Source organism: Quercus robur, chromosome 9, assembly GCF_932294415.1.
Source record: "Quercus robur chromosome 9, dhQueRobu3.1, whole genome shotgun sequence".
Taxonomy (NCBI): Eukaryota; Viridiplantae; Streptophyta; class Magnoliopsida; order Fagales; family Fagaceae; genus Quercus; species Quercus robur.
In genome coordinates this window covers 18,414,646-18,486,372 of record NC_065542.1, presented here as the reverse complement: position 1 = coordinate 18,486,372, position 71,727 = coordinate 18,414,646, and the positions used below count along the sequence as shown (strand labels likewise).

Genomic DNA, 71,727 nt, shown 5'->3' with positions numbered 1-71,727 from the left:
CCTAAGAGATCGATATAAAGTAGTAGTGTGAGGATGTGAAAATGTCGCTGAAGTAACAATAATTTATCATCTAGCAAGTTGTGAAAATGTTGTGATGGATTTTTTTATTCATTGTTTGAGACTTTGAGTAAGCACCACATTTTCACTATTTTCATTTTGTTATGACTTATTAATGTGACAAGTTATCATTGATTACATAAGTCCATAACTGGTACTACTTAATTGTCTATTATATATAACTTATCCTCTCAATTATTGTGAAGGGTTTATTTATTCCTGACCTTGCTTTGAAGGCTGACATGGTAACAAAAAGTTGTGTCAATTTTTTATGCAGGTAATTGTATTAAAAAACAAACAAAAACAATAAATCTAGAGCCATTCCGGGCCCCCCCCCCCCCCCCCAAAAAAAAAAAAAAAAAACAAATGTAGAAATGTCAACCTGTAAATTGTAGACTATAAAATGGTATCAGTTGTAGGTCCAGAATTAATAACAATCTCACAATTTATTTTAAAAAATGTTGTATCTGTGTAAGTGTAACAGTGGTATTGCTTAAAAAACAGAAGGTACATCAGGACTGGAGAGGTAAGGCTTTGACTGACAAAAAGTGAGGCCATAGTACCTTACATAATTCCATTCCCTTTACTCGAAGGATAAAATGAGTAAAATACAACAGATCATGTATTCAACCTATGTTTTCACTCTCTTCCCAGTAAATCTTGATAGTAATAATATGACTGGTGAGGACTGAGGAGGTTGGTAAACTAACTGGAGATTCTTTCTGGAAAAAATTATTTTTATCAAATTATTCTCTCTCCTCAAATTCTTCAATTTTTATTGAGAATAAGACTTTTTTTTTTTTTTTTTTTTAGCTCAAGTGTATTTTCAAGACTTTCATTTAGGGACTAATCACTGTTCGCGTCAGGTAGGCCACCAAAGGATAAAACGTTGACCTAAAAAATTATTTTCAAAGTGCAGGTAGCATGTAACATATAAAAATTAAATAAATGATAAGTTGCACATCTAATTAATTAAAAAAAAAAAACTGAAAATCCAATTAGGGAGAATTATAGAAGCTAGAAAAAGTTATCAGGAAATTTTTTTTTCTCTAATTGATTATTTTATTTTTATCACCTTTTTAACTTTTTGACACCGTGAAGCTTTCTTAATTTGCTGTAATGTTTATCAATGGTTTTGTTTCAAAATAATGAAGACGGAGGGAAGTTTTAAATTGAAACAATTTCATAAGTACAGGATTTTTATTGGCAAAAGTAAAAACCCATGAACTAATTAAAACAATCATATAACTCTTCACCTTTTTCCTTGTAATTTCAAAAAACAAAAAGCTCCTCTTCAGCACGATGAGTTATTATTGGATAAGGGCTATCAGCTCAGAGTCAGCTATGTCAATTCATGAGAGTTCACTTGGAAGCAAAGCAAACCAAAGCAAAGGTGGGGTCCATGCAAATTATAAAACTCCGCAGAGACTAGCACTAGCAGCATGGGACTGGCCTAGCTGAGCCTGAAACTCTAAGAGCTAAGAAACATGCCAATTGCAGTGTGTAAAGGGTTCATGTTTTTCATGGCTCTAAGCAAGCAATATAGATAAGAAAACAAAAATGGCCATTAGGGTTTTTTTCTTTTTCAGATTTGAGGTCCACAAATTCCCCAACTGCTTCTGACCAGTCTCGCTGAACTTATCTCTGTTCTTCTTGTCTGATGCAGTACTGCCATCAGATGCTGGTCTCACCTTCCTACAGTTATATAAGCTTTGTGGAGGGTCCACCCAACATACTCACATGCATTTTGACAGAGTTCTTTGCGTTTCTTTTGTTCTTACTGTAAACATTTTCTGATTTCTCTGAGTTCCAGCAAAAAATTAAAACTAAAATTCTCTGATACCCACATTTGAAAATTTTGGAATGTAGTGGTTAAAACATTCTTCATTATTTCAGATTTTATGATTAGGGCAATGTAGTTTTATGCATTACTTGCTTTGATGGGTAGAAACTGTATCAAACTACATAATAGGAAAAGGAGGACCCAGCAAGACTCATAATGATATCATCTAGAATATAATGCAAACTGTACACACACACATACACAAACTATCACAATAATTTTATATGTGCAATCAATGAATTTATTAGTAAATATATTTTTATTCTCAAAAAAACATATTATATAACTTGTAATTGAATATATATTATTCTTTAACATGTGTTTTAAGGCACTCGTTAACAAAAACCCGATAGTTAAATTAATAAACTTGTGGATTTGCTAGGTTTTGCAAATCAAATATGCAGAACCGACTCGACTGAATTGATGTTTAATAATTAGTTTTTTTTTTTTTTAATAATAAAAGCCATCAATAAAATCAGCTAAGTCAGCCTCCACCTTAAATGTAATAACTATGTAAGGTGCTGTCATGATCATCAAGTTTGAATGATAAATGACAATAACACTACAAGAATCTTTGTTTAAAGATATAGGAGTATATGTTATCCTTTTACAATATTTATTTATTATTTATATATGCAATTATTTTTTAATTACTATCACCACTCAATAATTATTTATTTTTTCAACATATGGTACCAAACAGATTTGTGGAAACATATGTTGTCGGCATATGGTATTTATTTTAACAAGTATTTAACAACATATATATGGTATAAATATAATTAATATATAGCTTTCAAATTTTTTTTTTTTTAATATATACAAGTATATTTGTCTAAAATAAATATACAAGTATTTCCTCTATATATATATTGTAAGAACACAATTTTTAACAACCCAAGAATGACGTTGGGCTCGAGTGCAAAGGGCCCGAACAATATGATTTGTAGAGAGTGAGTTTGGAAAGGCTGGATCTTGGTCGTTGAGCGACGGTTTAGTCAGGATTTTCATGAAAGCCCTTACGAAGATGAACTTGGCCTGTATAGCTAAGTCTTATATGGATGTGGTTTGAAAAGTCTTTCCTCCGAATTAGTCCGAGGAGCAGTATCATCTCACCATTCCTCCTCCGTGGGTAACTGTGTCTGCAAGGATTTGCCCTTCTGGCCCCCCCCTCCCACAGTGATACTCTTCCCTCTTTTATACTAGTATTTTCTCCCGTTCTTCTCATACGTGTCAGTCTCTCCTTATTTGGGGTGGTTACTTGTCTTATCAACCCTCACGTCAGAGTGGTTGGGAAAGAGTTGGATAGCATGGTATGAGTATGGGTTTGTCAGGCGATGGGCTCCACATTAAGGTGCTGGTAGCCTTTTTCCCTGTGCTGCTCCTGTGCTGAAGTTGGGCATAAAGTCGTCCTCGGCCATCTCCTTGGGCCTTCAAGAAGCTTTTATTGGGTGTCCCTAACAATAGGGCTCCTCGGCCTGGACTTTGGACTTTAAGATAAATTGGGCCTGGGCCGGGGCTACACTTTCTTCGGCCCCACATATATATATATATATATATATATATCTATTTAAACAAGATATGTCACCAAAACAACATATGTTGTCAGCAACACAACAGATTTGTGGTAAACAAAACTTGTAATAATTATCTTTCTTTTCTTTTTCTTTTTTTTTTCCCTTTAATTTAAGCCTTTTTTTATAATAAAAAAAAGATCTTTTTAGTACCCAAATATTATGATTAATGTATGTAGTTAACTCTTTTAAAAAGTTGGATGCTATAAATGGTTAGTCAAGTGCAATGCAAGAAACATAAAATTTTTCTTAATATTTTCTAGTTGTGAATCTTGTGATTAGCATCACTTTCAGGACAAAGTTTCTCTTAAATCTAGTTTGGAAATAAACTTTTCAAACTACTCTTATATCTTTTTATTAGATGTGGATTTTGAAAATTTAATAGTTGGATTACATGTTTTTTATATTCTTATAATATGCATATCAAATTTGGTTCAAATTAAATGTTATTTATTATTTGATTAATAAACTTATTTTTATGCATAATTTAAGACCATGCAAATTTGAAATTCAAATATTTAATTGATGACATAGCTATTATTTTTTGACATTTTTGAAAATTTTCAAGGATGGAGTATATATTAAGAACATGTAATTTAACAGTTAGATTTTCAAAAATTAAATTGAATAAAAAGATACAAAGGAAGTTGTAGGGTGACGAATTTTGGAGCTCAGGCCCAACAGGTGGGAGATTCTGGCCCAAAAGTCCCTCAACAATGAATTTGTAGAGAGTAGGTTATAGAACTAGGTCTTTGACAGGAGAAACGAAGTTACGACCAAGCCATGCAACCAGTTGGACGTAGGGATATTCCTTCTAACTTTTGGAGTAACGGTTCCTGAGGCCGTTCCTGCTACTTCTCTCTCTTTTCTCCTTCTTATCCTTTCTTCTTTCTGCTTGCGATCCCTTTTCCATGGGGATCTCCTTCCCTTATATAGCATCCTTCCTGAGATCATGTCCCTACACTTGTCAGTCATCCGATCTTCCACTCGAGTGCCTGTCCCATAGGTCATTCTCCCTTCTTTCTGTGAGTTGCACTGGCCAAGATCATTCTGCGTTCCTGTCCCTTCCACATTAATGCGGCTGGAAAAGTAGTTCCTAGGCATTTAATGCTGCAATTGTGATTGTTCCCCCCCCCCCTTCCTGAGTGTCATGCACTGTTTCTTCGTATTGGGTGAACTTTCGCCAAGTATGGGGTGCAAATTGGACACTTACTCGGTGAGTCCGAGGAGGTGTTCCTCCTCGGACGCCCCTTAGCAGGCCCGGCCCATCATGATTGGGACGGGATATCCTACGCCCAAGCCTTTTCCCCTTTATCGTGGCTGGGCTTGGTACATGAGCTACGGCCCAACATCAACCGACAGACTTTACCCACCACAATAGCCCCTCAAAATGCCGGCCTTTTTTTAGTCCGAGGAGAAAAGGCGGGATTTTGATACTCACTAGACGGCTCGTGGCGAACCACTGTTTCACACGTGGAAGGGGGAAGGCACGCCTTTACGTGCTTCATTAATGCTGTGGGAAGTTGGTGACTCAGGGGGAAGTAACCGCAGCTTTTGAGGTTTTACACTCGCTCAATCCAACGGTTGGAGGCAGGATCTACGGTGGACAGCGTCTCGCATGCCTTAGACGCGAGCGCGTCTGTTCGACTTCTACCGAGTATAATAGGTCTTGAGGGCGTTCGTCTCTCATTTTTGACGAGCTTTCCAATATTCAGAACTTCTCAGAGCCTATTCCTTCAGTCTGTTCTTGCTTCCTCTGCCATTCTCTTGAAGACTCCTTCGAACCTCTTACCCGTAAGTTCGCGCTTCTTCTCCATTATTCTTCATTAATCATACTGCTTTCAAGTTGTTTTTAGGATTAGAGGGGATGGGTAGGCTTGAGAAACTGGTAGATTCTCCGGCCGGTATGGCGGGCTTCAGGGCGAAGTATCGTATCCCACCGGAGGTAGGGTTAGAGTACTGTCATCTGGAGGACATTTTGATGAAACGGAGAACAGAAGAAGTCGCAATTCCAATGATAGCCTTCGTGGAAGGAGGAATGACTATTCCGATGGGGAGAATAATTAGGGACTATCTGCGTGGTCATAGGTTGGCCCCCCATCAATGCACCGCTAATGTATTCCGGATCCTGGGGTGTGTCGAAACCCTGAACGATCAGATGAACCTCGGCCTTTCATGGCACGACGTGGTTCATCTTTACGAATGCCATAAGCTCGGCGACACATACTATCTAAAGTCTAGGGTTGACGCAGTGAGGTTGATATCTTGCCTTTCGAAGTCTAGCAAAGGCTTGAAGGACGACCATTTGATCGTCTCCGGGCCATGGTCTGACGGCCCTCACTGTCCGACTAGGGAGGGAAAGCCAGGTGGGGTGTCGTAGAATTAGATGCCGTGGGGAGGATTTTGGTTTCAAGCTCCTCCACCCCTTTTTGTTTTACTTGCTTTAGATTTGTTGGTTTGATTGCATGTCTCCTCGGACTAACATAAATCGTTTGACGGCCTTTGCAGACAAGAAGCTAACCACTCCTCAGCTGAGCCTAGTCAATGTCCCGGCTCTAAATTACCTCCTGAGGTCCGAGATTTTTGTTAGCAGGGACGGACAACTACGGTCGGCTCCTTTAATTTTGGATTATACTCCGCTCACTCGAGCCCAGGTAGAAGCCGGACAAGCTATAAGGGCCGGTAGTCCGAGATTAGCACGGATTGACGTGTCCATACCAGGGTTCCTCGCTGATACAGACTTGCCTCCAATTCAGTTACCCCCCCAACACGTTTTTCCCCCAGTAGTTATCCCAGAGGTGGAGTCCGGCTCTTCGCATTCATCCTTAGAGGATCAGATAGACCGGTTCCAATTTACTGAGGAAGGGGAGGCTTCGGTTAGAGTAGTAGAGATCTCCGACTCTGACGCTGATTTGGACCGTGCCTCAGCGGCTCCTGGTACTGGTTTGGTCATCGCACAGCCTGATCTTAGCGAGGACACAGAGGAAGAAGAAGGAATGGACCTCCAGCCGAGGACTGGCCTCAAGGGTCTTTTATCCAACAGGTCCAAAGGGCAGACCTCTAAGGAGACCTCGAAAGGACAGGTCGTCTCCAAAGCCCCCACTCTTCCTCCCCCTCCCTCGTCGGGCGCGGCGCTGAAGCCTATGCCTAATCTAAAGCGAAAAAGGCCTGTAGAAGAGGCAGAGGAGGGAGAGGTTGCCCGCGAGAAGGCCGGGCCTAAAAAGAAAGGCAAGGAGACAAAAGAGCCCCGTGAAAACAGAACCAGGTCCACTGAGAGCCGAGATGAGGCGGTCACTCAGAAGGGACCTCGAACATGGTCTCCTCGGATCGAGCTAGATGGCGCTCCAATCCTCTGGGATGCGACCCTATGGGAGACCCAGCGCGAGCAAGCTTCGTTCATGGCTGAAGCGTTGCAGCAGCCTCTACTCTTGCCCCGCGATATGGAAGGCCTCAGGAAGATTCGTCAGCCAGAGCTTTTCATGTCACTGAAGAGGGACATGGCCGTGGTAAGTGGAATCTTTTATCTTATCTTCGTGTTGAGAAACCTCTCATCGTCTTATCTTGGTATCATCTTTATTTCCGTCTGAGTGCAGGTCACCCAACAGATTTATGTTGCTGAGGAGTGGGCCAAGCAAGCTCGAGAGGATGCGCATAAGGAGGCTCAGTCCCGTGCTACAGCTGAGAGGACCGCGGGCGATCTCAAACGAGATCTTGATCGTAAGGATCATGAGCTGAAAGAAATAAAGAAGGCCAATGCGAGTGCAGAGGCTGGCCTGAAGACTGCTGAAAAGCAAACCGAAGAGCTGCGCAAGCAGCTCCGACACTCTGAGGAAAGACTGTCAGCGGAGCAACAAGCGGTGTCGGAGCTTAAGGCTGAGCTTGCAAGGGCAAAGGAGGAAGTCCGCTTGTCCAGGGAGGTTGCGGAGAAGGCTGTGGCGGCTTCGTACGAACGTGGGGTTCATGATACTGAGGAAAGATTGACCGAGGAAGTCGCCACTGTCTGCAAGGACTATGTCACCACGACCTGGGGATTGGCCATGGATAAGGCAGCCGTCCCCGCAGATTCTGATCTCAGGAAAGCTGAGAACATCTTTTACCCTGCGGAGATACGTGAGACTCCTGGGGAGGCTGCCTCCACTGAGCCTCTTCCAGCAGATCCCCCTATTCCCGAGACTGGAGGCATGGAACAAGCTACGCAGGGCCAGTCACCCGAGGACAGTCTTCGTATCAGCGAGATCCTTGCCCAGGCCCAGGAGATCGCCCCGGAGAACCCAGCAGTGGATGATCAGCCTGCCCCAACTCAGGGCCCTTAGGGGCGTAGAATAGGAATTCGTTTGCCCCCTTTTGTACTTTGTTTTGTTTGATCCTTGCTAATGTTTCTGAACTGAATTACTTTGAACATTTTAAGACAAAAGTTACTTAATTACATATATCGCTGCTTTGCTTTATTTTGTTTTCGTCATGAATGAATATCGATCTTACCCTTTTACTGCTTAAAGTCGAAGAATAATGAATGAAGATGTTAGAATTGCGACACTTTGTAGTTGAGCAACAACGATTACAATGTTGATTTTTCCTAAATCCATGGCTAAGAATCCGCGCAGGACTTGGACTCCCTTTAACGCTTTTCGCGAATCATGAAAGGTTATCCCTTGATGAAAGAATTGCGTGGTTAATTTCCCCCAAGTCTGTGGTCCGAGGATCCATGCAGGACTTGGGTTCTGTTTAACGCTTATTGAAAAGTGCTGCGTGGTTAATTTCCCCCAAGTCTGTGGTCCGAGGATCCATGCAGGACTTGGGTTCTGTTTAACGCTTATTGAAAAGTGCTGCGTGGTTAATTTCCCCCAAGTCTGTGGTCCGAGGAGCCATGCAGGATTTGGGTTCTGTTTAACGCTTATTGAAAAGTGCTGCGTGGTTAATTTCCTCCAAGTCGGTGGTCCGAGGAGCCATGCAGGACTTGGGTTCTGTTTAACGCTTATTGAAAAGTGCTGCGTGGTTAATTTCCCCCAAGTCTGTGGTCCGAGGAGCCACGCAGGACTTGGGTTCTGTTTAACGCTTATTGAAAACTGCTGCGTGGTTAATTTCCCCCAAGTCTGTGGTCCGAGGAGCCATGCAGGACTTGGGTTCTGTTTAACGCTTATTGAAAAGTGCTGCGTGGTTAATTTCCCCCAAGTCTGTGGTCCGAGGAGCCATGCAGGACTTGGGTTCTGTTTAACGCTTATTGAAAAGTGCTGCGTGGTTAATTTCCCCCAAGTCTGTGGTCCGAGGAGCCACGCAGGACTTGGGTTCTGTTTAACGCTTATTGAAAATTGCTGCGTGGTTAATTTCCCCCAAGTCTGTGGTCCGAGGAGCCATGCAGGACTTGGGTTCTGTTTAACGCTTATTGAAAACTGCTGTGTGGTTAATTTCCCCCAAGTCTGTGGTCCGAGGAGCCATGCAGGACTTGGGTTCTGTTTAACGCTTATTGAAAAGTGCTGCGTGGTTAATTTCCCCCAAGTCTGTGGTCCGAGGGGCCATGCAGGACTTGGGTTCTGTTTAACGCTTATTGAAAACTGCTGTGTGGTTAATTTCCCCCAAGTCTGTGGTCCGAGGAGCCATGCAGGACTTGGGTTCTGTTTAACGCTTATTGAAAACTGCTGCGTGGTTAATTTCCCCCAAGTCTGTGGTCCGAGGAGCCATGCAGGACTTGGGTTCTGTTTAACGCTTATTGAAAAGTGCTGCGTGGTTAATTTCCCCCAAGTCTGTGGTCCGAGGGGCCATGCAGGACTTGGGTTCTGTTTAACGCTTATTGAAAACTGCACAGTAGAGCGACATCAAGTAAAATATTCTTCATTAATAAAAGTACCTTTTCAGGTTATTTACATTCCACGGACGTGGCACTACACGTTCATCCAAGTCTTCCAAATAGTACGCTCCAATGCCAGCCACAGAGGTGATACGGTATGGACCCTCCCAGTTTGGCCCGAGTTTTCCCCATGCAGGGTTCCTCGCATTGCCCAGGACTTTCCTCAGCACTAGGTCCCCAGGCGTCAACGGTCTTGACTTCACCTTGGCGTCATAGCCCCGCTTGAGCTTTTGCTGATACTGAGCTAGATGCACCATCGCGCAATCCCTTCTCTCTTCAAGGAGGTCCAAGCTTTTCTCTAGAAGCCCGTTGTTAACAATAGGGTCGAATGTAGCAGTCCTCTGGGAGGGAAAGTTTATCTCTAATGGGATGACGGCCTCGGCCCCGTAGGTCAACGAAAAGGGGGTTTCTCCCGTGGATCGGCGGGGCGTGGTGCGATACGTCCACAAAACATGGGCGAGCTCTTCAACCCATCTCCCTTTCGCGTCGTCTAACCTCCTCTTCAGCCCATTCACTATGGTTTTGTTAACTGCCTCGGCTTGTCCGTTACTCTGCGGATAGGCTGGTGTAGAGTACCTGTTGACAATCCCCAATTCACTGCAATATTCCCTAAAGGCCTTGCTATCAAATTGCAGGCCATTGTCCGAGATTAGGGTGTGTGGGGTGCCGAATCGGGTGACAATGTTTTTCCAGATAAACTTCATGACATCAACATCCCTAATGTTTGCCAGCGCCTCAGCCTCAACCCATTTCGTAAAGTAATCGGTGCCGACGAGAAGAAACTTCTTGTTCCCGGCAGCTTTGGGGAACGGACCTAATATGTCTAGGTCCCATTGTGCAAATGGCCAAGGGCTGGACAATGGGTTAAGTACCCCACCGGGCTGATGTATATTCGGAGCGAACCGTTGGCATTGGTCACACTTCTTCACATATTCCAGAGCTTCCTTATGCATGCTTGGCCACCAGTAACCCAGCGTCATAGCCCTGTGGGAGAGGGACCGGCCCCCCGTGTGGCTCCCACAAATCCCCTCGTGCAACTCCTCCAGAATGAGTTCAGTTGCGCCTGGGTGTACACACAGCAAGTATGGCCCCGAGAATGAACGTCTGTAGAGCTTGGAGCCCTCAGACAACCAGAATCGAGAAGCTCTCCTCCGGATTTTGTCGGCCTCGACCTTGTCGTTTGGTAAGGAATCATTCTTCAAGAATTGGACAAGAGGGTCCATCCAGCTTGGCCCCTCGCCGACATTGTGTATCCGAATTCCTTTAGCCTCCTCTTCCGTGGGGTGGCAGAGGTCCTCGACCAAGATAACCCGCGGAAGGGGCTGAGCCGAGGATGTGGCCAGTGTTGCCAGAGAATCGGCGTGAGTATTCCCGCTTCTGGGTATATGCATCAAACGGAAGTCGTCGAAGTGGGCGCGTAGGCGTTTAGCTCGGGCAAGATACCGTTGCATTCTTTCGTCTTTCGCCTCCAATTCCCCGCTTACTTGCCCCACTATGAGTCTTGAATCCGAGAATATGCTCACGCATTTCCCACCCAGCTTCCGGATCATTGACATCCCTTCTAGCAGTGCTTCATACTCAGCTTCGTTATTCGTTGCTGGGAATCCCAGTCTCAACGACTTCTCCAGGGTTATACCTTCGGGAGAGATTAGAACGAGCCCCACTCCGGACCCCTTTTGGTTCGCTGCACCATCAATGTATGCTCTCCACTCATCGTGCTCTTGCACAGAAATCGTGCTGACCAGTCTCCTATCATTATTCGGTGATTCCAACACGTCCACCCCTACCACTGTTGGCTCCGCAAATTCAGCTACCAGATCAGCGAGGACTTGACCTTTTATGGCGGTGCGCGGCATATATCTGATGTCAAAAGCGCTTAAAACGGTTCCCCACTTAGCGATTCTCCCAGTGTAGTCGGCGCTGCGGAGGACTGATTTCAATGGAAGTTGGGTTAGCACAACCACTGTATGCGCCTGAAAATAGTGAGGAAGCTTCTTTGTAGCTTGCACGACAGCCAATATTGCCTTTTCGAGGGGGAGATACCGGGTCTCTGCCTCCTGTAGCGACTTGCTCACGTAGTACACGGGCCGTTGCGTGCCGTTGTCCTCTCGGATCAGTACTAGGCTGACTGCATGATCGGCGACTGCGATGTACGCATAGAGTACCTCGTCGGCCTCGGGACTGGACATGATCGGAGGTCGGGCGAGGTATTCCTTGAGCTGTTGGAAAGCCACGTCACACTCCTCAGTCCACTCGAAACCCTTCCACTTGTGCAATAGGAGGAAAAAAGGTCGGCATCGGTCCGCCGAGCGGGAGATGAAACGGTTCAAAGCTGCTATCATGCCGGTAAGCTTCTGGACTTCTTTGGGATTCCGAGGCGGTTGCATACTACGAATGGCCCTTATTTGGTCAGGGTTAACTTCGATCCCCCGATGGGTTACCATGTAGCCAAGGAATTTTCCCGACCCCACTCCAAATGAACACTTGGATGCGTTCAGTCGCAGCCTGTACCTTCTCAGGATGTGAAACACCTCGTCAAGGTCCCTGATGTGGTCAGTCACCAATTTGCTCTTTACTACCATATCGTCTATATACACCTCTACAGTTTTTCCCATCTGTTGTTCAAACATCCTAGTCATCATCCTTTGATAGGTCGAACCGGCATTCTTCAGGCCAAAAGGCATCACCTTGTAATGATAGTTGCCAATTGGGATGACGAAGGCAGTTTTTTCCTGGTCTTCCGTGGCCAAGGATATCTGATGGTAGCCCTGGAAAGCGTCCAAAAAACTCATGCGGGGATGCCCGACGGTTGCGTCGACCAGTCGGTCTATTCGCGGCATTGGGAAAGGATCCTTCGGGCAAGCCTTGTTTAAGTCCGTGAAGTCCACACAGACTCGCCATTTCCCGCTCTTCTTCTTCACCACGACTGTGTTCGCCAACCATTCGGGGTAGAACACTTCCTTGATAGCCCCAGCTCTTTTCAATTTCGCCACTTCTTCCCTCACAGCGTCTGCATGCTCTCTTGACGGGCGCCGAGGGGGCTGCTTCTTTGGGGTAATAGCTGGATTAACGTTAAGGTGATGACGTATTAGGTCTGAGTCGACCCCAGGGGCTTCATAAGGATCCCAAGCGAATACATCCTCATTTCGACGCAGAAAATCAATTAGCGCCGACTTCTCCTGTGCTGGTAGCTCTGAGCCAATCTGGAAAAACCTTTCGGGGTCTGATCCGACGAGCACTTTCTCTAGCTCTTCACAACTCACCTCCATGTCCGGTCCTTCATTACCTACAACTAGGACCGGGGTTCTTGATTGCTATAAGGCATTCTTGGTTGAAGTGGAAGGCGCGTCGCTTAATCGTCGAGCAATGGCCGATACCATGCATCGCCTGGCCATTCCTTGATCCCCCACTATCTCTTTGATTCGGCCCTCTGAGGGATACTTCACTTTCTGGTGCAGGGTAGACGACACAGCCCCTAGCGTATGAAGCCATGGCCGTGCCACAATAGCCGTGTAGGGTGAGTATGCGTCCACCACAATGAAGTCCACTTCCACTATTTCTATGTCTGTTTGCACAGGCAATCTGATCATGCCCTTAGGGATGACGATTTTTCCCTCAAAGCTAAGCAGAGGAGTATTGTATGGCGACAGGTCCTCCTGCTTTAAATTCAGCCCTTTATATAGGTCCGGGTACATCACCTCTACGGCGCTGCCTTGATCAACTAACACCCTCTTCACGTCATAACCTCCTATTCTGAGTGTCACGACTAGGGCGTCGTCATAGGGCTGAGTAGTTCCCTCCTTGTCCTCTTTCGTGAATCCAATTAATGGCACTCTCCCTCTAGCCCTCTTGGATTCCCTTTCGCCTGGCTCTGCCGGGAACCTACCTACTGACATTACTCTGAGTGGACCGGAACCGGTTCTCCCAGGCGCGGCCAGAATGACATTTATCGTGCCGATGGGTGGCCTCAAGGTGCTTTGCCTGGTATCGACATTTGACTGCTCAGGGCGTTGCAACAGATGCCCTAACTTTCCTTCTCGGACGAGTCGATCCACATAGTTCTTCAGATTCCTACATTCGTCCGTGACGTGGCCGGGCTCTTGGTGATACGCACAATATAGGTTCTGATTGCGTTTTGAGGGGTCACCTGCCATCTTATTTGGCCATTGAAAAAAAGGCTCGTGCTTTATTTTTTCCATGATCACGTGTAATGGCTCTCGGAACACGGCGTGGACTACCTGAGCCCCTGTAGATCCCGATTGTTCTGTATAATCTCTTCTCGGCTTATTACTGTTACTGAAACGGTCCGACCTGAAGTCCCTTCTCTCCTGGGGGACAAACTTCGCCTTTCCCTTCCCGGTTTGCTGGTCCTCCTCGACCCTCTTATACTTGTCTATCCTGTCCATAAGTTGCCGCACGCTGGTGGCTGGCTTCCCTGTGAGAGACTTTCTCAAGCCATGCTCTGTCGGCAAGCCCCTTTTAAAGGCACTGATGGCTACGTCATCGTGACTTCCTTCTACCTCATTGTGCAATTCCCAATATCTGTCCGAGTAGGCCTTTAGCGTTTCTCCTTCTCGCATGGACAGAGATAAAAGGGAATCGAGGGGCCGAGGGACTCTAGTGCTAGTGATGAAGCGGGAGCCAAAGGCCTGCGTCAACTGTTTAAAGGAGTCTATAGAGTTTGGTGGGAGGGCATCAAACCATCTCATGGCCAGGGGCCCCAGGCTGGAGGGAAACACTTTACACATTAACGCCTCGTCCCTGGAGTGAACAGCCATCCTTTGGTTGAACTGGCTCACGTGCTCCACTGGGTCAGTTCGACCATTGTACAGGGTAAACGTTGGCTGATTAAATCGCCGAGGGAGCACCGCCCGCTCTATTCTACGGGTAAATGGCGACTGGGAGATTCGATCCAGGGCCTTGCTCATGGCGTCATTGACTAAGCCTTGGTAAGGTGGGCTTTTGCGGCCGCGTTTGTGAGGCCTCTCTTCCTCATAGGAGAACGTCTCGCTCGGGGGGGTCCTCGTCCTTCGTCTGTATTCATCATCCTCACCACTGCTAGTATCCGAAATGGGCAAAGGACGTTTTTGTTGGGCTCGCCGCAGCCTTCTCTTCAAATCCTCAATCTCTTGCTGCAGAGCCTTCTGCTCGTTGTGCTGGTGGGATGTATGGCCTTTCCCTTTCAAGCGACTTCTACTTGTGTGAGCGGTGTTCACATTGCCCTCTCGTTGATCATTTTGGTCTTTTGCTCGTTCAAGGTTTACAAAGTTGTCCTGTCGTTGAGATTCAGTACGTCCGGTTTGGCGCGGACCTGATCCTTCCATCCCTTGCTGTTTCACTTGTCGAGACACAAGTTCTCCCCACAAACGGCGCCAATTGTAGGGTGACGAATTTTGGAGCTCAGGCCCAACAGGTGGGAGATTCTGGCCCAAAAGTCCCTCAACAATGAATTTGTAGAGAGTAGGTTATAGAACTAGGTCTTTGACAGGAGAAACGAAGTTACGACCAAGCCATGCAACCAGTTGGACGTAGGGATATTCCTTCTAACTTTTGGAGTAACGGTTCCTGAGGTCGTTCCTGCTACTTCTCTCTCTTTTCTCCTTCTTATCCTTTCTTCTTTCTGCTTGCGATCCCTTTTCCATGGGGATCTCCTTCCCTTATATAGCATCCTTCCTGAGATCATGTCCCTACACTTGTCAGTCATCCGATCCTCCACTCGAGTGCCTGTCCCATAGGTTATTCTCCCTTCTTTCTGTGAGTTGCACTGGCCAAGATCATTCTGCGTTCCTGTCCCTTCCACATTAATGCGGCTGGAAAAGTAGTTCCTAGGCATTTAATGCGGCAGTTGTGATTGTTCCCCCCCCCCTTCCTGAGTGTCACGCACTGTTTCTTCGTATTGGTTGAACTTTCGCCAAGTATGGGGTGCAAATTGGACACTTACTTGGTGAGTCCGAGGAGGTGTTCCTCCTCGGACGCCCCTTAGCAGGCCCGGCCCATCATGATTGGGACGGGATATCCTACGCCCAAGCCTTTTCCCCTTTATCGTGGCTGGGCTTGGTACATGAGTTACGGCCCAACATCAACCGACAGACTTTACCTACCACAGAAGTTTAAAAAGTTTCTTTCTAAAGTAATTTAGAAAGAAATATTTTCCTCACTTTCACATTGATCAATTATTACAAATTAATAAATTTTGTCAATAAAAAAAAGTAAGTCTAGTACTACAAATTTCATCACCTACAAGCCGTCCCGTGATAAAATTATGATAAAGTTAAAAAAAAGTTGGTTGCACTGGACTTGGAAAAAAATATTAGAACTTTAACTCTGAAGAGATTACATTTCCAGAAATAAATATATTTTATCCAATTTATATTTTAAGTAAAATAAACTAAAATTTGTCATCAAATAGTGAATAGAAGAAAATGAGAAAAAATGGACGGCGGAGATGGGCTCAGCTTTTGTTATTGGTTGCCACATCCATTTACGGCCACCCAAATGGGACTTGTGGTACACGTTTCTAACACAGACTGGGTTGGCATTATAGACAAAAGGAAAATGATGACTGGATGAGTGTGAATTGAAACAGTGAAAGTGTGAAACAATATTTTGTTGTAACAAAAATTTCTAAAGGGCCAAAAACAAAAAAGAGGTTGTCGGCTCATGATCGCTGTTGTCACTTTTTGATTCCCTATTATAAAAGCTGTCTGCGCCGCCGTAAGTAATAGTGGTCTGCCTTTGAAAATGACTCTTGCCACTTTTTTCCTTTTTTCAATTTCCACACCCACCGATTCGTTTTTTTTTGGGTCTTGACGGCAATGCTGAGCAGTGGACTCATCATCAGTCATCGCCCACTAGCAATAATAATAGTAGTAGTAGTCTATACTCTATTTGTTGTAATAATAAGAGGATTTGTAGTAGTGGTGCTAAAAAGTTAAAAAATTATTTTAGTACCACTAAAAAGTTATTTGGAGTTGTAGCAGTGGATTTATAATAAAAATTTTGGCTTCTCAGTTATAGTGTATAGCTAAAGATAGCTGTGCATTGTACCCCAAAGGTAAAAAAAAAAATTATTTTATTTTGTGTTTACGCGGTTGGTTAGAATATTTGTGGTGTTTTTTTTTTTTTTTTTTGTAGTGGGATATATTATATTTTATTATAGTAGTAGATATATTATTTTATTGTGATGTTTATATTATTTTATTGTGTTGAAAGCTAAAATAGATCCAGTGCTGCAGTATGTGAGTAAGTAAAATAGATAAAGTAATTTTTTGTGGTGCCAAATAGCTAAAAATATAACTCCACTACTGGGGATACTCTAATAAATTCCATACATGCCTTCTATAATTACCTTGCTATTTTACCACGGGTGGTAAATTTTGTTTTGAGTTTTTCACTTTTATAGTCCGTTTTGGATGAAAGGGGAGGAGGAGTGAGTAGAGTAGAATACAGTAGAGGAGAATTGATCCAAAATTAGCTTATTTTCATCAAACTCTAGTTTACTCCCCCTCCCTACCCCTTAATTCAAACGGGCCTCTAAGTAATTTATTTGATGCCGAGGGTTGAGTTGGTTGAGAAATTGTTCGAGCGGCAGAGTTAGCAATACATTGTGATTAATTTTTAAAATAAAAGTAATCTATTTGATTTTTATTTTATTCCATTGATAGAGTTCTAAACTTCTAATCATCCAATAGGCTGTGTGAGTTGAGCATAATGGAATAGCGTGAAAGTCTCCGTTTGAGCTCAAGAAGGGTGAAATATTTATGTAATAATATTTTTAACCAAATCAAAACAAGCAATTTCGATTTCAGATGTAATTACAACTACACTAATGAAAACAAATAAAAGCCTTTTATGATTGAATCCTATATATATTGGAAAAAAAAACAAAAAAACATATTGGTATCTTGCTCTATAATTACTAGATATGTATTTAGTATTGATTGACATGATACTTTATATATATTAATTAAAACAATTCACCTAATAAAATAATATGATATGAATTTAATAAGATAGGTGGGTTCCAGTTAGCTCAACTGGTAAAATCTCTGATGGTTGTATAAGAGATCTGTGGCTCAATCCCCGCATACACCAAAAATTAATTGGTATCTTAACCTGATGATAAAAGAGCTATTATTATAAGCGGACACATTGATATCTTGGTCTGATAATAAAGAGATATCATTAAAAAATAGACTTCATAAATTGAAATTCTATTAAAAAAAAAACAACAGTAATACAAAAAAATATTATATAAATGGGTGGAGGAATGAGAGTATATAGGATGAAGTAGACGTGGCAGTCTGGCAGAGTGTTCTACCACATTACTCGACCTTGATAGGAGGACATAGTCGACAAAATTTTTCTAACGTTTAGGTCTCATAAAGTAGGTTTTGGGGTGACCCTTACCTAACTGCTAACCTCCCCAGTGCTTTATTTTTTATCTTACCGCTAGAATCATAAGAACCACATTAGAATCTTAATTTAGTATTATTAGGTGTAAATTTTATTAGTTGTGGTGGTATATTTTTTTTCTTTTGCTGAAAGTTGTGGTGGTATTATAGTTTAAAAAATGGACTGGACTGGATTAGCTGGTTGATCAATCAAGAACCGAATGCCAATTTGATTCGATTAACCCCCCAAAAATCAATTAAAAAAAACCTGTCGAAATCAGGTGCTTTTAGGTTATTTGACCATATTGATTTTTAAAACCAAGGATGGTATTTAATTGATATACTTCTACTGTCTTTAATTATTAAAAAAAAAAAAAAGTAAAATTATTTAATATATCTTGGGGTTCAATATAGCTTATTTTCTAGTATTTCATCTACATGTTTAAACGCGATTAAACAATATTTTAGAACTTAACATTGAATTTATGATTTTAAGGGCCTGTTTGGTAAGAGAATTTAAATATAGTTTTTTGTTTTGCAAATCATAAAATTGTGGGTCCCACACTTGAATATATTGTTTAGCGGATGTTTTCTAAATACAGTTTTTAGAAAATTGTATCATATTTTCCTCGTTTAGACTAGGATTTTGAAAACAGTTGAGAGGGTATATTCAAGATATATAAAACGTTTTTAATGGCATAGTTGTAAATAAAATGAAAACAGCGGACCCCACAAATTTGTTCAAACTCTTCTATTTTTTAAATTAAGAAATTTATCTTTATCACAAAAAAAAGAAAAGAAAAAATCTCATGCTCCAAATTTGAAACTTATCATTATCCAAATATATATATATATATATATAATAGAAATGGTATCCCAAATATCATTTTTTTTGTTTTTAGTATTTTAAAATTGTTTTTAAAAGTAGAAGCAAAATGATATTTATGAATACTATGAAGTATAGTATAATTTTTGACAAGCTAGGGAACTAAATTTAAAAAGAAAAAGAAAAGCAGGAAAATATACCACCACAACGATATTAAAACACATATAATGTAAAAATTATTATTTGAAAACTAGTTTTAATTTCAATTTTTTTTAAATTATTTTCATATTTTTTGAAAACAAAAACAAAAATCACCTTACCAAACAGGAATTATGCTAAACCTGTCTTTTGACAATTCACACTCAATGATACCTTTGAAACATAGAAGGATCTAATCCATGCCAAAATCAGCATAAGTGGATGTGCATCAACAGTCTAAAAAGTCTGAACGCATAGTTTTTACTTCCCGGTTTTTTTTTTTATCTGGTCCATGCCAAAATCAACATAAGTGGATGTGCATCAACAGTCTAAAGTCTGAGCACATAGTTTTTACTTCCGGTTAAAAAGAAAAAAGAAAAAAGAAATCCAAAATTATAAAGGAGAATGAGCTTAAATTAAATGACTGAAATGACCTATCCAAACAATCAGAATCTTGTAATTTATATCAAAACCCAGTTGTGTGTACGTACACTTTGTCATGGACTAGTTAATGTTTTCACTTTTCACCTAAGCTTCCTCAAATTTAGTTTTCTTCTTCTTATTCCCTTTTAGGTTATGGTTTCAACTTTAAGGGTATATTTTAGATAAGGTTTATTTTACTAAAAATTAAAAATGTATTGTTGAAAACACTAATAAAATATTTTTTAAAATGTAAAATACTGTTTATGTATTTTTCAAGAATTGGTTGGTTCATGAACAGTACTATGAGACTAACAAAAAAAAAACAAACACACGCTAAGTGTACGTTTGGCTCTAAATTAAAAATCAGTTTATTTTACTATTCAGTTTACTTTTACTAATATTCATGAGTCCACTGCACTTTTTGATACTATTTATGAATTTTACTATATTATTTTAACTAACTTTTACTCTTATATATAATATTTTTCAGTAAAAAATTTTCAATTCCAACTAAATAAATCAATCCTAAACGGACCCTACCTCCCTCAATTTCTACCTCGGTTAACGTTTCACTTTTTTAACAGTAAGAGAGGTTTTTTTTTTTAAAAAACACTGTGACACTGTCTCTCTTTTTATACTCATTCGGTCTCTATTACCAGTTACCACTTCACAGCTAAACCTCAACTTGCTTTTTCAGTTTCCTCCACTACGAATCTCTATATTTCTCTTCCCTCCTAGTTCTTCTCACCTGTTATTCCTAGTATAATACGACGTCGGGTCATTCGTAAAGAGGTAATTTTTATATGTGTTTTCACATTCAATAATACAAGAACTCCTTCTTTATTATTCTTTATGGTTTTATATATATAAATTAACGTTGTATTTTTTTTTTTTTTGGGTCTTGGTGAACAAATAAAGATGCTTCCTTTTCAAAGCTACTATGGTTTTGATCAACAAGAGAAGATGAGTCATGAACCACCAAACTTGGTGGTCAACTTGATGGACGGTGGAGATTCAACGATGAGCTCGGCGTCAAGGGTGGAGAGAAAATCAGAAGAAGCATGTCGGAGTCACAAGGAAGCTGAGAGGAGACGCAGGCAGAGGATTAACGCTCATCTCTCCACACTTCGTACTCTCTTACCTAACACCACCAAGGTTTCATTTTTTTGTTTTGTTTTTGTTTTTGTTTTCACGAACTAAAATTCTTCACGTTATCTTGATCGAAACGCCGGGGTATTATAGTAATTGGGAATTTTTTTTTTTTTTTAATATACTTTTGACAGACCGACAAGGCTTCGTTGCTAGCAGAGGTTGTCCATCACGTGAAGGAGCTGAGGAAGCGAGCTGATGACATGGCGAAACAGGATGGGGACACGTGGGTTTTTCCGAGCGAGTCGGACGAGGCGAGTCTGAGTTATTGTGACGATGACGGTGATGGTGGTGATAATAATAATAATAATAATAGTAATTGTAAGGAGATGAAAGCAACTTTGTGTTGTGAGGACCGACCCGGTTTGAATGTTGATTTGGCCAGAGCCATTCGGGCGGGTCGGGCCAGGGCGGTCAGGGCAGAGATGATGACGGTTGGTGGGCGGACCAAGAGTGTGGTGGTGGTGAAATGGGCTGAGAGTGTTGGTGGAGAGGAGGAGATTGGGGCCTTGAAAAGGGCTTTGAAGGCTGTGGTGGAGAACCGGGTCTCGGATTCTGGGTTGAGCCGGGTTGTGTCTGGAAGTAAACGGGCTCGGGTTTATGGTTCGGTTAATGAGGAGGGCGATAATGAGTTTTTTTGATTTGACTCATTTCTTGGATTTGTTTTTGGCTTTTATAGAATGTAAAGGTGTAAAAAACAAGAAGACAAAGAGCATTTGCTTCTACCAAAAAAAAAAAAAAAAAGAGCATTTGCATGTTGAGTATATTCTTCTACCACGTTGTTTCTCATTCGCTCATTCCTACAAATGTATTGTAAATGTCAAGAATAAAACAAATGTCTTATTATTAGTCAGTCCCAAGAAAAAAAAAGCCAAAAAGAGAAGAAAAGAAATAGAGTTGTATGGGTAGAAGGAATAGTATGAGATGGATTGATTGGGTTTTAAAACAATGTTGGAGGAGTTTGGTAGATACAACACTGCATTACATATGCCTAAAACTGATTATATGTCACTTTTGTGTTCGATCTAATATACTATATTTTGTTTAGAGTATGCAACAAAGACATTAAATATATATATATATATATATATATATTTTATAGGGACAGGTGTTTAAATTTGATTACTTTTTATTTTGGTGTTTCGTCTGTCTAACGTATTAACAGCGTTGGACCGAAGCTTATAGCCCAAAAAAAGGTCCAATCAGTCCTTTTTTGAGTTTTGTCTAATATCTAGAAGATTTGATAGAAGTTATGCTTATTTTACGTTTTTGTTTGGTTAGAGTTTATAAACTAAATTTTTAATTTTTGCACACAATTTTTAAAAATTTTAATTTATTTATTTTTTAAAGTATAAATAATCTTTAATACACTTTTTTTTTTTTTTTTAAGAAAAATTTTTAGTAAAAAAATTAAATAAGTTGTTTCAAATAGAAACAAAGTTCCCATCAATCCTAGACATGGCAAAACGGGCGGGTCGGGTCGGGTTCGGGTCGGGTCAATCGGGTCACGGGTCAAACGGGTCACGGGTCAAAAATGGGTCATTTTAAGCGGGTTGAAATCGGGTTCGGGTTGCGGGTCAGGTCGGGTTGGGTCGGGTTGACCCATATTTTTCACATGAAATTTTTTATTTTTTTTTATTTTTTATTTTTTTTATAAAGAAAACAATATGTATTTGCCATTTGGATAGTTATGCAACATATTACTTGATGTAAAATGCATTATTTTGCATTCACTAGTTATATCAAGAATAAACTCAGTTAAACTTATTAACATTTATTCAATAATTTTAAAATTATACAAATCCTAACATTGCTATCTAAAACAAAACAACACAAAGATAAGTAAAACAAATATACAAGTTTTATTTTTACACAATATCAACATTCCAAAAAAAAAAATTACAAATGACTTATTGGATAACTCATTTGATAAAGAATAAAAACATATAAGAAAGTTACAATTTTAAAAATTAATTTTATAATCTATTATCAATTGTGGTTGACACTCTATTTCAATTTGAGATATACATTAAAGTTTGATTGCTTACTTATTTATACCTAGTCTCTTTTATGAAGATCATATCATTGTTAAGCAGCACACACTCTAGGAAATATCATAATTTATTTTGAAAAGCCGTTTATTTTGAACATAAATTGTTAAAAAATAGATCTAAGCATTCATAATTTATGCTAATTTGATACTTTGGCTTTACTATTTTCACACTCGTGAATGTGTCTCACACATATCTACAATTTTAAATCTGTTTTTAACTTTACTGTAACCAGATTATCTTGGCATGTACTTTGCTATTTGATATCTAAAAATCTTTACTCATTACAGAATGCTCAACCATTTATTTTTCAATTAATTTGCATGCAGTTATGTAAATGTATCAATTGTTTCCTTAAAGCTCACAATAAACAATTAAACCAATATTGTCTTAATTTCACTATTTTTTTTACCCAAAAAAAAAAAGTTTTAAAAAAATGGTTCGGGTTCGGGTCGGGTCGGGTTGACCCGCACAAAACACGGGTCGGGTCACGGGTCAACCCGTTTTTGCTTCGGGTAAAAAAACGGGTTCGGATCGGGTATTTTTCGGGTCGGGTCGGGTCAGAAAATTCTGACCCGTTTTGCCATGTCTAATCAATCCTAGCTTTGTTGCCCTAACGTTTTGTTGCCTTGTATGATTTGACTGTTCACTTTGGGATTAATTTGTGAAAGCGACTGCTTCGGCAATTAGGGATCACAGAGTGGCCAAGCTATAAAACACCATTAAATGAGACTGACATGTGATGTGCTTGTTGCCTTGTCCAAAAAAACCTCTTGGTAAATTTTGTGAGGTCCCCCCGATTATGTCTTGCCCGTTTGATCACTTTGATGGTCCATCCAGCGGTACAAAAGGATATAAACCAATAAGGCAAAAGGATAATTTTCCACTATTCAAATGGATGGATAACTATCGGTACCTTTTGAATTGGATAAGTATGTCTTCGCGTCACCTCTCAAATTATCAATTATTGTTGTAAACAATAGCTATACTACTAACCAAAAATATGAAATATAAATATCATTTTTATCACGATATTATTTATTTGGTCCAACTATATATTATGGTTTTAGAAGATATAGTTGCCAAATGTAGAGGAAGGAACAGAGATGGTCTGGCAAATTCGTGAGTAAATGTGTTTGTAATGTTTTTTATTTTGTTTTCTCTATATATATATATATTGGAAACCGTTGGAATTTGTTTCATTTCATATAAAGCACGTGATTTACTGTCTTAAAAATCCTTCTCTGAACGACCAAAAACTTTAATTTCAATTCAAACCTACGAAAGTACTGAAAGTAAAAACAATACACAGGCTCTAGAGCTCGTACGGTCATGTCAAGAGTGGCAGTTCTAAGCTCCTCTTCGGTCTATGGGGACTCCTTTCATTGCTCACCCTTTTCTGGTTTAACCAATTCCTTTGTGGGGTTTTCCAGAAATTGGCCTAATCCAAACGCAGTGAGTTCTTACATTTAATTCTTAGGCATAATCTGATTTGTGTTGTGGAAAGTTTTTTGTTGCATTTGAAGGTAAAGCTATCCAATTTATTCCCTATTGAGTAATAATCTTACGTTTCTTCTGCTAATGTTTGATTCCCAGACACAGTGGAGCAAGAATATGGAGTCCCATTTGAGATTACTGCCTTCAGTCAAGTAAGGTGTTTTTTTTGCCCCCTTGATAGATTGGTTGATTATGATTAATTAAGTACCAAGCTATTATATTTTGTTCCTTTCCTTTTGAACAATTAAGAAACATAATTTAGTATTGGGCAAAACTTAGGTATAATTCTTTTAGGTGTTGTACTTTAGGTTTTCCAATTGAATTCAACCACTATTGACCATTGCAGCACAACTAGTGTTATCTTTTCCGAGGATGATAAAATTCAAACTTGTGGTTCATTGGTCAATGCAGCCACATGGTTGAATTGAATTGCAAAACCTAAGGTAGAGTACTGGAATTTTACCGGTCTTTGGTCCGAGTTTATGGGCAAAGATATCTGTTAGTTTTTTGTGATCTACAAATTACTGTTATGGATAATCTAGTTTGGTTAAGTTTTGAAAATGAGAAAAATAGGTCCTTCACTGTTTGACAATATATCCATGTTATTGTCAAGAATGGCAATGTAAGTTTCTAAAATGAATGAATTTCATCTTTTGAACAAATTATGGAAGTCATTCCTGTTCATGAATGTTAGTTTCTGCAGTTAACAGTGATGAAATACATCGATTTTGGTTCAGAGGTCATGCATTGTGCATTACACACTTGCTCTAACTGTTGCTACTATTCTGAATGGTTGCTCCCTGTAGTGCTGTGTTGAGTTTCCAATTACTCACAACCAAACGGTCACATCATATTTATGTGTATACATGTCTGTATTTTTTGATTATAAAACTTATACTTTATATAATGATCTTGCTTCTCTTTCCTTGTGATGTTTATGCATTTAGAAAACGTGGCTAATTTTTTCAGCTGATGACATTGCATAATAAGAGAGTGATTCATGACAATTCTAGTGTTCTATTTCATGTATTGCAATACTAGTTTTAAATTTAATTGCTGAAAGGATCCTGCACATTTATCATTGCAGACATTTCAATGCAACTGTTACTTTTGCTGCTGACCCAGAAGATAAGGATGTCCATTTTTCTTAAATATTTTGTACCGAGAAAATTCACCTTAAGGGTCTGAAGTAAACTTTGTACAGATATTATAACTGCCCTTCAATATTTGGCATCTGTGTCTGTAGGAGAAACCAAATTTCGAGACCGGAGGCTTCAAGGTGTTCCCTTGGACTTGCACAAGAACTTACCTGCTATAAAGTGGAAAATACGGGCAAAACTGATGGGGACCAGGACTTGTTTGCTGAAATGAAACAAAGATTTCTTAGTTTCAAGAAGCAGAAATATCTGTGAGTAGTCCTAGTAGTTAGTATGATAATATTAGGGCTTTCCTAGCTATAAGAAATTACTTTTCCTATTAACGGTTAACTCTTATGCATTTGAACAGAGAGGATTTGGAGCATTTTCAAGCACTTGCTGAAGTTCAATACCCTAAGGTAATGAACAAACTCAATACAGTTAATTGATCTTGATACACCACAAACTTTGTCTGTTCATTTATTTTTTGATATAGATACTCTACATGACTATATAGTCTTTCATACCTACTTTCCACGCTGCTCCATATTATTATGAATATGATGGGATAGATATTTTGAACTGACAAATGCAAGAACAGTTTATGGTAATTGCTTGTGCAGACTCTAGAGTATGTCCTTCTATCATCCTTGGGTTTCAACCTGGTGAAGCATTTATGATTCGAAATGTTGCGAATCTTGTTCCCCCACTTGAGGTATCCTAGAAATTAACTTTATGTTATGTACCATACTAACAAAAGTAGAAAGCATTCCAATTGATTTTATCAGTAGCCACTATAACATGTTTTATTTTTTACAGCATGGACCATCAGAAACTAATGCTGCTCTGGAATTCGCAGTAAATACTCTTGAAGTAAGTGAAGGCTTTACCCACAAAAAAAAAAAAAAAAAAAAAAAAAAGGGTGTAGTTTATAACATTTTAAAAATTACAAGAATTTGAAGCAAGCTCTGGAAGACAAAAATTTTAAACAATAATTTGAGTGAAGTGCAAATAAATTTCTATAATGAGTTTAAGCTGAGGGAAAGGCAATGCAATTTTTCATGAAATAAGAAGAAGGAAAATGGCCTTCAAAGTCGTAACAATTAATGTGGTTCTTGTATAATTGTAGTCAATTTTGTTAATGAAAGTTTTTGGACAAGATGCTCAGAATAAAAACTCTCTTTATAATTGGGTATATACACAAGATAAAAGTTTATGTAAAAAATTTCTTGTATAAGGATATTTAATCGCATTCTGTTTATGTCCCTATACTTGTTTATTGTTGAAAAATACATATTGACTGTCTCCAGGTTGAAAACATATTAGTCATTGGTCACAGTAGCTGTGGTGGAATACAAGCCCTTATGAGCATGCAAGATGATGTAGACTCAGGGTTTGGTTATACATTTTCAATTCTTTGGCTTCTGATCGTGTTCAATATTAAATCTTAGTAGCAGTTTTTTTTACCTACTTTCTTATTGTAGTTCATTTCTCTCTTCAGAAGCTTTCTAGAAAAGTGGGTCATTAATGGGAAATCTGCCAAGTTAAGAGCAAAAGCTGAAGCGGCCCACTCTAGCTTTGACCAGCAATGCGGACACTGTGAGAAGGTTCCTTTCCATTTGAAAACACAAACTTCCTAGACTATCACATGAAAATTGTTACCTGGAATACTTATTTGAACTATACAATTTGTCAGCATTTTGGAAAGTACTTTTACTTGAGACTTTTGATTATATAGATTCAACTTGGCAGAACATCACTACTGAGATATATAGTTATATACAATTCTAAAGCTGGTGAAGATAAAGCTTATGAGCGAATTGGTGTTAGAGAATTATAAAAATGGTAGAGATTTTGAGTCTTCAAAGGTTTTGATCATTAAAGTAATTATTGTTTAATGTGTTAACAGGAATCAATCAACCGTTCGTTACTGAACTTGCTTACGTACCCGTGGATAAAAGAGAGAGTCAGGAAAGAGTTGCTCTCTATTCATGGAGGGTATTATGATTTCCTGAATTGTTCATTTGAGAAGTGGACTCTTGATTTGAAGGGAAGCAGCATTGAAGGGGGCAGATACTCTTTCAAAGATCAAGCATTTTGGCATTGACTTGTCTACCAGCAGCTGAGCTGACCCTTACAAACTCTAATTTTTTTCCCCTTAAATTTCTTAGTGTTCTTTAATACAACTGAAATCATGTAATTTATCTGTCTGTAACAAGAAAGTACAACTTGCTTGTAATTCCTGCATATGCACGGGCATATTTAACAGTAACATTCAATATGTACTCAAGTCATTGTTTGAACAGTTTTATCAAAAAAAAAGTCATTGTTTGAACAAACAAATTGCACAAATGATTTACAAATATTATACTAACTAAATAAGCATAGTAAGTTTAAATTAAGATTTCAAATTTGGTTTTTTAAAAAAGCAGTAATAATAATGAATCCTTAGAGTTTCATACTTCATTTAATAATGTTGTCAATCATAGAGTTTCACAGTATCCATTAAAACGATAATTGAGTCCTCTTATTTTGACAATACAAGCAGCTTATTGAAAAAGAAGATATTTTTTTACAGCTCATTGAGAGAGTAATGAAAATATAGGTCTAAGATGAGTGCATTATCCATTTGTCTTGAGTTTTTAGGAGGTATATTTAGTTACAAACTCTTTAACCCAATCAAAGCATACATATAAGTAGAAGATATCAAACCTGTAAAATATTACCTGGTAGGTGTACAAAGAACAATTGAAGTTGATAATATTAATTATTTTGAAATTTTTTAGTTGTGAACTGTTGTTGCCTACTCAAAACATCTTGGGCAATACATTACTCGATACATGAGAACATATCCTCAATCGAAACCAAAGTATAGACTGTTACAACCCTGTAGGGACACGATTGTTCAACGACATAAGAATGACATTGGGCTCATATGTAAAGGGTCCGAACAATATAATTTGTAGAGTGTGGGCTTGAAAGGCTGGACCTTGGTCACTGGTTATATGAGGGTGGACTTGGCTTGACTAGCTAAGTCTTCCATCGGTGCGGCTTGTAGGGTTTAAGTCATCGGACTACATCCGAGGAGCATAGTATCCTTCCCATTCTCCCTTTTGTAGGATTTCTCCCCCTTCCGGGATCCCCTTCCCCCTTGGCTCTCTTTCCCTTTTATACTAGTGTTTACTTCCTGTTTAGTGTCCACGTGTAAGTTTTGCTTTTTGGGGTATAGACCCGTCCTATCAATCCATACATAGAGTGGTTGGGGGTAGTTGGAAAAGTTAAATAGCATGGTCTGGAGTATGGGCCTGTCAGATGCAGGATTCCATACTACGGTGTTGGCAGCTTTCTCCCTTGTACTGCCCCTGTACTGAGATTGTCCTTTTCTTCAGGCGTTTTGTGAGGTGCCGAGCATAAGATCGTCCTCGGCCGTATATTTGGGCCTTTTCCGGATTTTTACTTCGCATCCTCGGAAGTCATTCTCCTTGGCTTGGATCTTGGGCCCTATTATGAAGTGGACCGGGACCACAAATTCTCGGGCCCCACAATAGCCCCTCAAAATCCTGCTGCCCGACCTCCTAGTTAGGGAGGGGGGTTTTGGTGATATCGGGCTCAAACCATGGCTTGCCCAACTCTGTACTTTATTGATGTTGGTGTTTTTCCATGTGCATGGGAGGTGCGTCGAATTATGGGACATCCTTCTAGATTTACTCACGCGGAGTCCTCGACGTTTCAGTGCTCGAGGCACGCCTTCACGAGGATATTCAAATCTTATGGTTGCAGAATGTGTTGGAAATTGAGTCAAAACCGTCTTGTCTGTAGCATTTCTTGGAAACCTGCATAAATTAAATGCCACCAATTTGCCCTTTATATAGGTAGGATAGGAGATTACTTCATTTACATATAAACCCCTCGGCCCCTTTAAATTCATAATCCTTCATCCATACTCACAGTCTTCATCTCCAGTGCAATCTACCCTTAGAGCAATATGTTTGAGGCACGGGTTGGGGTGAAGGAACCACACCCGTTCCAGAGGCGCCGGATCCTTCCGAGACTCAAGGTGATGCGGTCTGGGCGGGGGGAGACACAGACTCAAAACAATCCTCCGTTTTCACAAGGTGGGGATGATATCTCTACCTCTTTTAGTCAAAATCCGAAGCAGGTACTGGTCGCATCAGATTCTTGGTGCGACAGTAGTAAGGTTTCCCGTCGTCAGCACCATCCGCTCTATTGCGAGCGTGGCTAACATGGAAGCTCATTAACTTCCTGTGTGGCCACCTGCGAATACTCCGCTCCCTGCACCTTTTCTTCATAGGTGCTAACCTCACGTTAGGTTCTTTTGTTGCCTGAGTTATAAGCATGCAAAAGTACCGAGGAATGGTTTCCTTAGACAACATTTTGGAACTGCTGCATCCCTCTTCTCTACACCTTTTCTTCTGCTTTTTCTTCATTCCCTTGTATCTTTTCTTTTTGCTTATGTAATTAGTTTTTAGTATAAGCTTATTCAAGCTCTTTCATTGTACGTTGTACTATTTCTTTATCTTAATAAAAGATGAATCTGTTTCCTTCTAGATACATTTTTTTTTTTTGCAGCAATTACTTTGTGAATGGGTGTACTACATATGTATTTTCCTTTAATGATACTTAGGGCAGGAAACCTTGTAACAAAAAGCTATTGATTTGAACTTATCAACATTATCAAATATAATAATGCTACCCACAATAGATTAAACTTATGAGACTAACCGAGATAACAGCTGAGTGCTCCGTAATGCGTGTGAGGCATCCGTCCGAGAATGAGAGACTCAAAATAAACCATCCGAGAGGGTTGCCGAGTAGTGAGGGACTTTGGCCGTGTTTTTGATAACACCTGGCCCCATCGAATTGTATTAGTTCCCTTGGTATTGAGGATTTGAGGATAAACTGGGGATTCCCTTCGGTCTAGGGATTAACCCAACTATTAATGAGTAACTCCTCCATGGGGTAGAGTCTGAGGACCATACAAGGCCTTGGTTCTGCCTAAAACCTTGTATTCTTTCTTTTAAGTAGTTGGTTTCCCCATAGGCTTGAGTCCGAGGACCGTACAAGGCCTTGGTTCTGTCCAAAACTTGTATTCTTTCTTTTAAGTAGTTGGTTTCCCCATAGGCTTGAGTCCGAGGACCGTACAAGGCCTTGGTTCTGTCCAAAACTTGTATTCTTTCTTTTAAGTAGTCGGTTTCCCCATAGGCTTGAGTCCGAGGACCGTACAAGGCCTTGGTTCTGTCCCAAACTTGTATTCTTTCTTTTACGTAGTTGGTTTCCCCATAGGCTTGAGTCCGAGGACCGTACAAGGCCTTGGTTCTGTCCAAAACTTGTATTCTTTCTTTAAACTAGTTGGTTTCCCCATAGGCTTGAGTCCGAGGACCGTACAAGGCCTTGGTTCTGTCCAAAACTTGTACTCTTTCTTTTAAGTAGTTGGTTTCCCCATAGGCTTGAGTCCGAGGACCGTACACGGCCTTGGTTCTGTCCAAAACTTGTATTCTTTCTTTTAAGTAGTTGGTTTCCCTATAGGCTTGAGTCCGAGGACCGTACAAGGCCTTGATTCTGTCCAAAACTTGTATTCTTTCTTTTAAGTAGTTGGTTTTCCCATAGGCTTGAGTCCGAGGACCGTACAAGGCCTTGGTTCTGTCCAAAACTTGTATTCTTTCTTTTAAGTAGTTGGTTTTCCCATAGGCTCGAGTCCGAGGACCGTACAAGGCCTTGGTTCTGTCCAAAACTTGTATTCTTTCTTTTACGTAGTTGGTTTCCCCATAGGCTTGAGTCTGAGGACCATACAAGGCCTTGGTTCTGTCCAAAACTTGTATTCTTTCTTTTAAGTAGTTGGTTTCCCCATAGACTTGAGTCCGAGGACCATACAAGGCCTTGGTTCTGTCCAAAACTTATATTCTTTCTTTTAAGTAGTTGGTTTCCCCATAGGCTTGAGTCCGAGGACCGTACAAGGCCTTGGTTCTATCCAAAACTTGTATTCTTTCTTTTAAGTAGTTGGTTTCCCTATAGGCTTGAGTCCGAGGACCATACAAGGCCTTGGTTCTGTCTAAAACTTGTATTCTTTCTTATTTCGAAGATTAGCCCCTCGACCAAGGTGGGGGGCGTTAGCTTGATGTTGGAAGCCCCTAGAGCTGCCCGTGCCATTGACACTGCGAGGCGTAGCCCCTAGCGGAAATTTATGTCGGAACAACAGCAGCGTGTTGCTGGAAATGAAGGAGCTTTCGCAGACCCTTGCTTGACAGAGACTTGACTCCACCGCCACCGGTGCCAATGCGCAAGCCTTCCCACAGACGGCGCCAATTGTAGGGACACGATTGTTCAACGACCCAAGAATAACATTGGGCTCGTATGTAAAGGGTCCGAACAATATAATTTGTAGAGTGTGGGTTTGAAAGGCTGGACCTTGGTCACTGGTTATATGAGGGTGGACTTGGCTTGACTAGCTAAGTCTTCCATCGGTGCGGCTTGTAGGGTTTAAGTCCTCGGACTACATCCGAGGAGCATAGTATCCTTCCCATTCTCCATTTTGTAGGATTTCTCCCCCTTCTGGGATCCCCTTCCCCCTTGGCTCTCTTTCCCTTTTATACTAGTGTTTACTTCTCGTTTAGTGTCCACGTGTAAGTTTTGCTTTTTGGGGTATAGACCCGTCCTATCAATCCATACATAGAGTGGTTGGGGGTAGTTGGAAAAGTTAAATAGCATGGTCTGGAGTATGGGTCTATCAGATGCAAGATTTCATACTACGGTGTTGGCAGCTTTCTCCTTTGTACTGAGTTTGTCATTTTCTTCAGGCGTTTTGTGAGGTGCCGAGTATAAGATCGTCCTCGGCCATATATTTGGGCCTTTTTCGGATTTTTACTTCGTGTCCTCGGAAGTCATTCTCCTTGGCTTGGATCTTGGGCCTTATTATGAAGTGGGCCGGGACCACAAATTCTTGGGCCCCACAAACCCTATTACCCTAATGTGCAAAGATTGAAAAAACCTTTTAATGTGTTTCATCTCGTGGCATTTTCAAAAAATACTTTGTGGCATTTTCAATAAAGACTTTCATAATTTAAATTTTCTCTCTCTTATGGTAACTAATTATTATTTTTTTAAATAAAACTTATTTTATTTATTTATTTTTGCATTGGTTAGAAATATTAAATAAATGTTTCACTCCTTCCTTGAGCTTGAACCAAAACCCCACGTTCCCCATGCACTTAAGGCATGGGGAGATATTTCGTTTATTATCCAGCTCAACTCACCTTGTGGTAATGTTCACTACTATTTATTATTGAAAATTAGTTGTAGGGATAAAGGCCCAAGATCATATATTGGTCTTTGGGTTTTGTCTGAGGATGTTGATAGATCCGAGGAGGAACAAACAGCTATTAGGAGTTCCCAATTAAAGTCTCAAAAGTAGGGGACGCGTGGAGGATGATCCGAGGAGGAACTCCTCCTCAAATATGATAAAAGCAGCTCAGATATGTATTTTGACAATTAAAGTGACCCTCCAAGAGGCTCCCATAATAGGAATGTGCCTTACGAACATACTAGAAAGAAGGAAGCCCAAAAATATCTAAGAGAAAGCTGCTACCACCGCATTAAATGCATTGCAGCTACTTTTCTGGCCGTATTTATGTGGAGAAGACCTCCGAACAGTGCTGCATTGGCTACCACAACTCACAGAAAGCAAGAGAGAGTGTTTGATGGGACGAGTACTCAAGTAGGGGCTCAGATGATCAACAAGTGTAAGACTAAGATAACCCAAAGGGAGCTATATAATGTGAGAGAGCCTTTATGAGAGGGAGATCGGAAAAATAGAGATAAAACACTGTAGCAATCTAAATTATCTTTGTATCCATTTGTGATTAATTTATACAAGAAGGACCTCCTCGGACTGAAAGTATATTAAGATCAAAATCTCTTATTTGTATTTGACTGTCATTCAAATCAAAACTAGCCGTTGTTCAGTTCATTATGGTCTAGTTATTCGACTCACTCTTTACAAATTTATTATATTGGATTCATTGGGCCAATATCCTATACGTTTTGGGTTTGGACTGTAAATCAAGACCCTACAAGTGATACATTGAAATGGATAATAAAAAAATTAATGAGAACTAATTTATTATTGTTTACATCTTAATAAGAAGTCCACTTATTCATTTGGACAAAACTTAGGTACAGTATTTTATGTGCTATTTTTAAAATTTTTCTTTTAAGATTTTGCCACACAGATACTTATCTAAAAAATACACTTCCATCCCTTGAAAAAAAATCCACGTGGCAGAATCTTAAAAGAGGAATTTAAGAAATAGCATCTAAGTACGGTACCTAAGTCTTGCTCTATTCATTTAACCCTTAGCCAATATCTTTTTATTTATTTTTTATTTTTTATTATTACCCTTTATTACTTTTTTTTTTTGTTGACAGGGAGCCCTTTATTATTTGAGAAATGCAACTTCTACAATATTTTCATAATATTTTTACAACAAGTCCTAAATGATAAATTGTTATCAGTTATAATTTGAATTCACTACTGAAATTACCCTTTTGTGCAGCAATAACAAGAATTATGAAAATATCATGGATATAATATTTTTCTCATTACTCACCTAGATTTTTTTTTTTTTTTTTGAGAAAGGCACTCACCTAGTTAAGCCCCTAAATTCTGGTTAATAGTAAACGACCTGCGTTTGCACACCGAGAGCATTAGAGCTCTATAAATAGTCGAAAGTGAAAAACTCGTAGATTTAAAAGGAAGAAAAGAAGTAATAATAAGCCAAGTGAAAGCGAAAGCCAAAGCAATCTAAGCTTTGAACAGAGTGCGCACAGCGAGATCGAGAGAGAGATCGTTCATCCATCATGATCTCGCAATTCTTCGTTCTATCGCAGCGCGGCGATAACATTGTCTTCCGTGATTGTGAGTTTTCTTTCTCTGAATTTTACCTCAAAATTTCAATAATCAAATCTGTACATTTCAACTAGAATGTTGCGTTGCAATTCGTATCCTTCCCATTCTCCCTTTTGTAGGATTTCTCCCCCTTCTGGGATCCCCTTCCCCCTTGGCTCTCTTTCCCTTTTATACTAGTGTTTACTTCCCGTTTAGTGTCGACGTGTAAGTTTTGCTTTTTGGGGTATAGACCCGTCCTATCAATCTATACATAGAGTGGTTGGGGGTAGTTGGAAAAGTTAAATAGCATGGTCTGGAGTATGGGCCTGTCAGATGCAGGATTCCATATTACGGTGTTGACAGCTTTCTCCCTTGTACTGCCCTTGTACTGTGATTGTCCTTTTCTTCAGGCGTTTTGTGAGGTGTTGAGCATAAGATCGTCCTCGTCGTATATTTGGGCCTTTTTCGGATTTTTACTTCGCATCCTCAGAAGTCATTCTCCTTGGCTTGGATCTTGAGCCCTATTATGAAGTGGACCGGGACCACAAATTCTCGGGCCCCACAATAGCCCCTCAAAATCCTCCTGCCCGACCTCCTAGTTGGGGAGGGGGGTTTTGGTGATATCGGGCTCAAACCATGGCTTGCCCAACTCTGTACTTTATTGATGTTGGTGTTTTTCCATGTGCATGGGAGGTGCGCCGAATTATGGGACGTCCTTCTAGATTTACTCACGTGGAGTCCTCGACGTTTCAGTGCTCGAGGCATGCCTTCACGAGGATATTCAAATCTTATGGTTGCAGAATGTGTTGGAAATTGAGCCAAAACCGTCTTGTCTGTAGCATTTCTTGGAAACCTGCATAAATTAAATGCCACCAATTTGCCCTTTATATAGGTAGGATAGGAGGTTACTCCCTTTACATATAAACCCCTCGGCCCCTTCAAATTCATAATCCTTCATCCATACTCACAGTCTTCATCTCCAGTGCAATCTTCCCTTAGAGCAATATGTTTGAGGCACGGGTGGGGGTGAAGGAACCACACCCGTTCCAGAGGCGCCGGATCCTTCCGAGACTCAAGGTGGTGCGGTCTGGACGGGGGAGACACAGACTCAAAACAATCCTCCGTTTTCACAAGGTGGGGATGATATCTCTACCTCTTTTAGTCAAAATCCGAAGCAGGTACTGGTCGCATCAGATTCTTGGTGCGACAGCAGTAAGGTTTCCCGTCGTCAGCGCCATCCGCTCTATTGCGAGCGTGGCTAACATGGAGGCTCATCAACTTCCTGTGTGGCCACCTGCGAATACTCCGCTCCCTGCACCTTTTCTTCATAGGTGCTAGCCTCACGTTAGGTTCTTTTGCTGCCTGAGTTATAAGCATGTAAAAGTACTGAGTAACTCCTCCATGAGGTAGAGTTTGAGGGCCATACAAGGCCTTGGTTCTGCCTAAAACCTTGTATTCTTTCTTTTAAGTAGTTGGTTTCCCCATAGGCTTGAGACCGAGGACCGTACAAGGCCTTGGTTCTGTCCAAAACTTGTATTCTTTTTTTTAAGTAGTTGGTTTCCCCATAGGCTTGAGTCCGAGGACCGTACAAGGCCTTGGTTCTGTCCAAAACTTGTATTCTTTCTTTTAAGTAGTTGGTTTCCCCATAGGCTTGAGTCCGAGGACCGTACAAGGCCTTGGTTCTGTCCAAAACTTGTATTCTTTCTTTTAAGTAGTTGGTTTCCCCATAGGCTTGAGTCCGAGGACCGTACAAGGCCTTGATTTTGTCCAAAACTTATATTCTTTCTTTTAAGTAGTTGGTTTCCCCATAGGCTTGAGTCCGAGGACCGTACAAGGCCTTAGTTCTGTCCAAAACTTGTATTCTTTCTTTTAAATAGTTGGTTTCCCCATAGGCTTGAGTCCGAGGACCGTACAAGGCCTTGGTTCTGTCCAAAACTTGTATTCTTTATTTTAAGTAGTTGGTTTCCCCATAGGCTTGAGTCCGAGGACCGTACAAGGCCTTGGTTCTGTCCAAAACTTGTATTCTTTCTTTTAAGTAGTTGGTTTCCCCATAGGCTTGAGTCCGAGGACCGTACAAGGCCTTGGTTCTGTCCAAAACTTGTATTCTTTCTTTTACGTAGTTGGTTTCCCCATAGGCTTGAGTCCGAGGACCGTACAAGGCCTTGGTTCTGTCCAAAACTTGTATTCTTTCTTTTAAGTAGTTGGTTTCCCCATAGACTTGAGTCCGAGGACCATACAAGGCCTTGGTTCTGCCCAAAACTTATATTCTTTCTTTTAAGTAGTTGGTTTCCCCATAGGCTTGAGTCCGAGGACCGTACAAGGCCTTGGTTCTATCCAAAACTTGTATTCTTTCTTTTAAGTAGTTGGTTTCCCCATAGGCTTGAGTCCAAGGACCGTACAAGGCCTTAGTTCTGTCTAAAACTTGTATTCTTTCTTATTTTCGAAGATTAGCCCCTCGACCAAGGTGGGGGGCGTTAGCTTGATGTTGGAAGCCCCTAGAGCTGCCCGTGCCGTTGACACTGCGAGGCGTAGCCCCTAGCAGAAATTTATGTTGGAACAACAGCAGCGTGTTGCTGGAAATGAAGGAGCTTTCGCAGACCCTTGCTTGACAGAGACTTGACTCCACCGCCACCGGTGCCAACGCGCAAGCCTTCCCACAGACGGCGCCAATTGTAGGGACACGATTGTTCAACGACCCAAGAATGACATTGGGCTCGTATGTAAATGCTCCGAACAATATAATTTGTAGAGTGTGGGCTTGAAAGGCTGGACCTTGGTCACTGGTTATATGAGGGTGGACTTGGCTTGACTAGCTAAGTCTTCCATCGGTGCGGCTTGTAGGGTTTAAGTCCTCAGACTACATCCGAGGAGCATAGTATCCTTCCCATTCTCCATTTTGTAGGATTTCTCCCCCTTCTAGGATCCCCTTCCCCCTTGGCTCTCTTTCCCTTTTATATTAGTGTTTACTTCCCGTTTAGTGTCCACGTGTAAGTTTTGCTTTTTGGGGTATAGACCCGTCCTATCAATCCATACATAGAGTGGTTGGGGGTAGTTGGAAAAGTTAAATAGCATGGTCTGGAGTATGGGCCTGTCAGATGCAGGATTCCATACTACGGTGTTGGCAGCTTTCTCTCTTGTACTGCCCTTGTACTGAGTTTGTCATTTTCTTCAGGCGTTTTGTGAGGTGCCGAGTATAAGATCGTCCTTGGCCATATATTTGGGCCTTTATCGGATTTTTACTTCGCGTCCTCGGAAGTCATTCTCCTTGGCTTGGATCTTGGGCCTTATTATGAAGTGGACCGGGACCACAAATTCTCGGGTCCCACAAACCCTATTACCCTAATGTGCAAAGATTGAAAAAACCTTTTAATGTGTTTCATCTCGTGGCATTTCCAAAAAAGACTTTGTGGCATTTTCAATAAAGACTTTCATAATTTAAATTTTCTCTCTCTTATGGTAACTAATTATTATTTTTTTAAATAAAACTTATTTTATTTATTTATTTTTGAATTGGTTAGAAATATTAAATAAATGTTTCACTCCTTCCTTGAGCTTGAACCAAAACCCCACGTTCCCCATGCACTTAAGGCATGGGGAGATATTTCGTTTATTATCCAGCTCAACTCACCTTGTGGTAATGTTCACTACTATTTATTATTTAAAATTAGTTGTAGGGATAAAGACCCAAGATCATATATTGGTCTTTGGGTTTTGTCTAAGGATGTTGATAGATCCGAGGAGGAACAAATAGCTATTAGGAGTTCCCAATTAAAGTCTCAAAAGTAGGGGACGAGTGGAGGATGATCCAAGGAGGAACTCCTCCTCGAATATGATAAAAGCAGCTCAGATATGTATTTTGACAATTAAAGTGACCCTCCAAGAAGCTCCCATAATAGGAATGTGCCTTACGAACATACTAGAAAGAAGGAAGCCCAAAAATATCTAAGAGAAAGCTGCTACCACCGCATTAAATGCACTGCAGCTACTTTTCTGGCCGTATTTATGTGGAAAAGACCTCCGAACAGTGCTGCATTGGCTACCACAACTCACAGAAAGCAAGAGAGAGTGTCTGATGGGACGAGTACTCAAGTAGGGGCTCAGATGATCAACAAGTGTAAGACTAAGATAACCCAAAGGGAGTTATATAATGTGAGAGAGCCTTTATGAGAGGGAGATCGGAAAAATAGAGATAAAATAGTGTAGCAATCTAAATTATCTTTGTATCCATTTGTGATTAATTTATACAAGAAGGACCTCCTCGGACTGAAAGTATATTAAGATCAAAATCTCTTATCTGTATTTGACTGTCATTCAAATCAAAACTAGCCGTTGTTCAGTTCATTATGGTCTAGTTATTCGACTCACTCTTTACAAATTTATTATATTGGACTCATTGGGCCAATTTCCTATACGTTTTGGGTTTGGACTGTAAATCATGACCCTACAAGTGATACATTGAAATGGATAATAAAAGAATTAATGAGAACTAATTTATTATTGTTTACATCTTAATAAGAAGTCCACTTATTCATTTGGACAAAACTTAGGTACAGTATTTTAGGTGCTATTTAAAAAAATTTTCTTTTAAGATTTTGCCACACAGATACTTATCTAAAAAATACACTTCCATCCCTTGAGAAAAAATCCATGTGGCAGAATTTTAAAAGAGGAATTTAAGAAATAGCATCTAAGTACGGTACCTAAGTCTTGCTCTATTCATTTAACCCTTAGCCAATATCTTTTTATTTATTTTTTTATTTTTTATTATTACCCTTTATTACTTTTTTTTTTTTGGTTGACAGGGAGCCCTTTATTACTTGAGAAATGTAACTTCTACAATATTTTCATAATATTTTTACAACAAATCCTAAATGATAAGTTGTTATCAGTTATAATTTGAATTCACTGCTGAAATTACCCTTTTGTGCAGCAATAACAAGAATTATGAAAATATCATGGGTATAATATTTTTCTCATTACTCACCTAGATTTTTTTTTTTTTGAGAAAGGCACTCACCTAGTTAAGCCCCCAAATTCTGGTTAATAGTAAACGACCTGCGTTTGCACACCGAGAGCATTAGAGCTCTATAAATAGTCGAAAGTGAAAAACTCGCAGATTTAAAAGGAAGAAAAGAAATAATAATAAGCCAAGCGAAAGCGAAAGCCAAAGCAATCTGAGCTTTGAACAGAGTGCGCACAGCGAGACCGAGAGAGAGATCGGTCATCCATCATGATCTCGCAATTCTTCGTTCTATCGCAGCGCGGCGATAACATTGTCTTCCGTGATTGTGAGTTTTCTTTCTCTGAATTTTACCTCAAAATTTCAATAATCAAATCTGTACATTTCAACTAGAATGTTGCGTTGCAATTCGTACTCCAATTAGATCTCGGAAGCATTACTATTCCGAAAGCGATTTGATTTGCTTTATACTCGATTCAATTCAATCTATATCTGGTTCATTTGAATTTTCTTGCATTTAGTTGATATTTCATAGATCCAGTGAAAATTTTCTACATCACACGTGATTCTACTAGATTTATGCGGAGTTGAGGTAAAAATGAGGCTTGGTAAGAAAGTAAAATTGAAATATAACAATGAAAATTAGGTTTAGAGAAGGTAAAAAAAATAAAAAAATAAAAAATAAAGAAATGATTTGGTGAGCTATATATTTATGAAGAATTTTGCATGACAATGTGGCATTGTTCTTTCAAAATGACATATAGTAAGCGGAATCGGCTTTACAATGTTTAGGGAAAAGGAAACATATTGTTTTTTGTAATGATGAAGTGCGTGATTGTTAGGTCTAAACGCTATACTCTTAGCCGATCAGGGGTGGATGCCCTTGGATTACCCGGGGTTTTACTGGTTGGCAGCAAGTCCAAAGGGCTCTTCTTTTGAACGGCTCCCTACTTAAAAAAAAAAAGAAAAGAGGTTATGAATTCAAACATGAAATGGAACTTTGTGCAATTACCTATACTCTTAACATATTAAAATAATATCGGCGATGTATGTACTTTTTATCGTTTTGTAACAAATATGGGTTTGATTTATTTTTCGAGTAATCTATTCCATCTATTCATGTTCCACCCTTTGGTCGTTTAGAAAATGTTCCTAATGTATGTTGATTTTAGTAAGAATGACTGTGTAGTTATAGAAAATTGGTGATAAATTAACCTAAACATGATCTCTCAGTAATATTATCATCATAGCTGAAGCATTACGTAGCAGATGCACTTTTCTAGGTTGGTCTTCTCTGATTTTACGATATTTCTATGATAACTTTGTGCTTGTAAAATGTCAGTATCTAGTTCATTTAGATTTTCTGATATATAGAAGTACTGTTATACTGTTTTGCCGTTAGCTATTTAATAATGAAACCTAGCATTTGAGAATATATGATATCTGTCTTGCAGATCGCGGTGAAATACAAAAGGGAAGCACAGAAATATTCTTCCGTAAAGTGAAGTTTTGGAAAGAGGATGGGCAAGAGGAGGCACCACCTGTCTTTGTAGGTATTATCTTACTGAAGAATGTCAGGCAATATGTTTCCTTAGATGCCAAACTGCTGATTTATATGAAGTGAAAGATTCACACAATTACTTCACATTACTGTTCCTGTATGTGTCCTTAAAAACATTCTGATAGTTAATGGTCTAAAATTTACGAAGTGTCTTCTGGGTACATAGATTTTTTACATTGAGAGTTCAACAATAACTGTCTGGTTTATTACAGTAAAATTTTCATTGGAAGTCTCTGAAAGGAAGGACTGTAATGTGCTGGAAATGTTTTCGAAGAGATGAATCAATCTAGCTCTTTTAAGTTTATATCTTTTAATCATATGTCTCATTGTTGGTGTTGTTCTCTGGATATTTTCATCTTTGCATTGAAAGTTCAAAAATAATTGTCTGCTTCCTATCCAATTCACTTTTGCTAGAAGTCTTGAAAGGATGGTATGTGGATTTGAGTCCTTTTAGTGGGATACATTAATTCAATTTCTTAATTGTAATTACTTTTTATTTATTAATTATTATTGGATTAGAATACTTGAGAATTTTTTAAAGGTAAAAATAAATACTATATTATCACATCTGCCTTTTCTGGGAGAGATATTGATAAACCAAAGTAGAGGACTCAATCATCTGCACTAACTTAAGAAATTTCTCCCCCCACCCCTAACCACAATAAAGCCTTATTTCCAAAACTTTTTGAGCCTCGGCTGCACATCCCCAACAGAATAATCAGGGTCAATTGTATATATTCGTCTCCCCCATTCTATTATATTCAAAATCATTCTCTATGTTACCTCTTAAATTGACACGACTTTTTTTACTGTTTCTACTAATGTTATTTTAAGCTTCCTTTACTTTTTTTGTTCACTCAGCTTGAATCAACTCAATATTTCTTGCTAGTGTATTAATCACTCTCCTCTGCACCAAACCATCTCAAACAACTCTGTATCATTTTCATCTTTTCATCAGTAGGGGTCACCCTTATCTTTATGCAAATTTCCTCATTTCAAATCTTATTTGTGCATGTATTTCCATGTATCGATCTTAATATTCTCATTTGAGGTACACTCATTTTATGAACATATTTCTTCTTAATGGCCTGGCTTTTAGTAGTTGGTCTTATAGCAATATTATAAAATCTTTCCTTTAACTTTATAGGTATGCTATCACACAATACTCTTGATTTGCTTGTTCGCTTCATCCGCCCTACTCTGTTTCAATATGATTCAAATCATTTTCGATCTCTTTATCTTTATGAATTATTGGTTCAAGATATTGCAAGCATTTACTCTTTGGTTTCTCTTAACCATTTCGTCTTACCACTCTTTCATCTTTATTTCTACCCTTACCTATCAAAAAAAAAAAAAAAAAACTTTATTTCTACGCTCCTCCCTAAAAAGGGGGGAGAGTGGCCCTCATTTGAACTAAAGTTAGTACTTAGTATACAAGAAATATCAAGAGCTCTGTGTCAATATGAAAAATTTCAAAATCCTGCTGTATTGTGACAGGGATGATTTTTACTAGCAAAAATAGGCGCAAAATGGCTTCACACTCTTCATTACACCCTTTAAAGTTGATATTAGGATGTGATTTCCCCGTCCTCATGTTCTCTCCAGTTGGTCACAACACCAAAACGTGCCCAAAAGAAACAAATATTATTATTCAGAAGTTGCAATAATTTCATTAGTATTAAACTTCACCTGCACAGATATTGTTTTGTTAAATTTGCTTATCTGTTTTTGATATGATGTGTAGATTATTTATTTACTTTAATGATTTATACGGTGCAGTGTGCTGATTTTTCTTTCTAATGTGTCTTTTCCATTGGTAGAATCTGGATGGTGTAAACTACTTCCATGTGAAGGTTGTTGGATTGTTTTTTGTTGCAACCACAAGAGTTAATGTGTCACCCTCTCTCGTCTTGGAGCTTTTACAAAGGATTGCCCGTGTCATTAAAGATTACCTTGGGATTCTGAATGAAGAATCATTGCGGAAAAATTTTGTGCTTGTGTACGAGTTGCTTGATGAAGTTATAGTAAGCATCTTGTCATGCTGAGTCAATTCATTGGTCTTATATTTATTAAGCCTATGTACCGTGTTACTAATACCGGACTGTACCACCAGTTAAACGGTAATACCCGTGTTCCGTGATATTTTCTGGACTGGTATGGAGTGTAATACCACTCAAGCAGTCATACCGTGACCTGCGGCTAAAAGACATAATGCTTTGAATAAAAATTCATAAAAAGGATGCAAAAGTTATCACACTTCTGACAAAAATAAAATTACTTTTTGACTTTTTTGTGCGTGTTTAAGTCAATTACTCAAACATAATAACTAGCTTGTAGCCTTTTAAACGTATTCTCTCCCTTTTGCAACAGTGAATTGTCATTCCATTCTCTACTAAAAAGTTATTTTGTTTTTATTATTATTATTATTTTTTATTTACTATTTTGGTAAAATCTTGAATTTAAAAATTAAGACTGTACCAATTTTTTTAAGGTAAAATTTTTATTTTTGAACTTTTATGGGATATCTGATATGTAGACTTTTGGATTATAGGATTGGGTATATTTACATAAATTGATGTATTTATTTTTATTTTTATATTTTCTAAATTTATGTCATTGATATAGTTTTTTATTTTAATATATTTGAATGACCTAATTTTATTTGAATTTAGTTAATTTATATAATTATATAATATATTAATTAATTAGTAATAAGCCTATAGTTCAACCATTGAGCCACTGGTTGAACTAGTTAACCAATCTTTCAGCCGGTTCAACCCTCAGTTCAGTTATGATAACTATGCTAAGTATAAATCTCCTTCCCCCGTCCCCTCCAAATTTTCGTTCCTTTTCTTTTTGGCTCTACTAATGTAGTAACTTGATCTTGCTAATTAATTGTCAATTTATCATCTACTTTGCTTAGTGTTGAAGAACTGACTATCTCATTATCCTTACTGTATGAGTTTAGGAATTTTGAGCATTCTGCATATTTAAAGTATTCTTGTATTTGAAAATGTTCATTCTTCCTTATATATTCTTCCTAATAATACATTTGGCCGATCTCGATTAGTCTGTTGAGGATCTATAGCCACCCAAAATTTTGGTACTAAGGCTTGGTTTATTGTTCTTCTTGTTGTAAATTCTGCATAACAATTGTAAGCAATAGATCTGAACGTGATTTGTATGAGTAATTCTTGTGAGAAAATTATTCAATTTGGAGTTTTGCATCAAAGTATAGCACATATAAAAATCAAATTGAGTTTCTGATGGAGCATAATTGTGGCTTTCTTTCTGTTTTAGATGTGTTATAGATCTCCATTCTGCAGTAAATAAGTTTTGACACTTCATTGAACCTGCTTGATTTTATTTATTGATCGCACTTTCTGAAACATGTTGGATTGTATTTCACTGCCAGGATTTTGGTTATGTACAAACAACATCCACCGAAATGTTGAAGTCTTATGTTTTTAATGAGCCAATAGTGGTTGAAGATGCACGTTTGCAATATTCTGCCCTTTTTATGGTATGATGTCATCTGATTAATTTACTTCTCCAATAATGGGACTTTAAATGGTGTCTGTTTTTTTCTTCTTGCACGTCTCTTCCTATTGATTCCTGATATATGGATGTCTGCAGCAAGGGACGAAAAGAATGCCAGGAACAGCTGTCACAAAATCTGTTGTAGCAAATGACCCTACGGGTAGGAGGAGGGAGGAGATTTTTGTCGATCTAATTGAGAAAATCAGCATCACCTTTAGCTCAAGTGTGCGTACTTCTGTCTTCATTTCACTCTAATATCGGTGATTATTCCAATTTCAGTGTTGTCACATGTGGTATAATTTTTACATTATCTACCTAATAAGTGACAGGTGAAGGAAGTTAACTATGTTTAGTGGCACTACATAATAAGTTAGAATCAAGCCCCTGTACATATTTTTAATGGTAACGAGATAAAAACAGAATCCTTTGATGCTAAGAGCCTTGTAGCTCAACTCGCACCTCCTGATGTTTTCAATGGAGCCGTCTAGAGTTCAAATCCCCTCTCCCACAATTATCGATTTTTTTTTTTGGCCCGGGGGGTAAGGGGGTGTGAATTCTGTGTCTCAATAGTTATGCCTAGAAACTGACACTAAATCAGCATTTAAAAGAGTGCAACGTTACACATGATCCATTGAATTCTAAGAGTCTTTATCTTTGTGTAGTTAACTTGCTTCTTCAGTGTAGAAATGGAACTAGCTTAGCCTCTATGATTGACCATCTCCATCCTACAGATGCTCATGTTGTACATATATCATATGCCTTTCATCAATTTTATTCTATTTTGGCAAATCCAAGGTAAATCTGTGTTTCTTATAAAAATAAATAAATAAAAAATAATAGAAAAACAAAAAACAGTAGCAATTCCTCACAAGGCCCCTAATCTTCATAATTGATAGCTAAAAATTCTACATGTGATAATTCTACACAAAAAACAGCCAATCCACTACCATACCACTGCATTTTTTTGGTTATGATAAAGTAAATAAATTATTTATTGGAAAAGACTACATGAAATTGAAGCCAAGAGCCTTGTAGCTCAATTAGTTGGCATCTACTGGTATTTCCAAGACATCCAGGATTCAAATCCCCCTTTCCTGTTGTATCTATCAAATTATCAAGAAGGCTTATGTGGCTAATTGGAGATGGGACTAGAGTGAAATTTTGGCATGATGTCTGGTGTGGGGATAATCCTTTGAGTATGTGTTTTCCAGATTTATTCAAAATCAGTAATGATAAGGAGGCTTATGTAGCTGATCTCGTGCAGTTTCCTAACGGGGTTCTTTTTTGGGACTTGGAATTTTTGTGAGAAATTCATGATAGGGAATCAGATTCTTTGTTTGTTTTTTGGGATGTTATATGTGGAGTCTTATTGAGAGGTATTGGTGAGGATAAGATGTGTTGGACACCTGCTAAGAGCAAGGGCTTTGAGGTAAGTAGTTATTATCAGGCTTTGTTGGGTGTATGTACTCAGTCCTTCCCTTTGAGAAGTGTTTGGAAGCAAAAGGTTCCTTCCAGAGTGACGTTTTTTGTTTGGACTGCAGCTTTAGGAACTATCTTGACTATTGATAATTTACGTAAGAAGAAGGTGTTGATTCTAGATTGGTGTTGTATGTGCCAAAGTAATGGAGAATTGGTAGACCATCTTTTACTACATTGTCCTATTGTTTATGAGTTGTGGTCTATGGTGTTCACCTTGTTTGGTATCTATTGGGCGGTGCCAAAGACTATGGTTGAGCTCCTTGCATGTTGGCAAGGAAATTTTGGTCATCATCGTAATGGTGTTATTTGGATGGCTGTCCCTCTTTGTTTGATGTGATGCATTTGGCGAGAGAGAAAGTTTTGAAGATTCTGAAAGGACTATAGTTGATTTAAAACTTTTCTTCTTTATAAGTCTATTGGACTGGGTGTCTATCATAGGAAGTCATTCTATTTTTTCAGTCTATGATTTGATGGATGCTTGTAATTTATGTATTTGATTATTTTGGTCCCCTGCTGTATACTTCTTGTATACTTGAGTGACTCATTATTATGTATTTGAATAAAATTTTCTTTACTTATAAAAAAAAAAAAAATCTATCAAATTATCAAAAAGACTACATGGAATTGAACACACAGAATTCTAAAGAACTACCATACCACCACACATATTCCGGAATATACCTGTTTAGGGGGTAAGTACTTTCAAACCTCATCTCTCCTTCTCAATCACTCGTCCTTTCTTTGTGATCTTCATGAGAAATTCCTCAGCTTTCTTTATAGCTAAGCAGTGATAATTGCATCTTCTATCTTCTTTCTCATTAGCCTCCATCTTCTAACCATTTGCTTTTTATTTTACTATGTCATGTTATCTATTGTATATTTCTTAATCTTATTTAGTCTCAAGGGAAAATTTATGCATTAAAAAAAAAGGCATTGCCCACAAGCATTGTGTGCACTTAATATACAGTTTTTTTCCTATTTAAAGATAACCATGACAGCTATCTGCTTTATTCTTTTATAATCAATTTTAAGTTCATAATATCAATCCTATATTGCTTGTGTCATGTCAATAAATGTCTTTGTTGATGGTTTTGTCTAAAGATTGATGTTGTTTTTTTGTTTTTGTGCCCCCCCCCCCCCCCCCCCCCCCCCCCCCTTCTCTTCTTTTTTTGGTTCCTCACTGCTCAGTTCATTACTTAATTAAAACTTAAGCAATCTGTTGTGAGCTCACTTTTAGTTCTATAATTTTATGTATTCAGTATATTGCACTTATCAAATAATAATAATAATAATAATAATGATAATATGGTGTTTACACATTTGGTTCTCAACCTTTGTCCCATGTTTCAGAATGGTCCCTATCATTTCAAATGTTTTAGTTTAGTCCTTAACCTTTTAAAGTTATGTCAAAAAGGTCATCGCCATCGGTTGGCGGATGGAAAAGTCTAACATGGCAAACAGAAGCACTAAATCAAGCACTGATGTCGACAAGGAGCCAAGTGGCAGTTTTTATTTTATTTTAATTTTTTTTTTAAAAACAGCAGCTTGTTAAAGAGAACATGTGCTATGCATGTGAAGAGCAGAATTTGGGGATTTCACATCTTAAATCCCTAGCTCAACATATAGACGTCAACAAAGAGGGATTTCAGGAAATCTCTTCTTTGGGGCATTTCTTAACCCTGTTCTTTATGAGGAATGGAAGTGGTTTCCCTACCATTTCCAATCCTTGACACACACCCACAGAGGAAAGAAATTTTATCCCCCAGCAACTGACCTCTAACAAGGCACCCTAATTATTTGACCAATTTTAGATCTAAATTCTAAAATCCCATTTGGAGGAAATAAGGAATTCATTTCGAGCTCACTGTAGTCAATAGTCATGAACTCAAACCAAGTGAGTGGGCATTAAATTCTTATTTAGAGAAAGTGAAAATTTGGAGCCTTTTGATTTTGAATGAAACAAAAAGAACCCACATGGAAGGGATCAAGAGAAGTTATGATGGATGAGAGTGATGACGAGGCATCACACAGAGAGGAGCGGCTAAGTCCAAACTTGCTCTCACCTTAACAACAACACTATTTAGTACTCTCCCAGATGGACCCAAAAACTTGACCTGCCCACCATTGTCTTTCCTGACCACAACAACCCCTGGTGCTACCTGGCTTCAAATTCAAAACTTGACTCAGTGATTGGAAGCCAATCATCTTGAGGATCAAGCTTAGTCATCCTCAGAGCCTTCCTCACGGGGCTTCCAAGTGGAAATCCAATACTTCAAATGTGAAATCCCCAAAATTGGTTCCTCTACGCACAGGTTTTTTTTCAGCAGCTGATTTTTTTCAACTGTCACCTGGGATCCATGTCAGCATCAAAGCGTGATTTAAGTGTTTCTGTTTACCATGTCAGACTTTCATATCAACTAATTGACAGAAGGGACCTTTTGAAACACGTTTAAAAGGTTAGACCTAAATTGTATCATTTGAAAGGTTAGGGATCATTTTGAAACATGGGGCAAAGGTTGAGAACCAAATGTGTAATTAAACCAATAATTTTGTGTGGACTGTACTATCAATTTGTTGGATGCATCATGTGGATCTAAACTCAAGGTTGATCTCTCTTTGAAAAATTTCTTCATAGTACATTAAATTTATGATAATCTTCCTTTTTCATACGTCTCATTTTGGTGATCTTTTTCTAGATAGTCTTATTTATTACATTCATTCTTTTATTGGTTATATGTTTCTTAGTTCATCACTACTTAAACCATTGTTAATCAGTATAAAGTTGTTTAAACAGGGATATATACTGACTTCTGAGATAGATGGTACCATTCAAATGAAAAGCTATCTCACTGGCAATCCAGAAATACGATTAGCTCTTAATGATGACCTGACTATAGGAAGAGGAGGGAGATCAGTATTTGGTATGTTTCTTTGGTTTTTACCGGCAGCATATCTGATACAATAATTCTAAAAATTGACTTTTCCATTATGATTGTGATGCTCTCAATTTGTTCACTTGCATCAACATGTAAAACTTTCAAGTTTAAAAGCTATATTTCCAGTAATGTTGTTTAAGATAATATTTTTAAAGGTGTAATGCTGTTTATTCTTAAAATTGTCCATGGTGATATATATTTTTGTTCTATGAGGTTACCTTCTTCCTTTAAATTTTTTTTTAATTAATTAACTATTTTTTTAAAGCTTTTTGTTTGTTATAGACTTATAGTATGAAATATCTGGTTACTGTCGCTGGTAATGATGCCTTGTATCCATTTTCCAAATAAATGTTACCAGGGATTCGTTATACTTTTAAATCTTACTTTTACCATTACATTTGTTTCTGCTGCTTTCCATGATAGATTACAGGAGTTCATCTGGGACTGGAGCAGTGATATTGGATGATTGTAATTTTCATGAATCTGTACATCTAGATAGTTTCGAAATGGACAAAACTTTGAGCTTGGTGAGTGAAATCAAGATAAATTAGCTTGGAAAATTTTTTAAATTAAAAAAAAAAAAAAACTTATTTATTTGTTCATGTTGTCTAAACTGGTGCTTAATCATGTTAATTCTATCAGGTACCACCAGATGGTGAATTTACAGTCATGAACTATCGATTGACTCAGGAGTTCAAACCTCCTTTTCGTGTAAACACTTTGATTGAAGAAACAGGAGCCCTTAAGGTCAATACTGTCCTTGTTTATAATTAAGTTTGAACTATCATTGGAAATGTTAATAAGAGCTAGTGTAAGTTTCATTTAAACCCTATAATTTAGGGGCTGTAGGTATTAAACCTAATTGGATAAGTAATAAGTTACCTTTTGAAACTATAGGATTACTTTTTGGAACCTCAAGATTTAATTTATTATGTTTTGAAATTTCAGGGTTTAATTTGTTATTTTTAAAACTATAGGGTTGAATATGTTACTCCCTCTAAATTATAGGGTTGAAAATGTAATTTTTATAAAGAACTATTCGTATGTAATAAAATGGGTGCCTTTGCCATATGTCATCATATCAATTTTTTATTTTCCTCCTGGCTTTATATGATTTTTAATTTTAACATGTGACTGAACATAATAATACCTTTCAGTTATATTGAAAGGTCACCAAGCAAATGCTGATGTTATAGTAAAATCTTTATCCTTTAACTCTGGTACAAACATCTTAAGAGTTACAATTGTAGGCTGAAGTAATTATTAAAGTACGTGCGGAGTTTTCCTCAAGCATTACTGCAAACACAATTATGGTTCAGATGCCACTACCAAAATATACTACGAGGTATTATTCTATACCATCTGTCTATTATTTGATAAGGTCAGCAAAAGTTTGTGATGCTATTTGATGCTTCAGAGCTGAGGTCCTTGATTTACCAATTTTGCAGTAGAAATTTATCCATGAACCGCATAAATTTGCTTACCTTCTAGTGAATGTAATTAATCAGAAAAGTAATACAAAGTTTTATGATCGGTTATGGATTCTGAATAGACTAAAGTGGAAAAGTAATGCTATGTTAAAGAAAGTTTGACCTGTTATGTTCATGCGGATGGAGATAGAAGCTTGTTATTAGTTATGAGATGGTTCTTCATCATTTTTATTTTATTTTTTAAAAATAAAGAGTCAACACACAGGCCACGCTGTTGGACAGAGCACATTGTATTACAGTATTCAATGTTCGCTCATTAGATTATCAATTGATGTTTTTTCAGAGCTAGTTTTGAGTTGGAACCTGGAGCAATTGGACAGACAACAAATTTCAAGGAAGCAAATAGGAGACTTGAATGGGGTCTAAAGAAGGCAATGATCTCTTATTAATACTCTCATGGCTGTTTGTTTTGGTTAATAGCCAATTCCCCCCTCCCCCTTTGTTATAACCATCGAATTGTTTAAAATAATAAAATAAAGCTCCATAGCCAATTTTATTATGTTTCCTTGTGCCAAAATTTTTTTAAAAAAGATAGATTAAAGTTACTAATGCATGTCCTACACAACAGATTGTTGGTGGATCTGAACATACTCTGCGTGCAAAGCTAACATTTTCTCCGGAATCACATGGTATGATTTATCAATCAGCTATGATCAGTCGTAATATAAGTATCATAGTTGATGATCCCAGTAATTGTGTTTAATTTCTTACTAATTCATTGTGATTGATGTATTTCCTTATGTGTGCAACATTTATTGCTCATGACAGGAAATATTACAAAAGAATCTGGGCCAGTTAGCATGACTTTCACAATACCAATGTATAATGCTTCCAGGCTTCAGGTAAAGCCAAGTCCTGATTTTGCTCATTGGTTATAATATGCTCATTGCTGGGAACTTAACCATATTGTACCCACACATTTAACCCATGAGATGGATTGTAATTTGTAAGCTCTGATATTAATTTGTTTTGTTCTACCGTCATTAGTTTGAACGTTCAATTGAACTGTTTGCTGTTATGATTTGGTCCTGTTTGCTATTTCTGAGCATGTGTTGTGTGGGTCAGATCAGGCTGCTAGTCTAATCAGCAGTAATGCCTAATGTGACATGGGTCAAAACAAAAGCTTGTTTATAATGATTTAAATACTTGATCTGAACTAGGTCAGATCATAAGTAAGGCTGGTATTTTTATGGCCAGAATACTCTAGAGTCTTGTGGTTCTTACCCCTCGAACACCCTACCTTCCCCCTGGGAAAAGTTACAAAGTCCAGTAAACTGCGGCCTGTTAGATCGGGCATTGCTTGGTCCTGTTTTAATGCTTATAGTTTTCTTGTGTGTGGTTAACAAGGAGGGTTTATACCATGCAATTTTGTGGCTGTAATTATTGTTGGAACCAACTGAATGATAATTTTATTGTGCAATAGATGTGTTTTCTGGTTTAGTAAGCTAAATTCTATTTCCTTTTGAGTGCCTTTGTAGATGCTCAAGTCTTACATGTTTTTGGTGCAGGTGAAATACTTGCAGATAGCAAAGAAATCCGGAACTTCTAATCCATATAGGTGGGTGAGATATGTTACTCAGGCCAATTCGTATGTTGCTCGTATATGATGCGGTTAAAACTTCCTGTTGCCACCATTTTTTTATAACCAAAAAAAAAAAAAAAAAAAAAAAAAAAGGGGTTAAAAGAGAGGGCGATCAAAATGGCTTCCCTACCTGGACATGACCATAGTTGCCCCCACTTTTGTTGCTAGCTTATCATTCTAGTTGAATTATACATCAAAGTTGTATTCATGTTTTTTGCATTTGATTCTTGTGCTAGTTGCTTTTTATCTAGATTGGGTTCTTGTCTCTCTAGTTAGCATTGTTTGTTAAACATACAACATTTAAATAAGTGTCTGGACATTTTTTAAGAATGGAATGTGATACATTAAATGTAATGATTCTGAGCCCTTGGCCACTAAGACGCGTGATAATGGAGGAGTTGGGGTCCAATCAATCAGTTTGCCTACTGCCAGGTGGTAGTAGTATAATGAAGGCTATGAAGCTAAGAACAAACAGATGAATTTCCAATGACTTCCATGATAGAGTTCTGCTATATCTGGCGAGCCCATCTACCAAGCAGTTTGATAATTGTGCCATGGATAAGTGGTTCAACCAACAGTAGACAGCCATTCCATACATCCCTGTTTATCGCCCTCTATAAAACACTGTCAAACTTTGCTTGCAAACCATTCTCATAGGAAGCCTAACTTTCTTTTGAATTGCCAATCAAAGATTGTAATCCAGACATGAATTGTCCCAAGAAAATGTGCATTCTATTCTTTGCAATGCTGCTAATAAGTGGCAGTGAAGTTCTTGCCTCCCGCTTCCTTGCAGAAACAACACTGCCTGAGGTTCCCGTGCTTCCTAAGCCTGAACTCCCGCCTCTTCCTACACTGCCAAACTTGCCTAAACCTGAGTTTCCGACTGCCTCATGTGGCAAAGCCTGAACTGCCTCCATTGCCTAAACTGCCTGAATTGCCACCTTTGCCCCCATCTCCCAGATCTGCCAAAACCAACATTGCCTACAATCCCATTCCCAAGCCTTCCAAAGGACATACCCGTTTCTTCTTTACCCTACCCCACTCAACTTCTAGTCCTTGAGTTTCCATGCTTGGCATTCAAAATCACATCTTATTAAATCTAGTATATGCGGATCCATCTGGGTAATTTGTGCAGCATTGGTGTTAGTATTACCCGCAGTGTGTTTTCTTTGTGTGTGGAAATTCCATGTGTTTTCTTGTAATTGTGGTAGATTTTATATAGGGGATGTGTAATATCTTTTCTTTTTTGAATTTATATGTGCGTTTTCTTGTAATAGTGGCTGCTTCTCTCAAAGAGGTGTAATATCTGTTCTGTTTCAATCATATATATATTGTTGTGGCTTAGTTTCATCAGTTGACCAGAGAATCGAACAGAATTATAGTTTTTATCCAGTATCAATTTTCATGTTAAGATTTGCTATTGAGAACCTAGCAATAGGCAAAAATGACCTCGATTTGCTAAGTGACTAACTTAAAATACAAAATAACTGAATGAAGGGTGGCTATTAATAGGTAAAAATGTGATAATAGTAGAGGATCCAAATGAGAACCAATTAAAACTAAACTCAACTAATGTTAAGAGTGATGTATATATAACATTACTCAAAGATGTTTGAGAACTGAGAAGTGAGAGAAAATGCAAACTCAAAATTTCTTTTCCTAATTATTCTCTCTCATTTCCTTGGTTAGAAATTAGAACTCATAATATCTACTATTTCCGTACACGAGCGAGCTAATGGATATCTTTGGCAATGGCTTAGCAGTTAGCACGTTTCTGAGCATTCCTCAGACTTAAAATTATTTAGTTGTGTTTTACTTTTAAACGTTAATGTTGTTCGTTTGAAATGGAATCATAAACACCAAAATGGTTTGCAATGTACAAAAATAGTTCCCTTTTTGAAAACCTGGGACATCGTCCTTGTCTAAAAAGGGACACTTAATAAAACGGTTAAAACTGCTGTCGTCCGCCATGGTCCATGGATGGAGTGAGTATATAAATTAATCAAAATGTCAAGAAAATACGCTGCTTTAATACACTAATATATTATATATATATATATACACACATATTAGACACAGCAATTATCTCCCTTTATTTTTCTTGTAATTTCGTTTAATGGGTCAAAGACACTCGGCTTACAAAAAATGTCAAATATGGAGGTCTCTTGATGTGAAAGTTTTGTATGCAACCAACATATGAGTATATAAATTAATCAAAATGTCAAGAAAATGCGCTGCTTTAATACACTAATATATTATATATATATACACCCATATTAGACACAGCAATTATCTCCCTTTATTTTTCTTGTAATTTCGTTTGATGGTTCAAAGACACTCGGCTTACAAAAAATGTCAAATATGGAGGTCTCTTGATGTGAAAGTTTTGTATGCAACCAACATATGAGACTTAAGATACCGTCTCCCTCTTGACGGGAACGTTGCGTTTGACAATTGAGACGGCTACTCTTCCATGGGTATAGAATAGAATTGTAAATTACTAGTTAAAATCCTCTTGAAAACCACGTTGTTTAGTGTGCGTTTGCGAGCAGATGAACCTGCATTTTGCCTTTTTTTAGTGGGTCTCATGGGTACTATTCACGGACCACTAAGAACTGAAAAACACAGCCATGAGTTTTGCTAGTGTTTTGTCTTTAAAAAATTATTTTGTTACAGTGTTTTCAATAATAAGTTTTCAGTTTTCAGTAAAATAAGCGGTGTTTAAACAGACCCCTAATAAGAGGGAAACTTGAAGAGCACATTGTTTAATGAGAGGATAAACAATGATACTGCGTACTGGTCAATACAACGTAACATTTTCTACTTTTTAATGGCCAACAAGTGTAGGCCAAGGTAGATGCATGAATGCTTTCGTTTGAGCAAAAAGGTAGATGAATGCTTTAGTTTGGAGAAACTTCTTGATTAATATTTATATACTTTATAATTGTCATAGTTGAATTACCCTTTATTTCGTGTACGGATTTTGAACAAACAATGTTTTCAATAATAAGTTTTCAGTTTTCAGCAAAATAAGCGGTGTTTAAACAGACCCCTAATAAGAGGGAAACTTGAAGAGCACATTGTTTAAAGAGAGAATAAACAATGATACTGCGTACTGGTCAATACAACGTAACATTTTCTACTTTTTAATGGCCACAAGTGTAGGCCAAGGTAGATGCATGAATGCTTTCGTTTGAGCAAAAAGGTAGATGAATGCTTTAGTTTGGAGAAACTTCTTGATTAATATTTATATACTTTATAATTGTCATAGTTGAATTACCCTTTATTTCGTGTACGGATTTTGAACAAACAATGTAATACTAATATGTAAAGTTTAAAGAAATCAACATTATATGGATATTTTATTGGCACAAAATTAGTGTGTACGTGTTAAGATTTTTATAGATGAGATCATTGTTAATCTATGGTTGTCTTTATATTTTGCATCTATGTGGAGCATAAGAAGAAAATGAAATTCCACAGTAAAATAGTCAAAAAACACATCTAATAAAAATTTATTGAATGATATAAAATCGATAAAAGTTTCACTATATATAACTTAAACCCAACCATAAATTAAATAACCTTCTAATTAGACTTATCTTAAATCAAAGACCCACACACATATTGGGTTAGGGTTGAGGCATGATGCTAATCCTACACAGTAGAATTAGATGATTTTAGCAAATAAAATATGTTGAAGAGTATAACTGAATTAAGTTGATGATTCTTGATACGCTGGGGAACATTAATCAATCCCACCAAATAACTAAAAAGAACACCTTAATTACTATGACAAAGATTATATGTATTATCAATTTATCATAGTTATGAGAACTGATTTGGATGTCGACTTTGAGAGATGTTGTTGTCGGTTAAACAGCCAGAATAATGTTCATAGCTAATTCAACAACTAGTAAGTATATTTTAAAAAATTAAAATTTCTATGATGGAGGTTTATTATGAATTAATGTTTAAATTATCTTCTTTAAAAGTTTAATTGTGTATGTATTTTATGTTTCTTTTTTTTTCTTTTTCTTTTTTTGTAGAAAACTTTCATTTAAGCACAATTACTAAATTTAGTTATGCAAGTATACCTGGAAAAGAGAATTCACTACCTACTTTAGTTATAAGCATAGTTAAATATATAAAGATCATTCCCATTTGATAGTAAAAAATTGTTGATTTCCATAGAATATGGGTGAGTACTTCAAAGTTCAAAGTATAAAAGCAATGGTGCAAATCAGAATGGAACATAACAAGGGTGCCAAAGGGCGAGAATATGATTTATATATATAGGCATATCATAGCATAGGGGATGACTAACCCATAGGACCTAATGGAAGAAAAATAACCCAATAGGACCTAAGGTTGGTTCACTTCTTTATAAAATTAGTTGGGAAATATATAGGCATTCAAATTTCAAAGCATCACTTTAATAAAAGGCTGCAATAAAACAGCTTCTTCTATAACAAGTTTCCAATTGAGGATTGAAATTCATTGTCACCAAATTGATGCCTTTGAAGGACGAAGAGGACATGGCCCAAAAAGAAGAACGAAGAGTACTCAATCAAGCAACTCATGGGCCCTATGAAACCAAAACATGCACAAAATTACGGAAGAAATTAAAGTTCAACTGCGACTGCTAAATTTACCATTAATAGTGGCTATTAAAAAAAAACAGTGCTATCAATTACTTATGCTTAATTATTTTATATTTTTTTTTCCAAAATGACTTAAGCCACGATAAAATCACACAAAAAAAGTCATTTATGGATTAATTACTTTAGCATCGCAATCTTTTCAAATACAGCTGTTTCCAGAAGTGGATTCGATTCATGTCTAATACTTTCTTATACTTAACCTAAGATAAATGCACCCTATCTTATCTTTGTACATGTAGGATGGATGCGAGATGGGCACTCCCACGATCTTTCCTTTCCTTTTCCTTCAAACTAAACATAATAAGAGTGTTGTTAGGAGGGAGCGGAATTGGGGCACTCTTTAAAAAGGAGGAAGTGCCCCAATTCTCCCACCAATGAATTTGCATGATTTAAGAGGATTAGAGATAAGAATATTTGATTGTGCATTACATAATCAAAAAATTCTAATTAAGCACATTTTTCAACTTCACAGCTAAAAATGATATCAATAGGCGATCCCACTAAAAGTGATATTTGCATCATTTTATTTAAGATTTATTGCATTTATAACATTATTAATAAATATAAGGTTAGCCGGCACTATGAAGAAAAAAAAAAAATTGACACAGCCACTAGCAAAAATAATACATAATTAAAAGGTTCTGTGATCTTTCTTTCTTTTTTTGATGAACAAAGGTTCTGTGATCTAGTTATGAGATCAGAAATCTTTTATATTTTTACTTATAGACATCTGCATTTTTTATCGAGCAGCTCTTTCTCTCTATCTCTCTTAGCGTTGAAGTTAATTTGTCATGAATGTGATGGAATTTCACATCAAGTAAGAATAACCAGATATAATATTACGAGTCACAAATCAATTGAGTCAAGCTCCTCAAATAATTGACAAGAAAAGCAGTCATTAAAGTATGATTTGTTTAGATATTAAAAAGGAAAAAAAAAAGACGCAAAAGATATACAGTTCTACACCAGTATGAAAGAATGGAAGCCAATCTCTAGATTTTTCAACTATTGGTGGGTTTGTTATCAAAAAAGGTTATTCAACAATTGGAAGGTGGCTATCTTGTTTTGACATGGATTTGTCAAGTGTCAAATATGCAATGACTAGAGGAAACCAACTTGCAATTAATGTAGAACTTAAGCCATTTATTATTGTGTGTATCAAAAAGTTTATTTTGTAAAGTTGTTTTGTTTTATAGTTTTGCATCCAAAAAAAAAAAAAAAAATTACATTTATATAAATTAAGAGTTTAAAATTCTATAAAAATGTGGTGTAAAACTTAAGTTTTACACCCTTCAATCCCAACATGCCACATCATTTTTTTACATATTAAAAAATAAATATAACCACACCCAGTAAATTTTAATACCCATTTGAAAATCTAGCTAAATTGGAAGTTTATTGAGATGTTATTAGGTGTGGTGGAATGTATTGAGTTTTAAGTAAAAAATAAATGTGACAATCTCTTATTAAATAATGTAAAACATGAGTTTTACACCACGTCTTTATCAAATTCAGACTCATAAATTAATGGTTTAAAAAATTATACATTTTTTTTAACTAAAAATAAACTTAACCAATGAAAAATTCTCAAACTTGATTTCATTTACAAACAATATGGTAACTTTTTCCTATAAAACATGATGTTGGACTAAATGACTTTGAAGTTTCTACTGTTTTTTTTTTAATTAATTTTTTTTTTCAAGAAGCTTCTGCTTGTTATGTAGATTGTAAAAATTAAGACAGAAGGATAAGGATTACGAATCTAAGATACAAATTATTCTCTAAAGAGGGGCATCACTACTATGTAAAATCATACTCTTTAGCACGAATTCTACAAATTCAATTCATATATATATATATATATATATATATATCTACGTTACTTTAATTTAAGGGTTTGATGTTACAGTTACACTCTTTTACGCTTTCTCTTTTTTATGATACTCTTTCCATTTTGCGCAAGTTTTCACTTTGTGACCCTATTTCCAAGTTCTATATTCCAATTTTGCTGCAAAAAAGGGTAATTATGCTTTGAGCCCAAGCCACGCAGAAAACAATCCAATGCTTGTGAGCAAAGCATTACTAAGAAAAACCATGCATAGTCTATATCTAAAATCTTGTCATGCTTGAAGCACTTTTTACATGATATATGCCACCAAAATGTTATCGTGAAGAATCTTGATCCAACCATAAAAGTAGAAAGGGTAAAAAGAGATTAAAGGAAAACTACCTAAGAGTCTAAAAAAATAGATGCTCTTCAACCAACAAAAAAAAAATGCTCGATTACTTAGACTGTTCGATTTGTCCGATTTCTAAACCTTATGGTAATTTCATTAGTTTGGTGAGATTAGGATCCAGTGCAATACTACCAAGTGCAATTATCCCCTTCCCTTCTCGCAATTTTTTTTTTTTACCATTCTCACTTTTTAATTTTTAATATTTTTACTTTTTTACATTTATTTATTTATTTAAAGGTTGAGATTGAAAGTTGATTTTTCAACTCCCAAATTCCCAATCTCAGTCATTAAAAACAATTCATGATCTTAATCTATTTTGGTGTGCACAAGTTTCTCATAGAAGGTACATGTATAAAAAAGAAAAAGAAAAAGAACCAATGAGCGGGTGTTACTGTTCAGTAGCAGTAGCACCATTCTATTACCATTATCATCGTTCCTTGTGTGGTAAGCTTCATTTGTTGGTCATTCCTTCTCCATCAACAGAGACAAAAAAGAAAAAAAAGAAAAAAAAAAAGAAACAAAAAAGAAAAAAGAAAAAATTGTAGATGGTGATACGGAACAAAGGAAGTGAATTTCTGTTTTAAGACTTTTCTTATAGAAAGTTCAAAAAAAATTTAGTGGGCATAAGTTCGTTTGGTAATGTTGTTCTAGTAACGTTATTTGTATTTTTTGAAAATACGTGAATGAAAAAGTGTGTAAAAAACGTATAATGTTGTTTAAAAACTAAAAACTGTTATTTAAGTGCATGTACCAAATTGGCCATTTAAAGTAACACAAACACTAATAAATAAACCAATAAATTGAGAGAATTTATGGACATATGATTTAAAACATGCCAACAAAAAGGGTGTAGACGGCACTCGGGATCAGACACTTGCAATGTGTGATGAAGATGTCCGATAGTGCCTTTTTATTTTATTAACATATGTTGAGATATATTGGACCATAACTCATGAAATTTTATTTTATTGAAATATGTTGGGATATATTGGATCATAACCCATAAAAGTTATCTTATGATATAGAAATAACTTATCGATTTATGAACTAAAAATAACTTTTTTTATTTTTTGTAATTGTTTTTGAAAGGTTATGAGTTAATCTCTAAATTCATGATGTTTAGAAATGTCCCAATTCGAGTTAAGAATCATTATGGCAAATACACAATTTCATTTACCTCAAACAGAAATTTCATAATTGTAGTTTTGCAGTTGGTGGCTGTATTATATCCTGAAGGTGAACTCTTCATAATCTAGCTATCTCTTTGGAATGGGTGCAAGTATCATCTTAAATATAATATTTAATACACTCCTCATAGACATAGTCACATTATCTTTCGATTTATACTCATATTCCTCAACATCAACAGATCTCAAGAGTGAGAGATGCTAGGTTACAATAGTATTACTGTTACACAGACCATTTGATCATTGTTTATCCCTACATTGGTTTAGAATTTCACATGCTTTTGATAGCCTTACTCTTTCGGTCTATCCAAAATGTTAAAGTTTTACTCCAAAGTAAAGGCACCATTAGGTCCATTGCTTTAAATCTAAAATCTCCTGTATATGCATTTAGCTAAAAATAAGATTCAATATATGGGATTTAGACACGCGTCCAATTTTGGGCATATTTCCAAATTTTAACATGCCCTGTTCATTTTATATCCAATTAATCATGTCATAAATACTTGGTAATTCAATTTCCATTAATTTGAACATAAGATCAACAAGTAATCTTTTTTCTCTTTCTTCTTTCTTTTAATCTTTTTGGGTATAAATGTATTCAAATTACATTTTCTTTTCCTGAGAGATATTGCTTATAAAAAATGTAGGTAATACAAATAACAAAAAATGCACCACTCATATATGGTTTATTGGCTAACGTGCATAATGAATACTTTTTAATTATATGATGAAACACGATCCTCTCCATTTTAAATTAGAGAAAGACTAATTTATGTCTGAGATTTTATTTCTTAAATCTCATAATATATAGAAAACACATTATTTAAAATTTTAAATGGCGTAATATTAAATGAACTACTAGATTTATAATATTTAATTTGAACTAATAAATGAATATATATATATATATATATTAGAATTAAAATAAATCTATTTTAAATAGAAATGATCCTATACTTGTAGGGCACCACAAATATACTTTCCAAACACTCATTATACATTATAAATTCACCATGGTGTGCTAATTAGATGTGTATGGGACCACATAGATATTAACTTTACACATTTTTATTGGTCCAAAATAGGGAAAAGTACACCAATCTTTCTGACTTTATAAGCACAAATCAAAATGTGTTGCCTAAGCAAAATGATGACACGGTTTGAACCCTTTTGAGTTTTGATCAAGGCTTTGGAAAAAGTCCTCCTTAAAACCCCAATTTAGGCACATGAATTATGTGAAACCTTCTCGTCAAAGTAAGTGAGCTAAAAGAAAATTGAAATATACGAGTTGGGCCAATCATTCAAAAAACAATAATACTACAGACACAATATTTTTTCACAATTTTAATATAATTTATTGTAATTTATATGTAATTAAAATTATATCAATGATAAATCTAAATGAAAATTAACAATGTTATTTCAAACGCAACATAAAAATAAGTAAATGTGAAAAATGTTGTGTCATTTTCAATTTCAAATTCAAAATTGAAGTAGTGATTGAGGGGAAAAAAATGAGAAAAATAGATGAAAGTGATGATAGGGGTAGAAATAGTTAAGGGCATCCCCCATAACCCAAAAGAAATAACATCAAAGAAGTCATTGTCAATCCACTCGGTCGGAAAGGGCCTTAATTAAAGACTCACCCTCTCCTCTCTCCTCTCTCCCTCCCATGTGTCCCTCTCTTTCAAACTTGAAGAAATGAAAAGAAAGGCCATGTAGAAGTAAGGTTGAGCTAACCATTACACAAATTCTTCTTATTCATTGACAATTTCTCTCTCTCTCTCCCTCTCTCAATCTTGTATGTGATGTATGGAGTGTGGACCCTACTTCACCTCCAACCAGCGGCGCTATTAGTCTTTACTTGGTTTCAAAGCTCACCCACCTCCTCTCTCTCTCTCTCTATCTCACTCATAAATCAACCTCATCCTCCATTTATTATAAACAAATCCAAACACCACCTTACCATCTTCTTGCTCTGCCTATCTCTCTCAAAGTCTTGGTCTTGGCAAATCCCCCCCCCCCCCCCTCTCTCTCTCTCTCTCTCTCTCTCTCTCTCCTTCTTCCAAGTCCAAACTAGCCTTCTAGTTTCTTCTCTATATTTTATTACAATTTACAAAACTCACCAAAAAAAAAATCCTATTCCTCTAGTTTCCTAAACCAATCATAAACCCAATACAAATATCCATATATTTAAAAAAAAAAAACACAAAAACAATGAAAGGTGAATATGTAGAACCAAAAAACGAAAACACTTCAAACATGTTCTCAAAACTTCACCACCCTTCTTCTCCACATCTCCAAAACCCATTTTCTCACCCTTTCCACCAAGTCCCCACCGACTCCCAAACCCAACAGCATCATCATCACCATCATCATCAACAACAACAACAACAACAACAACAACACTCCGAAGACGATGAGAGCCGAAGCAGTGGCGGTGGGCCCACACCGACCCAAACTCTGGCCCTAAAGCCCAAACACGACGCTGATGGAGCTTCAATCGAAGTGGTTCGGCGGCCCAGAGGCCGCCCGCCCGGTTCCAAAAACAAGCCCAAACCGCCCGTCATCATAACCCGAGAGCCCGAACCGGCCATGAGCCCGTACATTCTCGAAGTCCCAGGCGGAAACGACGTCGTCGAGGCGATCTCGAAGTTCTGTCGCCGCAAAAACACCGGCCTCTGCGTCTTAACGGCTTCTGGAACCGTCGCCAACGTCACGTTACGCCAGCCGTCGACCACTCCCGGCGCCACCGTTACTTTTCACGGCCGCTTCGACATCTTATCGGTCTCCGCCACCTTCCTAACGGCGTCGTTTCCTCCAATCCCAAACGGGTTCACCATCTCCCTCGCCGGCCCGCAGGGCCAGATCGTCGGAGGAATCGTCGCCGGAGCTTTAATCGCCGCCGGAACTGTGTACGTCGTAGCTGCCTCGTTCAACAACCCCACGTACCACCGCCTCCCGCCTGAGCTGGAAGATATAAGGGACGATGGAAACTCGCCGCCTCACGCGGCGGTTTCAGGTGGAGATAGTGGGCAACACCCGGCGGCGCCGCCTCAGGGAGGAGGAGAGTCGTGCGGGAATATGGCTATGTATAGTTGCCACTTGCCTTCCGATGTGATTTGGGCTCCAACTGCTAGACCACCACCACCACCACCTTACTAATTTTAGCGTTTTTTTTTTTGGTTTTTAAATTTCTGGGTACTGTGAATTTTAGAAAGTCTTTTATTTTGTTGTTGAAGAATTCGGGGTTTGTGACCCTGGATTAACTTCTTTGTTTAAATTTCATGTTAATGTTAATGTTAGCGTTTTTTAGTTTAGCTGTTTAGGGTTTTTTTTTTCCTTATAAAAAAATTAATATTTTATTTCTATTTTGGGAAATTTAAATAATGGGGTTTTTTTATTTATTAAAAAAAAAAGATGAAGAAGAACTGGGTTCAGCTATTCACATTGTGTGGAAAAAAAAAAGTCATGAGTTAGTACTCTGTCATTCTTTAATGGTGGATGACTTTCATGGGTCAAAATCAAGCTTTTTTTTCGTCTCTCTCTCTCTCTCTCTCTCTCTCTTACTGTATGTGTTTTTTGGGTTCAAAATTGAATTTGGTCTGGCATTCACATGTTAGATACTGGTGGAGTAATAAAGGATTGGGTATGGGTTTTGGGTTTTGCTTTGAAGTTTGAGAACTGAGAGGACTGAGCATGAATGTGTATATACATGAATGAGTCCACAGTACTGCTTTCTCTGCTACTGCTATTGCTTTGCTGCTGCTATGCTATGCTGGCTCGCTGAGCCAATCTGCATGCGCGAAGATAATGCTTTGACTCTGATTGATTTTCCTTTACTTTACTTTACGTCTCAAGCTGCTTAATTCGGATAAAGTTAACAGAAGAGAACGTGGCTAGGGTTTTGTGTGACAGGGCCTTTTCAGTGTTTAGAAGAGAGAGAGAGTCTGTGTTTGTTTTTGCTTTATTCAAGGCGTTCTTGAAAGCTCTGTGTGAGAGAGAGAGAGAGAGAGAGAGAGAGAGAGAGAACTTGATGAGAAAGTAGAGAAAATCCCAAACTTTATTTCTCCATCCTGCTTTCTAACCATCCATCTATCTATCTATCTCTCTGATTCTATAAGCTGTACTTTACTTTGTCTCTTTCTCTCCCCTCTCTCTCTCTCTCTCTCTCTCTCTCTCTCTCTCTCTGCTTTTTCCTTGATAGCTTTCAAAAGAAAAAGAAGACCTGTATTAAGAACTTGTTAAAAAGACTCCCATCACCCCAGTTTTCATGGTTATCCACCACCGTTTTGACTGGGCACTAGTTTTGGTTAACTGTGTTTTTTGAGCTCATTATTATAGGGACACTCGTGCATATATAGGAGTTTAAAAGCAAATGTACTAATTATTTTAGAAAGGAATGGACAAGTATATGACGTAGTTACTAAAGTACAAAACTATTATGGGCCTGTATCAACTTCTAGTTCTTCTTCCACATTATTGCGGGGTGGTTTGGAAAAGGATGTTTCCAGTTTGTTTTCTATCTCAAATGGGATTGGGATTGGGATTGGCCTAGTTGGAATTATCTAGAAAAATATCATCAACAACAAAAAAAATGTTACATTTTTGGGGTAAAATAAAAATGAAAGGCTATTAAAGAGTGTCTGAAGTAGAATGAAATGTTTTTTTCTTAGGGTAGAATAATAGAATTTACTGGAAGACGATAATTCTCATGAAAAAAAAGTATTCATTATTGAAGTTTGGTGGTTTTTGTCCGAGGGTTTCTCCTGCACAGGGAGAGTAGAAAAACTCATAGAAGAACATAAGTGAGTTTCTTCTAAGATTGAATGGTGGATTTTTGGGGTTGAAAGATCACCGGTGGTTGTATGTTGAGAGTTGTTTGTTTTGTGAGTGCAAAGAGAGTTATTAGTGTATTGAGGCATTGAGTTTGTGAGTTTATGCTGGTGAAGTTTGTGAGTGTTGATTAATGTCGTTATGATTCATATTGTTAATAGTGTGTGATTTTTTGTTGGCATTGCCCGTGAACATAGACATAGAGTTGGTCGAACTACATTAAATATTGTTATCTCTTCTAGATGTTTTATTTTTTTGTTAACGTGAATATGTTTCTGTTAGCCCCAAATCATAATAATTGATGTTAGAGCTTGTGTGTGTGTTTTTTTAAGATACAAACACACACATAAAGGAAAGGAAATCATGCCTAAAGGGTTTTTTTTATTGTAACTGTAGATCGCCAAGTCCAATTATCTATTGTCAAAGATTTTAACAAAGGGTTTCAGAAAAAATAAGAACTAGTATTACAAACCAGGGAATATATGTGCCAAGTATGCATTATATTATATGTTTGTTTCACTGTAGAATAAAGAAAGATTGTACATTCTTTTACTTAGCCAAAAAAAAAGTAAAACAATCTTATTTTTGAAGTTTGGTTTGCAATAGGTGCAAAAAAGAAATTAAGAAAATAAATTGTAACTCCTTTAGATTCCACAAATTTTTTTTCTTCCAAACAAAAAAGTTTAGAAAAGATTTGGCTTAAGTCTAGTGTTTTAGTGTAGTGAACCTATTGTGATGGCAATGTGTGTCTACTTTTGATCATATATCATTATCATAATAAGACTAATGTATTGATTGGAGCAACTAGACCCATTTTAGTGCAGTAAACCTATTGTGATAGCAACGTGTGTCTACTTTTGATCATATATCACTACATAACAAGGCCAATGTATTGATTGGAGCAGAGCAACTAGACCCATTTTAGTGCAGTAAACCTATTGTGATGGCAACGTGTGTCTACTTTTGATTATATATCACTATCATAACAAGGCCAATGTATTGATTGGAGCAACCAGACCCATTTTTTGCCCGTTTGGAAAAGAATGAGAATGATATGTTGATGGAATTACTAAAACTTAATTGATTTTTTTTCTATATATTCTCACTACCTTGTCTTTAAAGCATAAAAAAAATGAAAAAAAATGTAATTTTTGGATACTTTTCCTTTGTTTTCTATTATTTTCTTTCCTTCTTTGTGAATAGTGAATGAAATCGAATGTAACAAGATCACGTATAGAGAACTTAGCAATCCCCTTTTCTACCAAAAAGAACTTAGCAATCCCCTTATTCTTTAAGTGTTCAGTTTGTAGACTAGTGGATTGTTTGGCAAACCAAATGCAAGGGTAGGTTTAATAATATTTTATGGCATGATTTATATAACATAATTTCAAGAAATTGATATTGATATAGCAATCAAGTGAACACAATTTTGATTTAAAAAAGAAAAGAAAAAAGGAGAAGTATATTTCATTATTGGTGATCGTTGATCAATAACAATAGCAGTTTTTTCATAAATAAAATTGTTGATATAATTGATCTCACAAGATCTACAAACACTTGTTATAAGCAAAAATTAACACCAAGGGATCATTGGTTTGGTCTGACGAATAACACTTCAATGCTTAAGTTAGCATGGGTAAAGTTTTTGCTCTCTTCTTATGTACTAGTAGCTACTATTTATGTGTGCATACTTACCTTGTTGGCAATACAAGCTTTGGATGTGTGATGGAGACATAACAAAGTCCCTAACTTTTTCAAGATTCTTTCTTAGAATAATCATTTAGGTCGGTGGCTAAGTTAGCTCGGCGTAAATCTCTCCTCAATTCAATCTTGGACACCTTCGAGGTCGAGTTGAGGAGTGCAATCAAACTCGAAGTGCCACGTCATCTAGAAATCCATCAATAATCACATATTTGAATATGCTATTTCTTTGCACGAATTAATATTATGATGTATTAAATTGTCATCGTAATGCTCATTGTATCCCTCTTATCTAACTTATGATTAGTTGGATTTAAGCACATAATATACTGTGATAAAAAGAGCCCCACTTCCCGTTCTCTTGAAATTATTCAATACAACTGGTGTATAATATTTTTCACTTAATTAGGGTGAATTACATATACAAAACCCATAAGTATATAATGAACAGTTATTTTGACTCGGCTCATTTACGATCATACTTTAAAAAAACAAAAAAAATAGTGATTTGAATTTACAAATTAGGTTCCCGTCAATCAAATGCATCAAGAAGCCCCAAAATTTGGAGCAACGAAATTTTTGTCAAAATCCAATAATTTTTTTTTCCAAGTTGGATGTAAGACACCATTAAAGGCATTCACTTTGTATACCGATTGCATTTTCATCACCTGCCGCCCCTTTCCTTGACCTTTCTTTTAGCCCTTGATTTCAAAAAAGTCTCCTCAACAACTTGTGATGAAAATAGTCATCATTGTTGATCAATGATCATATTGGTTGTGAGATCATTGTTGAAACCAACACTAAATGCACAGCCCCATTTCCTACAAAAATGTCCTTCATGTGGGGTGGTAAACCTAATGATATATCCAGTTGTGCACAATTGACTTTAGTTGCCGTGGTGTCGGAGATTTTGCTGTGCATTTAGAGATTGCCGAAATAAGAAGATTGTCTATTCAGTTTGAGACATTTTTGGGAAATTTGTAAAACCCACTTTTAACTCATCAATTATGCATCTCAGTTTTGTGCTCAATTAAACCACCTATATCGAGACTGTGCCAGTATTCAAGTATTGGCTTGCACTCTTTTTTTGGGAAGTGTTTTCGCTTTTACACACTCTAGATCTGTACACGGATTTAAGTAGACAAACTTAGCTTGCAGGCTTTGTTTTTTTTTTTTTTTTTTGGCTGATTAGTGTTTTTTTTAATAATAAATAATTATATGATGTTGGATAGATTTTTACTTATTTATTAATGTTTCATCAATGCAAAAATGATATTGAATATTTATCACTCTAACAAGTTTTGGAAAAAGAAATCATGAATTTTGTGGCATAAGAAAAAGTTATTCTACGACAACATTTTCACAACAAACTAAAGTGTCAAGTTACCATATATCAAAATAATTTTTTTAAAAAAAAAATTAAATATTATACCAAGACTCATCACAATTGAAAATTGAGATGTGAAAATGTTGTAACATTTTGTTGGGTCTCTAGACTCCTACACGGAAAAATTACCCTCTCCTTTCACATAAATAGTGAGTTTTATCATAAATTTAATTATTGAAATCTACTTTTATGTGAGAGGAGAAAGTACACATTTATTGTACTTTTAGAGTATTATATAATTTCTTATATTACTAAGAGCATTCACATCCACATCCACTTACAAAAAAAAACACCTATATCTATTTATATATTTACTTCTACAACACACTCTACACCTCATTTTTTATCTAACAATACATCAAATTAAAAAAAAAAAAAAAAGTCTTAGAGAGAGAGACAAAGAGAATGTAGATTATATAAAATAATCGAAAAAAGACGCCGATAGAATAAATATGCATTGTTTATTTTTACATGTTGCTACAGGTATCATATATTTTTAGATGATACGGTAGCAATGTGCAAAAATTTGAACAATAATACATAACCAGATGTGAGTGTGTTTTAGGTAATTTTGTGCTACAATATATCTAACATGAAAAAGTTAATGAATTCTTTAAGCGCACTGGTTTAAGAAATATTTTTTAAGAATTTTATGAAAAAAAGAAGAAGCTAAGGTTATGTTTGATAACAGTTTTTATTTTCTATTTTCAAGAACTTGTTTTTGGGAATATAAAGAAAAAACAATTTTCTTGTATTTTTGAAATCAAAAACATGTTTGGTTAGCTGAAATTAAAACGATCGTTTTTTGAAGAAAAAATATAAAAAAATACTAAAATATGTTGTTACTAGGATTTGAACTCTAATGTTAACTTATTAAATGAGCCAAGTTCATTAAATTAAATGTGTATTTTCATTAACTTTTGAAAATTAGAAATTGAAAACAGCCTTTTGCATGTTTTCAGTTTTCTCCACAAATGGAGTTTTGAGAACAGTTTTTGTTTTCTGTCCACTTTGAGTTGCCAAACAAGTTTTTTAGTTTCAAAAATAAAAAAAATTATTTTTGAAAACAAAAAATAAAGAGAATTTTTTATTTTTGAAAACAATAAATAAAGAGAAAAAACAGTTACCAAACATACCCTAATATTTTTAACAATTTTTTATATTTCACATTATAGTGATATTAATATTTTCTTAAAATTGTACATACTTTTAAAACACACATTAACCGGACTCGGTCTAAAATGTCATCGCTCTAACAAGTAGCATCATTGGTTTGTTGCGGGTTTGCCTCATAAAACCGCATGACATTTGGTGGGGCAAAGCTGAAAAGGCAAATCATTCGTACTAAAACGGCATGTAGTTGTAAACAAAAAGTCCCATGTAGTAGCATAGGATCCGAATTTACTCAATTAACAGTCCTTGCACCATTGCACGTTTGCACAATTATTAATTTAAAATGAACTTCTCGGTTTTTCAATTCCCTATAATAAGATAATCAATTATCAATTTATTATTTTATGGAGTAGAAAAGAATGTACTGACATTGATCCCATAAAATACTCATTTTTTTTGACTATGGGATTAATCAATTTCCAAATGAAACACATGCACACATAAGTACAGATTTTCGATAACAAATCCCATTGTTTATTCTTTTTTTTTTTTTTCGAATTTCGAACGTGTTACTTTCTAAATTTAGCCTCACTTGTTTATGGAAAATTCCAGTTACCAATTTAAAAAATAATTTACCCAAAAGAAGTGAAAAGAAAGTACATGCAGTTTGGTCAATGAAAAATATTTATTTTTCCTTACCTACCACTATGAATACACGTGGGTTTTAAATGTGGCTTGGTGTGGGTCTTGCAGGGAGAAATTATTAGGTACACAGTTCATATGGTATTTTTTGACCTCCTAATCAATAAAATGTTATTATTTATGAAAATGTGATATTATCTGATAATTTTTATTTTTTATTTTTTATTCCTTTTACTGATTAGGAAGTCTACACATACATTTATAAAGATGACATTATCTCATTAGTTAAAGAGAACTATATCAGCAGTCCTCCTAGTATAAATAATAATTTCTTACCTTGGGGAGTTCAAATTTTCTGTTTCATTTTTCTAGTTCCACTTTATACTCTATCAATAAAAACCTCTCACATGTCCACCTATTTAAGTTTAATTTAATTTTCTACCTTTACTTATTTCAGTTTTTTAAATTTAATAAAAAAATAAATTCAAATAACCCAACCACCCCACCAGCCCATCCCCACCGGTCACCACCACTAGCCATTGTCAGTGCCACTAGGAGGAGATCGCCAACCACTACCGTCAACTAGCCATCCACTACCTCCGGCCAGTGACTCAAAGAAAACCAAAACACTTATAATAGAATAAAATAAAATAAAATAAAACAAAATAAATAAATAAAAACTCAAACACCTCCCTACCACCACCACCAAAAATTGGCTGGTGCTGGCAGACGACAACCCTCGACATTATCAGTCACAACTACTGCATCTTGATCCCCATCTCAAGCCAACAAATAAAAAATTAAAAAAAAAAAATACCCAACACACCCTATTAGTCACCACCATTCTCCTCCGGTGCCACCAAGAGATTGTGACACCATGCGGCAGTGCTGGCGTCCGATCTCTTCAATTAGATTTATTTTGGTTGGATTTTTGCTAGCTATAGTTGTTATTGTTGTTGCTTGGTGGTTGAGCTTAGAGAGAGAGAATGGTAGTGATTTCTTGTGGTTGTGGTGGCGTTGGAGGTTGGTGGTGCTGTTGCATATTCGTGTGGTTGTGATGGCAACGACATGGTTATGACTGGCCTTTAATGGATTTAATTATTTATTTATTTATTATTATTATTTTTTTTTTTATGGTGGAGTGATGGTGGTTGGTGGGATTGGTTTGGGTTTCCAGCGGTGTGTAGATCGGGTGAAATGGTCATCGTGACTGGTGACGTGGTGGCCTATGGTGGTGGCTGGTGGCTAACGGGGATGGTTTAGGTTTTTATTTATTTTATGAAACTAAAATAAGAGAAATCTAAAAATTAGGTTTGAATTAAATGGGTGTACATGCAGCAAGCTTCTATTGGTGGAGTATAAAGTGAAGTAAGAAAAATGGGAGAGAAGATTTGAACTCGGTCTTGGGGTATATAGATCAAAGATCAGCTGCAATGGGTTTTTCAATTTGGGTGATGTTTTTGTACTTAGCAGTATGTGTGTTTATGCTATGATTTCACATACAAATTCCAATCTTTATGGCCCAAAATCAGGTTTTATAGTTCGATTTGGGTGAATATAGTATATTGTGGTCTAAGTTGTGAGGTAAGATTATGAAATATTTATGTCATAAGTAATTTGTGTGAAATATTTTATGGTCCAAAAAATGGTTTTAGAAATGCTCAATGCCACTACAAAATGAAATTAACCATTAAAAGAAGTGCACAAAGAAAGATGAATGCAAATTTAAATGGTGGATAAAAGCATTCAAAAAAGATGAATGTTATGCTCATAATATTTTCATAATAAATTCTAGATGGAATGTTGTTTTTGGCTGTTACGAGTGAGTAAAAAAGTAATTTAAGTTGTAAATTCAAATTAGAACCAATAATAATTTATAACTTAAAATTTGTGTAAAAATATTGTGAAAACGTTTTGAATGTGCTAGCACTTCTATTTAGAAAATGAAATTTTTTGGTTGAAAAGTTTGAGTAATATTGTTTGAGTCCGGTTAATGTGTGCCCTTAGGGCACATATTAAGTTTTCTATTTTTAAAAACATTTTCTCGAAAATTAAAAGAACTGTCATTACTTTTTCAATTTTTGAGAAAACTTTTTCCAAAAATGAAAATTAATGTGTGCCCTAAAGGCACACATTAGTAAATTCCATATTGTTTTAGTGTTTTTGATATGCATATGGATGAAAAAATGTGTGAAAAAATGTATAATATTATTTAAAATGCTCAAAAGCGTGTTTCAACTTTCAACTTACCTACCTAACAAGTAGTTCCAAATCATTGGATCCACTTGATTTGTTAAACAATGGGCATCTAATGTGGGGCCATGACGCAGATAAACACTATCAAATAATGTTTTATATAACTAGACACTAGTTTTCTAAAGAATGCAGCTAGGTATATCCAGCGAAGTCGCCAAATGCCAATAAAATAGAGTATATAACTTTCCATATTTAGTCAATAAAGTAGACTCGAGATTACTGTACACGAAGAAGATCAAGGTTAACTCAAGTTGGCTTTTGT

At 37.1% G+C, this 71,727-nt stretch overlaps 4 protein-coding genes across 9 annotated transcripts; all 4 read left to right on the top strand.

Annotated features, from left to right (window-relative positions):
- Window positions 1–19,789: 19,789 nt before the first annotated feature.
- Window positions 19,790–21,319, top strand: LOC126699886 (transcription factor bHLH30-like). Its single transcript, XM_050397854.1, has 3 exons — window positions 19,790–19,951; window positions 20,078–20,314; window positions 20,443–21,319. The coding sequence occupies exons 2-3, from the start codon at window positions 20,078–20,080 to the stop codon at window positions 20,947–20,949; spliced, it is 744 nt and encodes a 247-aa protein (XP_050253811.1). The 5' UTR covers window positions 19,790–19,951; the 3' UTR covers window positions 20,950–21,319.
- A 1,827-nt stretch (window positions 21,320–23,146) lies between these two features.
- On the top strand, window positions 23,147–27,297 carry LOC126698717 (beta carbonic anhydrase 5, chloroplastic-like). Of its 5 annotated transcripts, none has more exons than XR_007646571.1 (10): window positions 23,147–23,291; window positions 23,672–23,814; window positions 23,956–24,008; window positions 25,103–25,264; window positions 25,363–25,411; window positions 25,594–25,707; window positions 25,812–25,865; window positions 26,303–26,374; window positions 26,494–26,599; window positions 26,902–26,954. XR_007646571.1 is itself a non-coding variant. In XM_050396114.1 (10 exons), exons 1-10 carry the CDS (start codon window positions 23,162–23,164, stop codon window positions 27,097–27,099), a joined length of 1,092 nt encoding a protein of 363 aa, XP_050252071.1. In that variant the 5' UTR covers window positions 23,147–23,161; the 3' UTR covers window positions 27,100–27,297. The 5 variants fall into 5 exon arrangements, 3 of the variants coding, with proteins under 3 accessions (XP_050252071.1, XP_050252073.1, XP_050252072.1); XR_007646572.1 differs by having other exon boundaries at window positions 26,303–26,390; XM_050396114.1 differs by having other exon boundaries at window positions 26,303–26,385; window positions 26,902–27,297.
- A 6,486-nt stretch (window positions 27,298–33,783) lies between these two features.
- LOC126700598 (AP-4 complex subunit mu) lies at window positions 33,784–52,795 on the top strand. Of its 2 annotated transcripts, none has more exons than XM_050398812.1 (13): window positions 33,784–33,924; window positions 40,309–40,403; window positions 42,236–42,439; window positions 43,831–43,938; window positions 44,052–44,180; window positions 48,229–48,355; window positions 48,794–48,897; window positions 49,013–49,117; window positions 49,621–49,715; window positions 50,144–50,231; window positions 50,429–50,489; window positions 50,629–50,702; window positions 51,369–52,795. In XM_050398812.1, exons 1-13 carry the CDS (start codon window positions 33,867–33,869, stop codon window positions 51,465–51,467), a joined length of 1,347 nt encoding a protein of 448 aa, XP_050254769.1. In that variant the 5' UTR covers window positions 33,784–33,866; the 3' UTR covers window positions 51,468–52,795. The 2 variants fall into 2 exon arrangements, with proteins under 2 accessions (XP_050254769.1, XP_050254768.1); XM_050398811.1 differs by lacking the exon at window positions 33,784–33,924 and adding an exon at window positions 39,001–39,182.
- An 8,444-nt stretch (window positions 52,796–61,239) lies between these two features.
- On the top strand, window positions 61,240–62,850 carry LOC126699339 (AT-hook motif nuclear-localized protein 17-like). Its single transcript, XM_050397093.1, has one exon. The coding sequence runs from the start codon at window positions 61,748–61,750 to the stop codon at window positions 62,693–62,695; it is 948 nt and encodes a 315-aa protein (XP_050253050.1). The 5' UTR covers window positions 61,240–61,747; the 3' UTR covers window positions 62,696–62,850.
- The last annotated feature ends 8,877 nt before the right edge of the window (window positions 62,851–71,727 follow it).

Excerpts from the sequence above, each read along its gene's own strand:
- LOC126699886 (XM_050397854.1), top strand. The coding sequence starts at position 20,078 with ATGCTTCCTTTTCAAAGCTACTATGGTTTTGATCAACAAGAGAAGATG. Across the intron at positions 20,315-20,442 it reads TCTTACCTAACACCACCAAG|ACCGACAAGGCTTCGTTGCT; the intron begins GTTTCATTTTTT and ends TACTTTTGACAG.
- LOC126698717 (XM_050396114.1), top strand. The coding sequence starts at position 23,162 with ATGTCTTGCCCGTTTGATCACTTTGATGGTCCATCCAGCGGTACAAAA. Across the intron at positions 25,708-25,811 it reads ATCTTGTTCCCCCACTTGAG|CATGGACCATCAGAAACTAA; the intron begins GTATCCTAGAAA and ends TATTTTTTACAG. Across the intron at positions 25,866-26,302 it reads TCGCAGTAAATACTCTTGAA|GTTGAAAACATATTAGTCAT; the intron begins GTAAGTGAAGGC and ends GACTGTCTCCAG.
- LOC126699339 (XM_050397093.1), top strand. The coding sequence starts at position 61,748 with ATGAAAGGTGAATATGTAGAACCAAAAAACGAAAACACTTCAAACATG.
- LOC126700598 (XM_050398812.1), top strand. The coding sequence starts at position 33,867 with ATGATCTCGCAATTCTTCGTTCTATCGCAGCGCGGCGATAACATTGTC. Across the intron at positions 40,404-42,235 it reads AGGAGGCACCACCTGTCTTT|AATCTGGATGGTGTAAACTA; the intron begins GTAGGTATTATC and ends TTCCATTGGTAG. Across the intron at positions 48,898-49,012 it reads TGGACAAAACTTTGAGCTTG|GTACCACCAGATGGTGAATT; the intron begins GTGAGTGAAATC and ends TAATTCTATCAG.